Source organism: Euphorbia lathyris, chromosome 2, assembly GCF_963576675.1.
Source record: "Euphorbia lathyris chromosome 2, ddEupLath1.1, whole genome shotgun sequence".
NCBI lineage: Eukaryota > Viridiplantae > Streptophyta > Magnoliopsida > Malpighiales > Euphorbiaceae > Euphorbia > Euphorbia lathyris.
In genome coordinates, this window is record NC_088911.1 from 14084323 (window position 1) to 14156411 (window position 72089).

Sequence of the window (72089 nt, forward strand, 5' to 3'; positions counted from 1 at the left end):
TTCGTTCCGCTGCGGGGTTTTCCCTAACAAATTGGTATCAGAGCCAATTAATATTTATTTTGGGATCTACCATGGCGACAACAAAATTTGATATCGAGAAGTATGATCATACTATCAGCTTTGCCTTATGGCAAGTCAAGATGAAAGCTATTTTGACACAAAACGGATTGAGCAAGGTGTTAGCAGACGAGTTACCTCCCACGGTAACAAAGGAGAAGAAACAAGAAATGGAGGAGAAAGCTCTAGCTGCCATTCAGTTATGCTTGTCAAACGAGGTTCTGCGTGAAGTCATCCATGAGAAGACTCCTAAAGGCTTATGGGAGACACTTGAGTCTCTCTACATGTCCAAAAACCTCACCAGCAAGCTTGTTGTGAAACATCGTCTTCACATGCTCAATATGGCGGAGGTACATCCCTAAAGTCACACCTTGATAATTTCAGTTCAATTTTGCTGGATCTGGAAAATTTAGATATTAAATATGAAGAAGAAGATAAAGCTCTTATGTTGTTACGGTCTTTACCGCCGTCTTTCAAAAATTTCCGAGAGACCATGATCTACAGTAAAAGCACTCTAACTGTAGATGAGGTTAAAGGGTGTCTATTTTCAAAAGATCTAATAGACAAAGAGCTTTCTGGTGATAGAAATGGCCCTGCAGAAAGTCTGGTTGTTAGAGGGAGATCTTCTACAAAGGATCCCAGAATCAGCAACAACAACAATCGATCGAGATCAAAATCAAAATCTAGATACAGTAATGTGACATGCAATTACTGTAAAAAGAAAGGGCACATCAAAGCTGAATGTTTCAAGCTACAGAAGAAAAATAAAGAAAAGGTTCATAAAGAAGACAATCATGCCGACGCCAGTGTTGCTAAAGATGAAGTAGATTGCGAAGTCTATGCCGTGTCCGACGATGGTGCTAGATCTGGACAAGGGTGGATCCTAGACTCTGCTTGCTCATTTCACATTTGCCTTCACAGAGATTGGTTCTCCTCTTATGAATCAGTAAACAGAGGAGTTGTGTTAATGGGAAATGATTCTCCTTGTAAAGTTGTTGGTATTGGTACCGTTAAAATCAAAATGCATGATGGCGTTGTCAGAACCTTGACAGATGTACGGTATGTTCCTGACATGAAGAAAAACCTTATCTCTTTATCTGCTTTAGATGACAATAATTGCAGATTTTCTGGTGGAGATGGAGTCTTGAAGGTTTTGAAAGGTGCTCTAGTCGTAATGAAAGCTAGAAAAGTTGGAAGATTGTACGTGTTACAAGGTTCAACAGCCACGGGTGTTGCTGCAGTTTCCTCTTCCATGCCGGAGTCAGAAATTACCAAATTGTGGCACATGAGGCTCGGCCACATGAGTGAGAAAGGCTTGTCTATGTTAAGTCAACGAGGTCTCCTTTGTGGTCAACATACGTCCAAGTTGGAGTTTTGTGAGCATTGCATTTTTGGCAAACACAAACGAGTCAGTTTCAATACTGGTGTTCATCAAACAAAATGCACTTTGGATTATATCCATTAAGATCTATGGGGGCCTGCACGTGTTCCTTCAAAAGGTGGCGCTCGATATATGCTTACCTTCATTGACGATTACTCCAGGAAGGTTTGGGCTTATTTCTTGAAGCAGAAAAATGATGCCTTTGCCACTTTCAAGCAATGGAAGGCCTTGGTGGAAAACCAAACTGGTAAGAAGATCAAGCGTCTCCGCACTGATAATGGTCTAAAATTTTGCAATGATGAATTCAACACATTTTGTAAAAATATGGGCATCTCCAGACATCTCACAGTTCCAGGAACACCACAACAAAATGGTGTAGCTGAGCGGATGAATAGAACTCTGTTAGAAAAGGTTCGTTGTATGTTATCAAATTCTGGCTTATCTCAAGACTTTTGGGCTAAAGCAGCTTTAACAGCTTGTCATTTAGTGAATCGTTCTCCGTCTGCTTCAATTAATTGTAAAACTCCTGAAGAGGTATGGTCTGGAAAACCCGCTGATTATTCTGATTTGAGGATTTTTGGATGTCCTGTTTATGTTCATGTGAATGATGGAAAGTTGGAGCCCAGGTCTAAAAAGGGCATTTTTCTCGGCTATCCTCCTGGTGTAAAGGGATATAAAGTTTGGCTTCTTGATCCTAAGTCACCAAAATCTGTAATCAGTAGAAATGTTGTATTTAATGAATCTGTCATGCTTAATCCAAAGGAGTCTTCAGTCACTTCTAACACCAAGATACAGAATTCTGATAAGCAGGTGGAGGTTCAAGTTGAGGTGGAGAATTCATTCTCTCCATTGAATGAACAATTGTCAGAGTCTACCGAAGTAGAAGAATCTACAGCTATTGAAGAGGAGCATCCAGTTGCTAGAAGTAGGCCAGAAAGAGAAAGAAAACAACCTCTAAGGTTAGCAGACTATGTCACTTTTGCTTGTGTTGCTGCACAAGAGACTGAAGGAGTTGGCGATCCTTCAACATATTCAGAAGCCATGTCCGGTGATGATTCTGGAAAATGGTTGATAGCCATGCAAGAGGAGGTGGAATCTCTGCACAAAAATAAAACGTGGGAATTGGTGAAACCGCCAAAGAACAAGAAGATTGTCGGTTGTAAATGGGTCTTCAAACAAAAAGATGGCATTCCGGGCGTTGAAGATGCTCGATACAAGGCACGATTGGTAGCTAAGGGCTATAGTCAGGTACAAGGAGTTGATTTTAATGATGTTTTCTCTCCTGTTGTTAAACATAGCTCTATTCGTGTTTTGTTTGCATTGGTTGCTATAAATGATTTGGAGTTGGAACAACTCGATGTCAAAACTGCCTTCTTACATGGAGAACTTGAGGAGAAAATCTATATGCAACAACCTGAAGGTTTTGAAATCGAAGGCAAAGAAGACCATGTTTGCTTGTTGCAGAAATCACTATATGGGTTAAAGCAGTCTCCTCGACAGTGGTATAAGCGGTTTGATTCCTTTATGATTGGGCATGGTTATTTTAGGAGCCAATATGATAGTTGTGTTTATTTCACAAAACTTCCAAATGGCTCATTTGTTTATTTGTTACTCTATGTTGATGATATGCTTATTGCTGCCAAGGATATGTCTGATATCAACAGATTGAAAGCAGAGCTGAGTAGTGAATTCGAGATGAAAGATTTGGGAGCTGCCAAGAAGATTCTTGGTATGGAGATCTATAGAGATAGAGCTGCAGGAACACTTTGTTTAACTCAGAGAAGTTTTGTTGAAAAAGTGTTGAAGCGATGTGGCATGAAAAATGCTAAACCTGTAAGTACTCCACTTGCTGCTCATTTCAGACTTTCTGATGATATGTGTCCACAGTCCAAAATGGATATTGAATATATGTCACATGTACCTTACTCTAGTGCGGTTGGTAGTATCATGTACGCGATGGTTTGTACTCGTCCTGACATTTCACATGCAGTCAGTGTAGTCAGTAGATATATGTCCAATCCTGGTAAAGATCATTGGAATGCCGTGAAATGGATTCTGAGATATTTAAGGGGTACTACTAATGCTTGTTTAAAATTTGGAAGCAGTGAGAATATGGCGGCAGGTTATGTTGATTCAGACTATGCGGGTGATCTTGACAGAAGAAGATCCATTACAGGTTATGTGTTTACTCTTGGTAGCAGTGCCATCAGTTGGAAAGCTACTTTACAGCCTACAGTTGCATTGTCCACTACAGAAGCAGAATATATGGCTGTAGTTGAAGCTGTAAAAGAAGTTATTTGGCTACGAGGCTTGGTTGGTGAGCTCAGTTCAAATTCGCAGAAGATTGTCGTTCACTGTGATAGCCAAAGTGCTATATATTTGACGAAGGATCAGATGTTTCATGAAAGAACGAAACACATTGATGTGAAGTACCATTTTATTCGAGATGTTATTTCTGAAGGAAATATTACAGTTAGTAAAATTGGTACTGCAGATAATCCAGCCGACATGATGACGAAGCCTCTTCCAACAACTAAGTTCAAGCATTGCTTGAACTTGATCGGTATTAGCAATAAGTGAGCTGGCCCGAAAGGGCATTACGGCGAAGGAAGACTTTTGGTGAAATTTCAAATCAAGGTGGAGATTTGTATGAATGCTTTGAAATTAGTATGAATACTTTGAATTTCAATTCAAACCATGTTGAACTTTGAACACCAATTAAATTTGTCAAAGTTCACATTTATCCCTTTTCTTTCCCTTTGTTCACACATTATTTTTCTTTGTATTCACACTCCAAAATTTGCCTATAAATACCATGCATTGGCATAGGTTTTGGGCATCCTAGCAATTGATATTAGATTGCTAGTTTTGAGTGATATTCTCTAAGAGAGAATTGTGAGGTTTTGGGTGTATTGGGGTTAAGGGTTTTGAGTGTTATTTTCTCCATTCTTTTGTACCACTTTTGTCTCTCTAGTGGAATAATTTTCGGTCTCCTTCGCCCGTGGACTAGGCACACCGCCGAACCACGTAAATCCTTGTGTCATTTACTTTATTGTTCTTCTTTTATTTTGTTGTCAATTTATTTACCCAAATTAAATATTTCGTTCCGCTGCGGGGTTTTCCCTAACACAGTGATTAGAGTCTTGACAACTCGAAAAAAATATTTTGTGAAATTTTTCCTACTCTATGTCTGTTCATAGTGTGTTGTTTTCATACTCCGGTGATAATGAGCCTACATTGAGTTCGCTTGCGTAATCTGTTGTATGCTGGGAGACGATCTTAAATTGCGACGACATCGTCTTAAGAAAACTGCTAATACAAGCCTCAAATTTGTCTAATTCTTTCCTTTTAATTTCTAGTTTTATTGTTCGTATGTTTTTCTCTGTTCGATTTGTTTTCTGGTTAATCACATCTAACATATTTTACAAAAAAAAAAAAAAAAAAATCATTCTTTCTATAAAAATAACTGAATTTCACATTTATTTTAAATGAAATAAACCAAATGCACATTTAAATCCAAAAAGCTAACTACAATTTTCATTTTCTATACACAATTTTTTCATTTTTTCATTTTTCTCAAATGAGCTTCATATTACATGGAAATCACTGGACTTCTTCAATAAAAAAAACACAAAGAGCCAGATAAAATGTACATGTCATTTGCTATTTACATTTGAACTCATAATTTAACATAAGGCTTAATGATACACGACCCTTTCTAATTTATACCCAAAAACACCTAATTCCCCTTAAACTTTTAAAATATCCGTTCCCACTTTAAAACGAAGTTTTCACCGCTTCAACTTACTTAAACCACCAATAGGACATAAATTGTACAAGACTGCCACGTGTTATGGCAGTTCAAGCAAATTAAGTCAACCGAAAATCACTTTAAAAGTTTGAGATAATCGGCGTGGATACCATCAGGGATGTTTGATCATCCACTGGTTATTGGAAAACTCTATAGAAATTATGTACAAAACTTCAAGTTTTTTCTCTAAAAGCACGAAAAGAACTATCAATTAAGCATTTATAGACCATCAGGGAACAATACCCCGTCAGTGAATCCGGGATCCGTTAAGTTTGAATCTGGTGATGAAATGGAATCCTATAAACATGTTCCTCACCAGTACACTTATCAACTCTAACAACCCACCTACTTTTCTTTTGTCTTCCACCAACCTTGCTGCCTATTCTACAAACCATAAGCCCCTCTCCAATAGGCAAAAACTGAGTCCTAACCTTAAATTCATGATGACCCTTTTGAAAGGCATTATACCCAACTACATATCCATGATTACCACACTCTAGTGCAGCTTTAAACACTTCTTCACAGTCTTCAATTTTGCAATCAATTAGGATAAAGTCTGCTTCTTTGCAGTGTTTAAGCAAAAGGGTTTTGGCATCTCCTACTAGGGATTTTACTTTGGATTTATAGGGTGTTAATGCTTTTTTTGATGCTTGTAATTCTGATTTTGATGGGAAGATGCATACTACTTGGCCATTTGTTTGGTGTGCAGCTGCAATTAGGGAAAGTGTGATTGATTCTTCAAATGTTGATGATGCTATCACCATGTGTTTTGCATTGTTTCCTGCTGCTAGGGCTGATATGAACTCTGCTGTATCTGGTTCTTTTCCTCTTTTTCCCTGGAAAAATAAGAACGGAGATGAGAAAAATGGTCTGATGTCAATTGCTGACACGATAACATAATTTAATTTAATTAATAGGATTTTCAGGGCTGGAAAAAGGGGTGCATTGAGAGTCCTTTACAGGACGGTACTGTCAGAGATTAATATAAGATATATAATTGGACCATCTTGCAATGTGATTTTAATTTCACAAATTAATGAGGTTGGTAGAACTTGAACCCTCAACCGTTTGCTCCAAGATGCATCATTATACCATGTCATGTAACCAATTGAACTAAAAGATCAAGGATAGTTAATGTCAATCGTAGATCTTATATTAATCTCTAACAGGTACCAAGAGAGTTGGTGGTAGTTACAATCCTAGTCACTGGACTGTGAATAGTGGTTCTAAAAGGCAGGGACAAATCCAGGGAGCGTTTAGAGGGATTTGGAAAACGCCAAAAACTCTATAAAAATTGTTAACTTGCTTCAAAATTCTAATATAAAAACACTAAAAAAATATTAATTTAGCACCTATAAATCATAATAATCACTCCATCTCAATGAATTTTGGATTTGGAGGTGCTGTAATTGCAGCTTCAAACTCTCTTTCAAGGAAAAAGTACTATGGTCCGAGACCATTAATGATCATTCCACTCAGATAATGTCATGTCATTCCAACTGCTAATGTAATATCATCTAAGTGGAGGAACCACTACTAATTCCGAACCACATTAGAATTTCTCCCTTCATACTTCTACCACTCCGCAACCTCTAGGATTACTATTATTATTGTCTTTAAATCATGCATAATGTATGAAAATATATAAATAACATAATATATGATTATAGCATAATTTTCTAAATAGATACTCATGAGTAATTTTTCAGAAAATTAGAGATCATAGGAGATGAAAGTTACCATTTTGAGAGCTGTGAGATAAGCTTTGGTGGCATTCTCAGGTGACCAACTACTAGAAGCCATTCTTTAGACTGATTTGGGATTTATTTGATATGTTGGTATGGAATATGGTTTCATATGTATATATATTAGAGTATGGTTAGGTGTGTGGCATTAAATAAAATTAGATTAAATTAGGTGCATGGAAATTGAAAGCAACTGGGGAAGGTATATTTTAATATTTTATAGGGTCCATGCCAATCTGGCAAAGATTGGGAAATATTTGCAATAAAAAAAAACATAGCATTGAAAAACACAGCCTAACCTTATTTTTAACTTATAGTATTAATTAAAGGATAGGATGGCTACATTGTATTGTATAGAGAAGTGGTTTGAGTTGAGGTATACCATAGAGCTACTATTTATTCCTTTTGGACTTTTGGTTGCATGGGTCGGTGGACTATCAGATAGGTTTGTGTATGGGACTTCACCGACCGTTATTCAATTTTCAAATTATAGGTCATGTAATTTGTTGGATTATTCGGTTCGAGATTCATCGTACATTCTTTAGATGAATTCTCTCCAAATTAAGATTTTTTTCGTATATTAAAATTTGAACTTGAAATCTCTAATTTAAGCGATTTGAGATCGTTAACCACTAAAATGAATTTTGATCGGTGAAAATTAAGGTGATCAAATTGTACACGAACATATTTTTCAGTCTAATTATTTGGTATCTTCGGCTTATAGCATAGACTAATTTAGATTTGAGTCGAGTAGTTCTTTTTTAAAGAAGTAAGCTTTTCTTTCAAGTATGATAATTATAACTATATTAGTTCTTCTTTTCAAGATTTGAACTCTAGTTAAATGGTTAAACTGATATATTAACTTAACCACTTGGACTAAGTCTTGGTGGTTTTGTAATGAAACACCTAACTCGTTTAAAAACAAGTACTTTAAAAAGAGAGAATTATCTCACGTATTGAATTAAGGGGTAAATTACATATGTGGTGTACAACGTTTGTCATATTTCATAATTTAGAGTACAATTTTCAATTTTGCATATAAAATTGTACAACATTTTAGTGACTTTTCACTAAAGTGTACAGCCGGTAATTGTGACCGTCAACGCGAAGTCAACATCCATGTCAGCAATTTGATCTCCCTAAAAGTTAAAAGTTGACCGGTCAATGTACCAAGTCAGCAATTTTGATTTTTAAGGAGGTCAAATTGCTGATGTGGCGTGTTGAACGGTCATAATTACCGACTGTACACTTTAATGGAAGATCACTAAAAAATGTTGTACAATTTTATATATAAAATTAAAAATTGTACACCAAAATATGAAAAATGACAAAAATTGTATACCACATATATAATTTATCCTATAATTATCTTGTACCTATTTTACATAAATTAGATTACAGTTGCGAATAGAGTTATAATTATCTTGTACCTATTTTACATAAATTAGACTTCTAAAATGTATATATACTAATCTCCTATAACTCTTGTGATGAATACAATATACCTTTACATGGGCGTTTGGTATTCTATTGAGATAGGAATAGGGATAAAGGTTTGATAGTGATAAGGATAAATGGTTGGGATAAGGATAAAAATATGATAGTCGGGAATTATTATTCAATGTTTGTTAAGTGAGATAGGGATGGGGATAAAATAATACATTTTACTATTTTAACCTTATTTAAAGTATATAACATTAATTTGAGGGATAAGATTGACTTTTCCATCCTATTAAAATCGAATGAGCTTATCCCACCTCCTTATACCACCCCCTCCTAGGTATATGATTTGAGGGATAAGAAGCTTATCCCTCATCCGTCTCACTCTTCAATCTCTCAAACAAACACGAGATAACTTATCTCGTGTTTTTGTATCCCTATCTCACCTCCTATATTCCTTCTAACAAACACCCCGTTAGATCACATATTTTAAACTTACACACTTTACTTATTTTTTTTACGGAAATATATTAACTTAAGTATTAGAGAGTCCGTCACCATCCACATACATATTTCTTGTTTCGCATAAAATAATCGAACCTGAATACAACCAGAGATCCAAATATTGGAAATCTATTCTATTTTATCAACTTTATCAACAGTAAAATTATTTTAATACATTATTCCTAATTAAATAAATACCAATTCAATAAAATAGCAAAACTATTTTTCCTTGTTGAATTATCATCAAATTCTGAAACCGGTCAATGTTTTGACTTTCCATGTAGAGGAAAATGGTAGTGCGATTGGGCAGGCACAATGCACGTGCATAACACGTATTCCTTACATAGAACCCATATCCATCAACCAATCACCAATGTGCACGGTGAGGCCCAATACTTTAATCATCAATCAATCCCTTGTGATTCGCGGATAAATATTAAATTTGGTGAAATATATTATTGGTTTTTAAATTAGTCTTTACACTTCGTTCAAAAAAAGAAAAAAATTAGACTTTACACTTTTAATCGATATTAGAATTTTACATATATTTAATACTCTTTAAAAGCGTTTGATTTAAATTTCAGAATCGAAAACGGAATTAGAATTGAAATGTGACGGAATCAGAATTGGAATGACTATTTATCTATTATATTTGATTCAATTTGGAATCAAAATGTGATTCTTTTGAAGTTATTTGATTCTTTAATTGAAACAGATGGTCATTGAGCTATAAGGAGTCCAAAAAAGACAAAAGCAAGGAGGAATCCAATAAGGAGGAGAAAGCAAAAGCAGGTAGCGAAACCAAAAGACCCTCCAAGTCATGAAGAACGGTGGCCCCCTTCCCTAACGCCCAATGCGAGAGGAAGAGCGGATGGACTCTGGAGAAGCAGCAAAAGCATGTCACCCGGTGGATTGTGAAGTACATTAATTCTGATAGACCACCACACTGCCACCCTACAAGCCCATGCACACAAACAAACCATCCTCATCAGATAGGCCCTCTAATCCCTAGACGAATAAAGAGAAATACTACAAATATAATAAGTCTTCCGGGCACTCCACCGAAAACTGCAAGTTAAGGAAAGAGATTAACAAGCTCCTACAGCAAAAAGCCCCACCAATAGTTTCCCACAAGCGGTGAAGTGCATCAAAAAGAGATTCTAGGAAGGCACCTTAAGTTCAAAATCAATCGTTATCTTGGGATACAAAGAATCTCCCTCATCATAATCAATTTTTACCTTTCCTGCGGCCCTTAGGTTTTCTCGCACTTGCACATCTCGGAGCACATCTTTATTCACAAGGAGGTCACACCATAAGACTCGAGGGGGGTCAGTCGCATCGACTAGAGAATTCGGGTTATGATTGTCCGGCAGAGCAGGCGGGAGACGGTTAAAGAATGGGTTGCGGAGACATGCCCTACGGAAAGAATCTTATCGATCATGTATCTTATTTCGTAATAATTAATTATACATTAATTTACGTACCTTAAAATTTTTTTATGTCATCAATATTTTATTTTTATTATTTATCAAACAATTCTATCATGAACAATTATAATATTGAACATTCAAATTTAATATTTATATTTTAAGCACTCAATTTTCAGTCCTACTAAATAACTTCTTATTCAATAAAAAAAATTAGAAACTTCAAATGCTTTCTTTTTGCTTTATTCATTCAAGATTGTCGTAGCCGAGTCAACATCTCAAGTGAAGAAGTGTGATCTCAAGACTCCAATATCTTCTTCTGTAGAGTTTAACAAATCAGTCTTGGGATGATACTCAGGGGCGAAGCCAGGGGGTAGGGGAGGGTACCCCGACCCTCCGGCCCGTCGGAAACCTCCACCAGGGGTGTTTTCCACCCCTGGTAATGAGGTTGACTGCCATGGCCGGAACCCCTCCGGCCATGGCAGACGTTGAAGAAGAGGGGCTGCGGTCCCTCTTCTTCAATCTGTTTTTATTTTTTTTATTTACTTAAGTCCAAAACGACGTCGTTTTGGACTTTAATGAAACGACGTCGTTTCATTAAAGTCCAAAACGACGTCGTTTTGGACTTAAGTGGAACAAAAAAAATTAAAAGAGAACAGCAGGGCGCTGCTCCACTCCACTCCACGCCAAATTATCTTCTTTCACATTTCTCTGCTCCCCTTTTGCCTTTCTTTCTTTTATTTTCTTCTCCCCTTTTGCCTTTCTTTATTTTATTTTCTTCTCCCTCTTTTCCTTTCTTTCTTTCTTTTCTCTTTTTCTTTGATTGAGCAACAAAATAGAACAAAGATCAACGGAAATTACAGATATAATTTAGATATTTCCATTTACTTTAATTTAAATGATGATATTTAGGTGTTTTGATTAAATTGAATTGACAATATGTTAAATTTTAGGGGTTTTCATTAAATTGAATTGATAATGTGATAAGGTTTTAAGAATCTTGATTAAATTGAATTGGTGAATTAAATTGGAATGAATTGTATTTAATTGGTGATATTTAGAGATTTTAGTTTAGAGATTTTGATTAAATTAAATTGGTGAATTGAGTTGAATTAGTGATATTTAGGGATTTTGATTGAATTGGATTGTTGATCTTTAGGTATTTTTTAGATTTTAGTTCAATCAATTACTACTGAACAATGAATATATCAAAAAAAAAAAAATTCAAAACAACTTTTGTATATAAATACATTTGCAATAGGAATCAAATTCTTGAATCGCCGTACGAAAAAAATTTCTACGTACAATGGAGCCTCCCGAGGTTTCAGTTCTGGCTCCGCCCCTGATGATACTGGAGCAAAAACTTGAAAATATGAATGAAATAAACCTCACTTCAGAAATTAAGAGAGTAATTGAGCTATATGAATTAATTAATAAAGTATTTTTCAAGTACATATAAACGTATTTTAAAGTAACAAGGTCTAAAGAATATAACTTTGATCAAATATGACAATACAATATGTATAAGAGTACACTCTCTACCAGTGGCGGAGCCAGAGCTCAAAGTCCGGAGGGGCTCCATTGCATGAAGATTTTTTTTTCTTAATAACGACTTAAGGCTTTGATTCTGTTAGGGTAAATGTAATTTTTACAGTTATTTCTATTTTTACCATAGGTTACAATTATAACCTAAGTTTGCCAATTTTTACATTTATTCACATTCAAACCATACGTTATAATTATAACCTATAGTTTGTCATTTTTATTATTTTACTGTAAAAATAAAGGAAATAAAAAGAAATACAAAAAAAAGAAATAAAAAATATAAAATAAAAAAGAAAGAGTCAAAAGAAGAGAAGAATGTGGGTTAGTAGGTGACAAAGTGGAAAATGTCACTAAACTAACTTCTAAGTGCAGGAAAATCCGAAATAGGTCACTGGCCACTTTTGATTAAATTATTTGGGGAGCTAAACGTTCAAGAACTTCAGAAGTGAACTCGGATCCAGAAAATAGACGTCCCCAGCTTTCTGGATCCACATCTTCAGCAGCATCATAGGACGAACACAGAGAGAGCAGGAATTTTCCAAAGTCAGCTGCAGAAACACAATGCAATTTCGGGTCAAACTACACAAGCCAAGTTGAGGCCTAAAAATAAGGAAACACTACTCCATTTTGTTCAAAGTGGAATCATGACATGAGTAGTGGGTAAGTGTGTGCTTAATGGGTGTAAATCTCTCCTATAAATAACATTTCTTCATCTTCATTAAACCTCCCAACCAATCAATACAAAAAACAATAATCAACAACAAATAATCAATCAAATACAACAAACACAACACATATCAATACAATTTTCAAATATATTCAGCCTATTCACATCCTTCTAGCCAAATTCGGTCCCAATTCGGTCTATATTCATCACTAAACACAATTCTCAAGCTTCCGAGCCAATTCCAATCATTAAATCCTTGATTCTTATCATCAATTTTAGCTACAATCGCTATAATCTCAAGCTTTTGTTCATCAATTTGAACATCAATTTACAGCAGCCCCTTTTGTCCGATTTTAGCCACTAAAATTGTCCCTCTTGGTCCCTGATTCAGTATAATTTGCTCTTTTCCGATCAAATACAAATCTGATTCGTTTTCCTACTCAAATTCACATCCAAAAGTTCAATTTCCTAGCCAAAATATCAATCTTATCACAGCAATTCCAATTTTCAAATACTTAAATCCAATCAGTTAAGCCCACTAAACACGCATCTTACTCAAGTCAAGCATCGGTCTCGGGATAACGACCTCAGGCAGACACAACGTTTCAACGCGACGCTTCGACGCAACGGCCCATCGCTTCGGTTAATTTATTTCAATTGTTCATTTCAATCTCAATTACAAATATTATTATTGCTTTTGACATTGTGAATATTAAATTTGCTATTTGTTTTGGCTGTAATTATTCCTATTCGGTTTATTGTAACCCAAAACTCTTATTTTAAAGTAAATATAAAAGAAAAATTCCAAAACTCTGGTGTTTGGTTTATTATATTTATATTTTAAATTACTGAAAACTATTGGTCCAATTCTAGTTAAAGTTGTGTTGACGGCAACTACGAACACAGGAAAACATTTTCACAATCCTTGCTTTTCTCGTACAATTGTTTGATTATTAGTCATTTTTCCATTAGACACAGGCGCATATTTATAAAAACCGTTTTCTTAAACGTAGGTTGAGAACCTAATTCTCTGGCACGCCCGCATTTCCCGCACAAGTCAAGGTTGTAAGGGAATATTTTTGTTACTCAAAAATATCGCCAACAGATTCATAATAGTCAAATCAAAATTTTCAAAATTTTGATAATATAAGAGTAAATTTGATCATAATTTGAAACATTAAGGTACAAAACAACTAAGATTCAATATAAAGTAATGATAAGGTACAAAAATACTCTAATGTTTACACCTGAGAACAATTTTACCCATAACGTATAAAATGATGCAATTTTACCCTTAACGTTGGCAGCTAAGAGCAATTTTATCCCTAACGTTGACAAGTTTGGTCAATTGGAGAAATTATTCATCAAATTGTCTTCTTGATCATGAATTTTGTAACTAAAAAATACAATTAAAAATAATAAAGGAGAATGAGGTTAATAATGATTAAAAATGATATTTTTAAAGGAGAATGGGGTTTAAAGGAAAAAATTAAAATGAGATAAAAAAGTGAAGAGGTGGAGATTCAAACATATGACCAATTGGATGTAGAAATTTCTATAATTATCACTACAACCAACTATGCAAACTTAGTTTTATGTCATGTAATCACATTCTAAATTATAAGTACTAATTTTAACTATTTTGGAAGCGTTAAGGGTGTTCCGAAGGGTCGGGAGACTCTCTCCTACTCCCCAGACTCGGTCCATCTCTCCACGTACCACGTACGATGTGCTGAATCATGAAATGGATAATTTAATAAAGCAATTAAAATGGATAATTTAATAATTAGGAAATTTAATAATGCAAGTTGAAGTAGTGAAAACATGTGTTGAATCGATGTGCTGTCTGAAAAACCAGTAAATAGAAGGCGCAGGCAATGATCGAACATGTCTTTAACTTGTCTATCAACAACTTCTACCTCTTCGCTATATCTACAGACAACCTCAAACTTCAATAAAAGAATCTTGATTTAGATCTCTGTGTGTGTGCTTATTCCAAATTACTCGCAAATTAGCTGTGATTTCTGTCTTGAAAAAAGAAATGCTTTTAACATATCGTGCTCCAACGTTTGTAGTACATGCAAAAACATTTAAATATTACTAGATTTTTTTCTCCTTATATTTGAATTTGATAATAAATTCTAGTATTTTTAAGAATTAATTTTCACATTCTTGTGGTTTGATCCCGATCCGGAAAAAGAATTAAGAATGGTTTGTTGAATATACTATAGAGATAGATAGAAAGATATAATGTTTAATGAATTATCCTCAAACATGATTCATCATAGAGTATTCTATATATATAGTGGATTACGTGAGTTAGAGTGTAACGACCTAGTTCGGAGAGGGTGGCGCCGAGTTAGAAGGCCTGAGCAAGGAGCGACCCTGAGGGATGGTGATGGGGACATGAATGAACTGAATCCCACATCTGAAATGGAGAGGTGGTGATTGGGGCTTATTAGAAAAGGATGAATCCAATACATGTAGATGCGTTTTAAAACCGTGATGCCTAATATTTTAGAATTGGGCCAAAGCGGACAATATCTACATGGTATTGGACCAAGGTGTTACATAGTGTTTAACTAGAATTGACAATACAGATAAACATAAATACTAGTTATTAAATAACTCTAAACAAACCTAATAGTTTTCCGTTAGTATCTGATGATAGGTAAAGAGATAATTAACGATAATTATCTCCAACAGGGTTCACTTCGACGTTTAAGTCAGCAAAACTATAAGAGGAAAAATATATTGAAATATATGCAGCTGAAATATATAGAAGACTGTTACATTTTTGTACATTATGTAAATTTCTATTTACAGTGCCGGAATTGTGCACCCTAAATGAGCTGAATTCCACATGACGACAACTTAATGGAGGAGGTTGATGTCAACCTGAAACAGTTTATATCAGACATAACCATCGTTCGCAATTCAAGACGCATGACCAAGGTTTGAAAGTCGGTTGAAGTGCTTTAGGACTTCATTATTGTGACCGATCGAATAAAGATATTCCATGTAAGCTTCGATTTTCTCTTAGCCGAAGTGATGATTTGGTGAATATACGAGATGGAACAAATCTTCCACTTGATTGCCTTCGTGATGTTTACAACTATGTTGGGGCATGTGGTTTACTTCTTATTCAAAGTACGTTGGGTAAATGATTAAGGCGTTGGGGACGGGTACTTCCCCTGACACACCACGTGAGATTGAGACATGATGTCACCTTACTACCTCGACTACCAGTGTTTAGAATTCTTGACACATGTAAAATCGGCGTGCTCTTTCTCTTTAATTGGCGTCATTAATTAGCTTTTCTCATATGGTGTTTCGACTCTTGGATCTTTTTGAAACGACGTAATCATTATTAGTCGCCTTCTTAATTCTATCGCCTCATATTATTATTGGGGCATATACAAGGAGAAAACTAGGCTTGTGGGAATTTTTCTGGTTTTCTACTTTTCTAAGCTTTGTTCAAGTTTTTCCACCAAATTTAGTAGGTACATGCTTTCTTCTTTCTCGTTTTCCTTTTATTTTCCTTTATTGTATAGAATCACTGTGTCGAAATTTTTTCAAAAAATCCCCTATTACTGAGAGTTTCCAAGAATCCACTTCCTTCTTTAACATTCACAACGTAATCATGGCCCCTAAAAAATCGAAATCCAAATAAGATGTTGAGAAGACCAAAGATGCTAAGAAGGCATCTGCTCCCAAACAAATGAATCCTCGTGTTTAGGAGCAGCTTTCAACGCTCACTATAAGAAAATAACAGTGTATCGACGATATTATGCCATCGGTATTCTGCGTATTTCCGTCGAGCCTGACTATGCAAGATCTCGTAGATATCATAAATTCCTATCGTGAGTTCAATTTGATGGAGACAAGTCTTCTATATGAAGATCAAAGGGATGATTTGGGAGTTGATGATCATCTAGGGGTATTCACTTTGTGAATGAAGTGGGGATATGAATCCCTCTTTCTAATGGAAAGGTAAATGTCTTTAACGAGTCTAACCTCTATCCGTGTCAAATCTTGCCTAATGATTCGCTTGATTTTTTTTTACCTTGGTCGATGTTTCTGAGGACTGATATGGACATTTTATCTCTATCTGTATCTACAGTTTTTAGAGTTTTTTGGCTTAATTTAAGTCATTTTTCATTATATTTCTAGTTAAAATACTTGTTTAGTGTGTTTGAGTTGAAGTTAGTTAGTCTTATCTACGTTTTCCTTAATTTCGCTTACTTTCACTCATTTTACTTCTTCCTAGTTAAATAGTTTCACACACTTTCACCTTTTCTAAGTTAAGTAGATTAATATTTTGTGTGAAAATAAAAATTACCCTTTGAAATGTCTAATTTGACCTTTAATGGTATTATTTCAGTCAGAGAAGAAAAGACAAGGAAGAAGTGCGAAAGGGAGACAAAAGGCAATAATAAGCTGAAATTTGGCCCGGTACGTCATGCTGAATTTCTAGCACACCATGCTGGCACCCAACAGGTCGTGTTGGTGCCTAGCACGCCGTGCTGGAACTCAGAACGCCGTGTTGAGCCTAGTTTCAACAAAAATGCATCTTTTTTCCACAACACCATATGCTTCCTCCTTTGTGCGGGCTCCATTTTCTACATCAAATTCAAAGTCTTCTTGCAACCTTTATGCAAATTCAAAGCCTTCTTTCAACTTTTATGCAAATTCAAAGCTTAGAATCCAATTTTTAGATTACAGATTTTCCCACTTTTATGTATCCTTCCCTCTTGAGAGCTTGTATATACCAAACATCCTCCATCCCCATTGAAGAAATCTCAACTCCATCCTTCATCCCCAAGCTCGAGAGTTCTACCTCCAAACCCGAAGTGACGACTTGAGTCCGGTTAGCTAGTCTTAAGGGTGTAAATCTCTTCCCTTACACTTGTTAACTTGCTTGCACTGTTTCTAAGTGCTAGGTTTGGTTGTATTCCATCAATCTATCTTCATAGTTTTAGTATATATTTTTCAATTTTCATTTATATTATACTTATTATCTCTTTCTTTTGCTTTAACTCATATAAGTGGTTAACGTGTAGTGTAATTACAATACCAGAATATCCTAAGGTTCATATAGGTGTTGCCCTATCAGATTTGACAACCCAAAAACCGTAATAATTGACAAGCCTTGGAACATACAAGTCCTAATTTCTAAGCCAAATAGAGTTAGCATCGCCTTCCGAAAGGAATCACGAGCTAAGAACTTAATGGGATTGATTGGTTTACTCTTAACCCTCTTTGCAAGATTAAGTAGTTCTTGTTATGTAATTTGAAAGTTGCTCTTTATTTATTCTAACTCACCATAATCCATCTGACTCCATAAGGAATAAAATTTCAGGGATCAATATATAATAATTACTCTATGCTTCTTCCAGTACAGCCGAACCCCACGAGATGAGCAGGAAATCATAAATGAAAATCCTTCTCCGCACTTACTAAGTAAAGCCTTACTAACTCAAGCCTTGATTTCAGGGATTATGGGGAAAATCCCATAACTACCGACATAGCTGATCGACTATGTAGGAGGTCGATCGGTCACATCGCGTAGCTGATCGGCTATGACCTAGTCAGGAACTTTGACTTATTCTTCTTAATTAAACTGTAAGGCATGTTGAATTATCGATGGTTGATCAGCCACACATCATGGCTGATTAACCATGGCCTAAAACCTTTAAAATTTATAAAAGAGACTCGAGTTTTAGTTTGTGATCTCGTACGACGCGACGTAGAGTCCACCTGCAACATACTAAGCAATTAATTTAATTTCATCATAAGGATCGAAAAAGTTCGTGTTCACAGTTACTCGAGATCATCTTATGATGGTTATATTTATATAAGGAAGGTTGGAGACTCCTTCATCCATTTTTTGTTGTATGTTGATGATATGCTGATAACTTCAACGCTAAACCAGAAATTTGTAAGTTGAAAAATCTTTGAATGGTGAATTTAACATGAAGGGCTTGGGTGTAACCAAGAGAATTTTGGGAATGGAGATTGTTAAGGAGTTATACCATAGCAAAAAAAAAGTATATTGAGAAATTCCTTGAGAGATTTGGCATGAGAAATGAAAAAACCGGTGTCTACTCCATTTGCAGCTCATTTCAAGTTTTCTACTATGATGTTACCATAATCTAGGAAGAGGAGAAGTACATGGTGTGTGTATCATGTTGTAACACAATCGGTAGCATTATGTATGATAGGTTATGTTGTTAAGATTTTCTACAAATACACGGTTTTCTTGTAGTGATAAAGATATATATCCTACGAGGAAAAATAGTTATTACGTCCTAGGACTTGAATCAATAAGTGGTGTTTTGATAACTATATATTCTGTTATAATCTGTCTAAAATAATGTATCGAACTATAATGTAGACAAATGAAGTAGCAAAGGTAAATAGGTGGAAAAATAAGTTGTTTAAACTTGTAGACAAATGAAGTAGCAAAGGTAAATAGGTGGAAAAATAAGTTGTTTAAACTTCTAAGTTACTCTCTTGACATAAATTCAAATGAATTGTTAGAAGACAACTATCCCTAAAAAAACTGATATATCTCTGGAGAACAGCGAAAGACGACGAAAAGCAGAGTAGAAAAACAATAGCGCAAGACGGCCGATGATGATGAAAGGGAAGGCGCGGGATAGGGTTAGAGATCGCGACTGGTCGCAGGAGCGGACGGCGGGCGGCGGTCCGAGCGGCCGTTTCTGGGCGGACGGCACGGATCTGAAGGGGAACAGGGGGTACGACGGAGATGAGAGGCGGAATAGAGAGATTGAGAGAGGAGGAGGGAGCGAGCCGGGATCGGAAGGTGTTGTTGATGGCGGATCCGGTGAGGCGGCTTCCATAGAGGGCGGTGGAAGGAGGGAGAAAGGTTCAGATTTGAGAAGGACAGGGGTGAGGGTGATGCGGCATCCAATTTTGATGTTCAGGGTAGGGGTGAGCTGCGTGATGAGAGGATGGGGGGCGCTGTTGGAGAATTTCCTAAGGGACAGGGGGCTGGGTTGGTTGTGGTAAAAGGGGGTTTAGGGGGCGCCTTCCTTGAGGCAGTAGGTGTCGCCGCTTGTGGTACGGCGGGTCCCCGGGCAGAAAATTCTGCGCTTGACCTAGGGGTTGAGCAAAATGTGCAGGGGGCTAGGATTTTTGGAGATTTGGCCTTGGACAATGGGGGGAATCGAATGGAGGGGTTGGAGATGAACAAGGAGGCTAGGTCCTCTTTAAATGTGGGATCTAAAACATATGAGAATGCGGATAATAAAAATGTTAACGAGCATGGTGTTAGGAAAATCTCTTGGAGAGATACTGTAATGGGGGTGGTCGAGGAGGAACCCGGGTTAGATGAAGTGATAATTGAAGATGATTTTGAGGATGATTATTCGGACTCTGATAAGGAGGATGGAGAACAGGACAATCCGCTTTGTCCTGTGATTCGGCTATCCTCAGCGGATAAACGTGCCCTGAGGTCGAAATGGAAGCTGGCTTTAATTGTTACTGTGCTTGGTAAAAGAATTAGTTTTAGCTATTTTGCTTAAAGGATCCAAGCACAGTGGGCAAAAAAAGGGAAAGTCACCATTATTGACTTAGAGAATGACTATTACGTTATAAAATTTACTAGGGCAGAGGACTTTAATGTGGTTATTAATGGGGGCCCTTATATTATATCTAATCATGTTCTGGCCTTAAGGCCATGGGTCCCTAATTTTAATCCTCATGACTGTTCAGTCAATAGGATTCTTACGTGGGTAAGATTCCCATGCTTACCAATTGAATACTATAATGAAAATTTTCTTAATAAAATTGGTGGTCTTGTTGGGAAAGTTCACCATGTGGACAAAACAACCATTGGGGCAGTAAGAGGCAAGTTTGCCAGGGTTTGTATCGACATTGATCTTGCTAAGCCTCTTCTGTCTAAATTCTATGTTCAGAATACGGTTTATCATATTGAATATGAAGGTATTCACAATATTTGCTATGAGTGTGGTATGTTTGGCCATACTTACGATGGTTGTCCTAAGAGAAAGAAGGTGGTTGAGGAGGTGATGGTGACTAATGAAGTTAGAGTTGAGGAGAGTCACGGAGAAGGGAGGAATTTTGGCCCCTGGATGCTGGCTAAAAGGTCGGTTAGAAGGAAGCCGCGGACAAATGTTATTCGAAATCAACCCCCTGATATCAGTAAGGAGATGAATTCTCTCCACATTGCTCCTGAGATCAAGGTTAGGCCCCCCAACATCAAGTCTGGTTTTGGTGTTGAATCGGCCCCCGGTTTAGGTTCAAGATTCGGGGTCCTGTCTATTGAGAATGGCCAGGATTCGGATTTCTCTAATGAGCATATGGAGTTAAGCATGCCAGAGTTAGAATCTGCTGAGCCAGCTGCCATCTTAGGTGACTCTGTAAATCCTCTATTTGACTCCAAAGCTGTTGCCATGGGGAGCTCCCAGAATAGTGACCCAACTGGAAAAATGAAGATCAATGAGGTTAGTAATTCGAAAACTCATGTTGATGTTTCAAATGGAAAGGCTATGGGAGTCAATAAGTTGAATATGAAGAAACCTAAGGTTAATCATAAAAAGAACTATAGTTCTTTGGACTCTTGGGATAAAAGGGGGCCTGCTGGTACCTCTTCAAGGCTCTCAGGAACCCCTAATAAATACCTGGTCTAGGGTTTGGGCCTGTGGTCAGTAGTCTTCCTTTCTGATGGACCTTTTTGTTTGGAATGTTAGAGGTGCGGCTAGTAAGGCTACCCGCATCCATGTTAAAGATTTGATTAAACAATTTAATCCTTCTTGTTTTGCTTTGCTTGAAACCAAGATTAGTGGTTGCAAAGCTGATGAGGTGGTTAGAAAGTTTAAGAATTGGAGTTGTGTCAGATCTGAGGCTACTGGTCGGGCCGGGGGGATTTGGCTTTTTTGGAAGCTAGGTCGTGTTAAAATTGATATTATCAGTATGGATAAACAATTTATTCATAGTAAGGTTTGTTACCCTGGTAATAAACCCTTCTTTTTCACCTTTGTTTATGTCGATCCTGTTATGGCTAACCGTAAAAAGTTGTGGGAGATCATGTATTCTATGAGTACTAGCATGGTGGATGCTTGGATGGTGGCTGGGGACATTAATGATATTGCCCTTATGAGTGATCAAAAAGGGGGTGGAAACCATTATGTGAACCGGTGTCTCAATCATAAGCAGAATATGGATTTATATGGGCTGTCTGATCTGGGAGCCGCTGGTCACAAGTTTACTTGGAAACGCAATAGCGTGTTTGTTCGTTTGGACAAAGTTTATGCGAATGTTGCTGCGATTTATAGATTTCCCGAAGTGAATGTGCTGAATCTTCCTTCCCGCCACTCTGGTCATTGTCCTATCCTTGTTAAACTGGTTAAATGTCATCGGTCTAAAGGGGATAGACCCTTTAGGTACCAGGTGGCCTGGGAGTCCCATCCTGAGTTTAAAAACTTTGTTCAGGACTATTGGCAGCCTCATTCCAATGTTCTCCTTGCCGCTGAGGGGTTTAGAAGGAATGTGGTGGGATGGAATAAAAACATCTTTGGCCACATTATCAGAAGAAAGAATAAACTTTTAAGAAGAATTGAAGGCATTCAACGCTGTTTGGAGATCCGTTTCGATCACAGTCTGAATTGTCATCTTAGATCTCTCCAGAACGAGTTGGAAGCTGTGCTAAGACAGGAAGAGCTTCTTTGGTTTCAAAAGTCCAAAAAGGCTTGGATTAAGGATGGAGACCGGAATACCAGGTTTTTCCACCTTTCTACTATTATTAGAAGGAAGAGGAATCGAATCGATGCTATCAAAGATTCTAATGGTGATTGGGTCTATGAGGAGGAAGATATTCGTCGCTTGGCCCTTGACTTTTATAAAGACTTATTTAAAGAGGATTATGTGGATCTGGACAAAGCCCTTTCTTGGATCTCTTTTCCAAGGTTGGAGGAGGAAACTATTAAGGAAGCTTTCCATCCTATTGACCAGAAAGAGATTGATCTGGCTTTCTCTAGTATTGGAGCTACTAAGGCTCCTGGGATTGATGGTATTCCTGCTAGCTTTTATCACAAACACTGGGTAACTGTGAAGGAAGGCATTTATAATTTTGTTAAAGGTGTTTTCGGTGGTTCCAACGATATTAGGCTGGTGAATAAAACCCTTCTGGTTCTGATCCCTAAAGTTGAGAAACCTTCCTCCTTTTTACAAATGAGGCCGATTAGTCTTTGCAATGTTTTGTACAAAGCTATTACTAAAATTGTGGCGAATAGACTCCTGTGTATTCTTCCTAAAATTATTAGCCAAAATCAAGGTAGTTTTGTTTCTGGCAGACAGGTGATGCATAATGTGGTTATTGCCCAGGAGATGGTGCACTCCATGAAGATAAAGAAGGGTAAGAAAGGTATTGTGGCTCTCAAACTGGATCTGGAGAAAGCTTATGACCGATTAAACTGGAGTTTTCTTATGGATAGTTTAAAGAGAGCTGGTATCCCGGATAACTGGAGGAGATTGATTGAGGATTGCATTTCTTTTCCAGTTTTTCAAGTTTTGATCAATGGAGATATGTCAGATGAGTTCTCTCCTTCCAGGGGGATCCGTCAAGGGGACCCTATGAGTCCTTTCCTTTTTGTTATTGCAATGGAGAGGTTATCGCACCTAATCCAAGAGGATGTGAGCAATGGGAATTTCCATCCTATGTCCATCAACAAATTCTGCCCTCCTATTACCCATTTGTTCTTCGCTGACGATGTGATGATCTTTGTGGAAGGGAATGAGGAGCAAGTTGGTGTGGTTATGGATATCCTTAATTGTTTCTGCGCTGCTTCTGGCCAGAAGATCAACATCCAAAAATCTTGGATGTTATGCTCTAAAAACATGGATAAAGGCGTTTGTAAAAGGCTAAGTGTTTTATCTGGTATTCCTCTAACTCAGTCCTTGGATAAGTATCTGGGGGTCCCCCTCCACAGTGACAGAGTTTCCAAAGCCTCTTTTAAAGAGACTCTGGACAAAACTAATGGGATGTGTGCCAGTTGGAAAGCTAAATCTCTTTCCCTGGCGGGCCATCTTACGTTAATTCAGTCTGTCAATTGCGCTGCTCCTAATCATATCATGCAAGCTTGTAAGCTGCCCGAGCCTGTTCTTAATGATCTTGATAAAATTAACCGGCGTTTCCTCTGGGGAGATTCTGGAGAGGGGAAAAAGATCCACCTTGTCCCTTGGAAGGAGGTTTGCCAGCCGAAAAATATGGGAGGCCTTGGGATAAGACAAGCTAAGGATAATAACAAAGTCTTATTAATGAAGCTTCTGTGGAGAATGTGGCAATGCCCTTCATCTCTTTGGGTTCGTCTTCTTTGTGGGAAGTATTGAAAAGACAAAAAATTTGGGGGCCCCAAGGAGAGAGTTGTCAATTGTTCTTTTCTCTGGAAAGGGCTTAGCGCTGTGTTTGCAGAGTTCTGCTCGGGGGTTGGCTTGGAGGTGGGTAATGGCAAATCCATCAGCTTCTGGAATGATATCTGGATTGGAGACAAACTGTTATTAGAAGTGTGTAGCTCCCCTCCGCCTAGTAATATCCGTAATTGGAGAATCGTCGATGTGGTTGACTCTGAGGGGGACTGGATCTGGTCTAAGTTTGACATTTTTTTTAGCCTGGATACCCTCCTTAGAATTAGAGGAGTGAAGATAAGTAATAAGGAGGAAGATAAGGATAGTCATTGCTCGGCCTTGACTAATAATGGAGTATATTCCTGTAAATCTGCCTTTGAAGCTTTTAATCATAATAGGTCCGCTCCTCTCTCTGAAACTTGGAAAATCATTTGGGCCTTAAAAATCCCTTACCGCATTAGGAGCTTCCTGTGGCTGGGGGTTAAGGAAAGACTGCTTACTAATTCGGATAGGCATAGACGGCATCTGGTGGAGTCAGGAACTTGCAGTAGATGCAGAGGCCATATTGAAACTTTGTGCCATGCTCTTAGGGACTGCCCTAAGAGTAAAGAGGTGTGGAGGAAAACTCTTCCCCACCACCTTCTTTCTTCTTTCCTGGCCCACTCTGAGCTTGACTGGTTTTCTGATGGAGTTAGTGGGAAGTTACTGGCTAACCTGGAGCATGGTGATATTTTCTTTGCTATCATCTATCACCAAATTTGGAAGTGGAGGAACGAGGAGATTTTTGGAGATAAAACTGTTTATATTCATAACTTAGCTGAGTTCTTCTCGGAAAAACTTTCAAATATCATTGAGAGTTTCAAAGGGGACTCCCTTGCTAGGTCTACCCAGAAGAAAGATGTCCACCTCCTTGGTTAGAGCAGGCCGAGAGAAGGGGTGGTGAAATTAAATACGGATGGCTCTTGCCTCAATGATGGGAAGATTGCTGCTGGAGGTGTTCTTAGAGATGCTGGGGGCGCCTGGCTGTCTTGGTTCACCCAGAACCTGGGGTTGGGTTCATCCTTTTCAGCAGAGCTTTGGGGGATTCTCTCTGGCATAAAGCTTGCCAAGAGTCTGGGTTTGAAGATGTTATCCGTTGAATCTGACAACCTGGAGGCCATTAAAATGATTTCTGATAATCATGCTATTTGTTTAAATAGCCGAAACCTTATCAAAGCTATTAAAAGGCTCTGTTCTTCCTTTGAGTTCATAAAGTCCAGCCATATCTTCAGAGAGCAAAACCGGGTTGCTGATCGCTTGGCTGCGGCTGGTCATGAGGGGATGTTGGGCGTCACAACCCTTTCCGATCCTCCTATTTTTCTCTCTTCTCTTCTTTTAGAAGATAGGATTGAGGTTAGCTTCCCTAGGCTTATCCCAGGTTAGGTTTCTTTGTTTTGGTTTTTTGTCTTTTTCTTTTCCTGTTTCTACCAAAAAAAAAAATTAATATGGAGCAATTAATTCTTATAGTTCTCACTTGTTGAATTAATTAAATACACATAAAATTATAAGTAAGTATATTATGAAAGAAATATTGTATATTAGATTAATCTAAATTAAAGAAACAACTCAAAATATATAGTAATTATTATCCATAAAGTTCAAGAAAGAAAGAAGAAAATAATTAAGTATGACCTCTCTATCCTTTACCCATATTATGTCTTCTTTCTTCCTGTCGTCCATCTTCTTCTTCACATGTATAAGAAGATTAGCTTGATCTTGAAGACTCGTTTTTCATTCCAACAATTTTTTTTTCTTTCAGAAATTATCTTTTAAAATTCTAAAAATTATGTGCTTTTAAATATGAAGACACCCCTTTAAAGATACACGACTTTTAGAAGAAAGATGGTGACTGTTCAGTAAAAAGTCATGTCTTTTGTTAACTAAACCACTTCATAAATATGAGAGTATTATATAAAACAATAGAATTTTATTAATAAGATACAAATGTATTTATACTATTACATACTACTTAACTAAATTTACATGTATACCCTTACATATAAAACATATTTAATTATATTCTAATACCCCCCCCCCCCCCCCTTTAAGATGGAGGTTGTGATGAAACAAGACCTAGCTTGGGAAGGAAAGAGCGAAGAGATGGAGCGTATAGAGGTTTAGTAAAAAGATGAGCAAGTTGTAGTTTAGTGGAAATATGAGGAGTGGAAAGAAAATCGGAAAGTAAGAGTTCACGAACAATGTGACAATCAATGTCTAAATGTTTGGTACGTTCGTGAAAAACGGGATTGGAAGCAATATAAATAGCGTTCTTGTTATCACAATGAAGAGGGATAAGTAGATGTAAAGGGATATGAAACTCACGAAGTAAGTAAGACAACCACTTCAATTCACAACTCGTACTCGCCATACTGCGGTATTCAGCTTCAGCGGAAGACTTACTAACAGTGGGCTGTTTTTTAGCTTTCCTAGAGATTAAAGAAGTACCCAAAAAAATACAGAAACCGCTTACAGAGCGACGTGATGTTTTACAACGACCCCAGTCTGCGTCATAATAAGCAGTTAAACGAAAATCAGCGGAAGCACTATAAAAGAGACCGTAATGAATAGTACCCTTAAGATACCGAAGAAGATGAAGTACGACATCATGATGATGAGTGCATGGTTTTGTCATGAACTGACTTAATTGTTGAACCGCAAAACTGATATCTAGACGAGTAAAATTCAGATATAATAATCGGCCGATTAAACGGCGATATTGATCCGAGGAATCAATCGGAGTGCCAAGATCGGAATCTAAAATGAGACCGGGTGGCATGGGACAAGGAGAAGGATTTGCAAATTTTTAAGTCCCGCATCAGATAATAAGTCCGAGATATATTTGTGTTGAGACAAAAAAAATACCATTCGTGTCCCGAGCTAACTCAATGCCCAAAAAATATTTGGCAGGACCAAGATCCTTTATGCTAAAAAGAGAATGTAAGTGATTTTTAACATGTTGAATACCATCCGAAGAATTGCCAGTAATAAGAATATCATCAACATAGACAATGAGAACAAGAAAAGTATCAGAATGATCATAAGTGAAAAGACAATGATCACAAGATGTTTGTTTAAAGCCATATGCAATAAGTTGGGAAGTAAGTTCTTTATTCCATTGACGACCGGCTTGTTTAAGGCCGTATAGAGATTTGTGTAATTTACAAACCTGGCCAAGTGAGGCTTTGGAATACTCATTAGGGGGTTGAAGATAAATATCTTCATCCATAAAGCCATATAGATAAGCATTATTAATATCAAGTTGATGAATGGGCCAAGTATGAGCCGAAGCAAAGGCAATCAGTAAACGAACGGTAACAACTTTAGCAATGGGGGGAAAACTCTCGGTATAGTCAATACCTTGAATTTGATTGTACCCTCGTGCTACTAATCGAGCATTATAACGATCAATAGACCCATCAGGATGTCGTTTAATGCGAAAAAACCCATCGAGTAGAAATAGCTTTTTGTCCTTTAGGAAGAGTCGTCAAATCCCAAGTATTATTATCCTCCAAGGCACGTAGTTCAGCTTCCATGGCCTGAACCCATTTAGGATTAGAACATGCTTGTTGATAGGTAGTAGGTTCAACATTAGAATCAATGGTAGAAAGAAAAATAGAATGTTGAACACTGAATGGTGGTAGACACGGAAGAATGGAAGATGAAGAAGTAATGGTATGAGCGACAAAATCTTATAACCAAGAAGGTTTCTTTAACGGGCGGCCACGTGTACTACGAGGAATAAAAGGAGGAGTAGGGGAATTCGGAACGGATAGTGGAACAATAGAAGAATAAGAGGGTAGCGTAGTTGTGGGTAAAGAAATAGGGGAATTAGTCGAGAAAGATGGTAAGGGGGAATTCTCATTCATAGTAGAGGAGGTAGGAATTGTAGAAAGAACGGGAGATTGTTCCAAAGTAGGTGAGGATGAATTAATAGGAGAAGTAAGAGAATCATGAGGTAAAGAGGAAGGGTCGGGTGGTAAAGAAGTGGGTGTAGAAATGATCAGAGTAAGAGAATCCGGGTCGAGTGGTAAAGAAGTGGTGGTAGGGGGGAGTGGAGTAGGAGGATCCGGGTAAAGGAAAAATATAGGTAATGGTAAAGAAGATGTAGGAGGAGTAGTAGGAGAAATAGATGAATAGGGAAAAATAGTTTCATGGAAAACAACATCCCGTGAGATAACAATTTTTTTAGTTAAAGGATTGTAAATTTTATAGGCTTTATGGTCAAGAGCGTATCCCAAAAAAATACCAAAAAATGCACGGGGATCCAATTTGTCCCGAGAGGGATGAAGATTAGAAAAATAGCATTGACAACCAAAAGTTTTTTAAAAACCATAATCTGGAATTTTATTATGTAATTTTTCATATGGCGATAGCCAATTTAACAAAGGGCTAGGTAATATATTTATGAGGTATGTGGCTGTCAATAAAGCCTCGCCCCAAAATTGCTTAGGTAAAGAGGCATGAAAAAGAAGTGCCCGAGTAATTTCAAGCAAATGTTTATGTTTTCGTTCAACAATGTCATTTTGTTGAGGCGTATACACGCATGATTTCTGATGTAGAATGCCTTTGGAATGAAAAAATTCAAAACAAGTTTTATTAAGGAATTCAGTGCCATGATCAGTACGTATTTGTTTAATTTTCACTTGAAAGTGAGTTTTAATTAGGGAAACAAAAGATGAAATAGCAAAAAAAAAACTTGATCTTTAGTATTAAGTAAAATTGTCCACGTGGCACGTGTAAAATTATCAACAATAGTAAGAAAGTATTTTGCGCAAGTTAAAGAAGGCAATTTATATGGCACCCATAGATCAATATGTAACAATTCAAATGAAGCAATGGTAGAAATAGGAATACGAGAAAATGAAAGCCGGTGTTGTTTTGCCAAAGGACAAACAGGACAAGACAAAGTATTTGATATATTAGAAATAGCAGAAATATGTTGTAACTTTGAAACAGAAGCATGTCCTAAACGTTGGTGCCATAAATCGGCAATAGGAGAATGAGTTACAACATTTGCAGCAATATTGCTAGAAAATTGTTCTAAAACAACATGAGTAAAAGAATGAGATGTAAGATAGTAGAGTCCTCCATGGAAAAATCCAGCAACAAGGAGACGATTAGGCAAACATTGGAGAAAATTTTTTTCACCAATTTTGAATCATATGTATCAATCTGCCAACAGATAACAAATTATGGGTAAAAGTAGGAATGTGAAGTACATTCTGTAATGTAAAATTAGGTCCAATAGTAACCAAACTAACATGTTTGATAATACTTTTGGAGCCATCAGGCAAATGTACCAAGTTATTGAAATTAATAGATTTGTAGTGAGTAAATTGAGTAAGATAACTACTCATATGGGAAGTAGCTCCCGTATCAATAATCCAATAAGGAAAATCAGAAGTAAACACTGATGTAGGGAAAGAATTAATGTTCGTATTTGCATTAAAAATAGAAGGAAAAATAGTACCTGCAAAACCAGAAAAGTTGGCAAGAGGTGTAGGAGATGAAGAAGTTCCATCATCACCATGGTTCATTTTCCCTTTGCTTTTCATAAGCTTCTGAACTTCATTTTGAACAAGTTGTGCAAAACCCGTAGGCATAGAGAAGTTTGCAGAATTATGATTCTCCTTATTCTCATAAGCTTTTGAATCTGAAAAATCCATAGGAGTATCAGTAGAATAAGAAACACAATTAGCCTTTGGTTTGGAGGATTTAGCTTTCTTTTTCTTAAAATCCTAGAACCACTCCGGGTAACCATAAAGTTTGAAGCAAGTATCCTTCTCACGGCCTGGTTTGTTACAGTGAGTGCAAAAACGATCAGTCTTATTACTGGAATCTCGTTTCTGTCCACGAGTAGAAGTGGAGGACGGAATGACAGCAGACTTTATACTAGAAGTGTGAGCAGCAATTTCTAATTGAGAAACATCAGAATACACCTCTTTCTGTTTTTCAACATTTTGAATCATAGAATAAGTTTTGTGAATGTTAGGCAGTGGATCTAAAAGAAGAATCTGATGTCTCACATGTGAATACTCATCCCGAAGACCCATGAGAAACTGAACTAGAAGATTAGCATTATAAGAATCATATGCTTTCTTAACAGATAGACAAACACACATTTCAGAAGCTTTACAAGTGCACATAGAAAGAGGGCACATATATGCTAATTCATCCCATAATCGTTTCAATAGATTGCAACAAAGAGACTGCCCTGATGGAAATCATTGATTTCACGTTTCAACTGATAAATGAGAGGTCCGTTAGAACCTCCAAATCGTTGTTCCAGCTCCTTCCAAAGAGCTCGGGCAGAAGATGTGAACATAAAACCGTCCACCAAATCACGAGAAATAGAATTCAAAATCCATGAGATAACCATAGAGTCTGCTCGTTTCCATTGAGGATACTCAGGAGAGGTACGAGCAGGAGTAAAGTTATCATTGAGAATAAAATTCAATTTCTCTTTAGTGGAGAGTGCAAGCAGCATTGCCCTACTCCAAGTAATGTAGTTCGTACCAGTTAAGGGAGCCGTAACAAGGCAAATCCCGGGATTATCGGCCGTAGTAAGCAGAAGAGATTGAGTGTATATTTTGTACAAAAGATGCATGTAATGAATGTTTAGGTTTAGAGGACTCACCAGAAACATATGTGTGAGCTTTCTCCTTAAGAACAAAGGAGAGATCAGGAGCTTTAGCATTGCCACCAGATTTTGGTTTCTCAAAACCATTAAAAGGAAGTTTCTGTGAAGAAGACGACCTACGGTGCGGAGCTGGAGATCGGTGCTGAAAAGAAAGTTCAGTTAAACCTAACTCCGGCGGAGGTGCAGGCGACTTAGCAATTTCGGACGGCAGTGGTGAGGAATCCGACGAGAGCTCGTCTACCTAAAAATCTACAAATCCAGGCTCAACAAAACCTCCAGTATCCATAGCAGATGAGTAATGTGGAAGAAAATCTCAGATAAAAGAGAAGTAGTCGAGTAACCAAAATTTAGAACACCTATTTGCAGTTGAAGATGAAGACTCCGTAAATCACACGAAGGAAGCACAAATCACAGCAAAAAAAAACACAGCAATCTGAAAACCACAGGAGATCAACTATGCTTTGAGGCAAAGAGGAGAGCAACTGTGCTTGAAGAAGAAAAAACAAGAATAGAGGAAGTATCGCAAATCACAGAACAGAGGAACGGCTTGTTCTGAAAAGTAAAACCACCGCACCAGTCGATCACGCCAAATACAGCAGATCGCAGACTATAAGAACTCCAGGGAAGAAATCACAGCAACAAGCTATAGAAAAACCAGAGGAAGAAGTCGAAAATTGCAGAGAGGATAGGAAATCGATTTCCTAGACATATCGAGAAAGAGAAAACCGAGTTCCTAAGCGGCGTGATAGGAGGAAGAGAAAAACGATTTCCCAAATCGGAGAGAACAGTTATTGGATTAGGTATTGGTTATTTGTTTATTTGATTCTGAAAATAGGTGAAATTTCATAATAGATCCTTTAAAATACTTAGAAGTTTATGAGAGAGTTCTCTGATACAGGTAAACAATGGTAAAGTAAATAATACTCTCTTAATTTTATTAATAAGATACAAATATATTTATACTATTACATACTACTTAACTAAATTTATATGTATACCCTTACATATAAAACATATTTAATTATATTCTAATACTATTCAGTAAAAAGTCATGTCTTTTGTTAACTAAACCACTTCATAAATATGAGAGTATTATATAAAACAACAGAATATATATTTATTCATCATTTCTTGTTTTGTTGTATACGTGCAATCAGATTTGTATCTTTATATCTTTTGTTGGACGGACCTAGACTGTTGAGAAGGAACTTGAACACCCATTAATCACCGAAAAACTCTAAATCTATCTATAAAACTTTAATTTTTTTTGGTAGAAACACCAAAAAAAAAAATCGACTAAACACCTCATCTTCTATGAATAAATCCTATACACATTAGTGATTTTTGGACAGCAAGAAAAGCTAAGAAATTATAAGCCAACAACATCAACATCTATATAAAATGGCAATCAATATAAAAATGTGGAAGGTTAAGCAGACATACAGAATAAACTATAAACTAATAACTCGAAGATGCTCCTTATTTCCAAGGAAGGCAAGAAGCAAACACTAAAATCTAAGTTAGATTACGCTGTTCAATGTGAGGGAGAAATCCTATAATACCTCTAAAATTAAAATATATGTTCCCTTATACATGGATATTGTTTTAGATTAAACCAATCAAACCTCTGAAGTTATCCATTTTGGTCATTTTACCTCCCGAATTTAAAGGACAATTCATTAGTCACTCTAACTCTCTAAAAGTTGTATATTTTGCCTCTTATTTTTTCACAATTGAAAAAGATATTAACTCGTAAGGATCACTCACCTTCCGTTTGACTTCTCATATGCAATATGACTTTTCCTTTTATAAGTATTTGCAACTGGTCTTTCGAGATGATATTTCAAAATGTGTATAAGTTTAGAGATGCTATTGCAAAATATGCTCTAAGAAAAGATAATTTTTTTAAGGAAAAAAGTCATGTTACACAAGAGAAGTCAACCAAAAGATGTTGCGTCACCTTTAGGATTACCATGCAAATACCATACATATACTAACATGTATATTATATTATGTAATAGATTTTCTATATTTACCAAGTGATTTCTAATCAAACATATTAGGGTAAATAATTTATAAGTCCTTTACTTTCTACCTAATACACTGTTTAGTCCTATTTTGAAAAACACATTATAAGGTCTCTAGCTTTTGCTAATATTAACCCTTTGGTTCTTTTGTCTAATTTTTTTAGACTTGTAATCGTTATATTTTAGCATAAACAGATAAATATAAAATAACAGAGTAACATGGTCAGCTTGTATTGTACTGTGGTTGTCCTAAAAGCTAAGATATGTTCGGTTAAAAATCTAAAAAAAATAGATAAAATGACCACAATGTTAATATTGACAAAAGATAGAGACCTTAAAATATATTTTTCAAAATAGGGGAACTAAACAGTATATTAAGTAAAAACTAGGAAACTAATAAATTATTTACCCAACATATTAACTACACCTTTAAATTTATTTCAAAAAAAGAAACACCTTTAAATTTAAATATTAATATATTAGATCAAATACATGAATATCATAAATAACTACCAAATTACAACTAAATCATATTATTAAACTTAATTCTTAATATGTCATTATTTTCTATTTATTAGAAATAAAGTATAATTTTACATTCTAAATTAAAAATTCTAGACCCAATTCATAAATCCTAAACCCTAGAAAATATATGGGTTAACTACATGAATATCATAATTAAGTAAAAAATTACAACTAAATCATATCACCAAACTTAGTTCTTAATATGTCATTATTTTCTATATATTATGATTTTACACCATAATTTAAAAATTCTAGACTCCAATTCATAAATCATAAACCCTAGAAAATATATTCTAGACTTTCAATTTATAAGTTCTAATCGCTAAAATATATTAATTATGACTTGATATAGTTTTTAAAAGTTGAATTTCTGTGTAATTTTCCCAAAATATACCTAGACATGGCCCAATTCATAAATTTTAGACACCTAATTTATAAATTTCAATCTTTAAAATGTATTAAAAATACTGATTTTACTAGTTTGACATAATTCAAAATCACTACTTGGTATTGGTATAGTTGTAAATAATTTTTCAAATCTAAATTCTATACTTTAAACTCTAAACTCTGTTATGTGACATCGAATTATTTAACACAAATACGTGAATAGTCGTTATTATATATGATGTGGCATGTAGAATTTCTCTACTTACACCTCTAAAAAGGAAAGTATTCTAAAGTTTCATCTCAACCAAATATTATTTTCTTTTTTTATATATAATCCTTTTCCAATTTAAAAATATATAATTACTTGATTCGAAGTTAGTCAAAATTCTTTCCCAAATTAAACTTACAGCAAACACTAAAACTCAAAATTCAATCTTAAACACACTTTAAGCAAATTCTTTCTCAAATCAAACTACTACAAACACTAAAACTCAAAAACATAGACACTTATATTTTGACTATACTGATTATGATTACTTTGTTTTTTACAAAATAAGTTTTATTTTACTTTTTTCACCATTAGAGTTTTTTTTTTTTTTAAATTTGCGCAATGCGCTTACATTAAAGAAGAAAGAAAAATACCCATCCCACCCGGATGTGGTTTCGAACTCATGACCTCCCTAGTCATAGATAAACTCTCAACCACCTACATAGTTTTATTATGTCACACAATAAACTCATTGTCAACCATTAGAACTTATTATATATATTGTGTTACAAAACTATTACTTTATTTTTTTCACTATTAGAGCTTATTATATATGTTGTGTTACGAAACTATAGCCCTCAAGGAGTCCTTGTAGAGGTATCACACATCCGCGCTCAATTTCAATTTCAAAACTATTTTTCTAATTAAGGTGGATTTATAACTATTTTGAATTTTATGGCGTTTTTGGTTAAATCCATCAGTGATAATAGCATGCTTGACATTTTCTTTAAGCATTCAAAGCAATCAGTCGGCCATTTAGACAGACAAAATGGTGCTTCATAGCTCTTTGAGCAACTCCTGCCACCAGTGCGCCTATCTGACAGGCGAACTATTAGATAAAAGGCTACCTGTTAAATGTAGCCAGCGAAGTGAACTAAAAACACCACAAAACCGAAAACCAACAAACATAACAGACCCTAAGAATACATGAAAACGTATTGAGACCCTTAAGACAATTTCCAAATGTCTTTTGCAAGTCTACAAAGAGATATCGGTCTCCAATATAAGATGCTAAGACTCGACAAACTCAGACATACAAACTTATTTTCCAAACCAACTGCCTGTTATATACAGATTCTAAGAGGAAAGAACCAGCAGCCTGCAGAACTCTGTGGCCAACCTCCAAACGAAGCTTTTAACAATGAATTCTTGATCTATTCTATGTTGATCCTAACAACTTTTCTGGTTTTTCCAGAAAAAGTTGCTCCAGTGTTTCGTGGTTGCTCTACCGATGGAAGCGCCCAACCTCCCCAACTGGCCACTCCCTTGTGTTCACTGTTGCTAGAACCTACAATATTGCAAGTGGGAAATAGATTTAGTCGCGTCAAAAACTTAGAAGGAAATAATGTAATACTTAAAAGGAAATAATGTAATAGGTAAAGATTAACCAAGAAAAATGATGGACGTGAAACAGCCATCTAGTTATAGCCACAAGCATGCAAGGGAATGCTTTTCATAATGATATTTCTTATAATTTATGTTGCACGGAAACCTTGATTTTAAGGTGTTTTAGGTTTCCAGAAACATTTCATAAACCGAAACTCTCCAAAAACATTTCATAAACCGAAACTCTCGGGAACCGAAACTCTCGGGAACTTGTGCGAAATTTTCACTCATGTTTTCGTAATTTACAAAAATTAGAAACCCGTTTCTTAAAATTTAGTAACTTGTTTTATAGGATGCAATGTGTTTACAGAAGTGGATTAATGCTAATGACATGTATAGTAAATCCCTGATTATTCTTCTACAAGGTTTCGAAATGAAAAAACCTTTTTTTCCTCTATTGTGTGACTTATACGTGATTAACGTATATAAGTATAAACCTTATTATTATAAAAGTTTATGAACCATAGTTATTAAAGGCGCAAGGCGCACTAAGGCGCAAGGGGGGTCCTGGAGCCTTGGCACAAGGCGCAACTTAAGGCGCGCGCCCGAGCGACTCGAGGCGCACCAAAAAAAAATTCATAAATTCATAATACTAGTCACAAATAGTCAAATACCAACAATAAAACCATAAAATGCATGAGTTAAGTTCTAGTTAACTACTAAGGCATAATGTTTGCTGCGATATGTGTAGTAAAAACTTTCGATCTCTGTCTGTCTCAATTTTTCTTTTATTTTCTGAACTTAAAAAACCCTAAAATACCCTAACCCTAAAACACCCTCAAAACCCTAAAATACCCTCAGCCCTAAAATACCCTAAATTACCCTAAGGTAGCCAAGGCACGCGCCTTACTGACCAAGGCGCTAAGGCTGGAGCCTTAGCCGAGGCGCGCCTTTAATAACTATGTTATGAACACATCCATATATTTTCATTATTTACATGTTTCCCCATGTTTCTATTACCTATAACTTTTACAAATACCATTTCCCTGTTTTCGTTTTTGTTTCAGTTTTAATACCTGTTCCCGTTCCCACGTAATATAGTTCATAATTGATGTTCTTCCAAACAAAGAGCATGGCTTCATCTAATGCCTATGCTATGCTCAAACCCTACACCTCTAAAGGGCTGTTTACATCCAAATAAATAAGGAAACCTTAATTACTACTTGTAACCCTCATACAGGTGTATTAAAAGCACAACATCTGCTGCACAATTAATGATCTTTCAGCAAGATCAACACACAAAACTAGAAGCAAAATGAATCCTAACACATATCATAAGTAACCAAAAGGTACCTGGACCACCATGCATATCAAATTGATTTCTCGAGCCAAGCCGCTGTCCTCTCATATTACCCTTCCATCTTTCCTCAAAACCAGTAAGCTCATCTGGAAAATCAACCCAAAGTTAGTTCCAGTGTTGATAACAATAATTTTACAGAATGGACATATAGTCATAAAGGGAGGCAGCAGCTGCAAACCTTCTTCCAGATTGTGCAATGTTTGCATTGTATCCACCTTACCATCTGAATTAAGCTTCCTTGTTACTGAATGGCCCTGCATAAGAGAGAGACATTTCAATCGCCACAAAACATGGTCTAACTATATGTGTGCACATGCAGTAAAAAAAGAGCAGGATGTCCATGTCTTCCCATTTATAACCAAGAAGAGGTGAAAAAGTCATTGAATAACCAGACTATTTGGTATGCAAATAAACTACTATTAGCAAAGGATAGACTGATGATTGAACAATCACATCGAATTCAAGAAATAAGTCATAATATTCCTTTAAAATAAGTCATAACATTCCTTTAAAATAAGTCATAATATTCCTTTAAAATTGGGAAATATTTTAGTAGCCCTTCAAATGAATGAATTGGGAAACCGGAGAAAGACATACTATTTTCATGAATACTTTGCAGGCAACAGAGATATGCAATTTAGACTGTAATAGAACATATAGAGGGTGAAAAATGTTGTTCATCAAGTAAAAAAATCTGACATCTGACACTTCCACGCAATGAATTATTAATCAAATTTTCTGTTTAGGACATGTTAAGAACAAGATAATAACCTTATCATGAATTCCTCTAGATATCCTGTGTGTTGCTTGTCCCGTTGTTTTGTCTGCTTCTTTGCTCTCCTCAATTATCACCTAATGCACAACCACAATGTTAGACCACAAAAACAAAATGAAAATCAAGCTGATCCACTCGGAAAAAAGTCACATACTCCATCAGTGCCTGCGCTTCTTGTCCTTGTAGAAGAGTAATATGCACCGTCCCAACCACCATATGTAACTTTGCAAGTCTGGAAACTGAAATTGTGAGTCTGTGGCTTAGTCCTTTCTACTCTGTTAGAGTCATTCCTAAGATTCACATTCTTGCTTCTCTCATCAACCAAATCTGTAATAGACATCATTAATTATATATGCAAGCACATAATAATTAGAGGATGAACAAAAGAAAATTCACAGTTTATCATTCATTTACCATCAAGATCATCATCAGGATGCTCAACAGATGGTCCTTTGCCAGAGGTACGGTGTATATCTTTTTCTTTCTCTCCTTCATCATCAGAACTTAGCTCTTCTATAACAACTCCTTTTGCTTCACTGATATGTGATGTCTCACTAGTAGCAGAAGTCGGATGTCCAAACAAATTAGACTCAAACATACTCCCAAAAGGACGATTGGGAGTAGTAAAGAATGGGTAATTAAATGGATCCCTCCCTCCAAATATGCTGGATGTCATTCCAAAGCTACGGAAATCACCAAAAGGGTCACCCATACTGAAAATATCATTTCTACCTTCTCCCTCCCTGTGCATCTCTTATATAGCTTCAAAATTCAAAAAAGAACTGTTCATTAATGGACACATAAGCATGTTTCAGAGAGGTGAATGCGCAAAATACAAAAGGGGGGAAGATCACAACAGATTATCCCATAATCGGAGAATACGGCATAAACAAAAGATAACCTAATCAACTAACTTGAAGTGTTTACACTTGAAACGAATCATGATTAGCAGCAAATAAAAAAGGAGAAAATTCATTGACTATTGAAACTTTATATGCTGAAGAAAACAGGCAAAGGATGTTAGGTAGAATGGAATGCAGTAAACTAGAAACGACTCACTTCAGTAGAATGGTGGTTAAGAATCATATTCCTATATTTTATGGTTCTTTTTATGACATTTAAGAAACAGCATCAACACTCAGATTAGCAATTTCGGCCTATTACACAAATACACATCCATAATCGACTCCGTCACATAGCTGATAGGAAAAAGAAATGAGTGAAGAAAGATTATTCACAGAACCAAAATTTAATTTCCGATCACGTTGTTTCTAGATAGTTCATTCTGCTACTCGGTTTGCCTGATTAAAAACTCCAAAACAAATCGCGAAAATTCCACAATAAGAGGGAAATGGAAGCATCCATTCGGAGTACATCATTTATATCTTAGATTGAACGGAAAAGGAAACTTCAAAATGAAAATAAATTAACTAAATCAATATCATCAAACTAACAGAAGAAGGAAAAAAAGAAAAACTCATATTGAAGATTTTCAGATGAAATTTGGATTAGGAGATATCGTGAAGTTAGAAATGATAGATTGATTTAAAAGAAGAATGAAATTCTAAGAAATTACCTGAAACAAGAATCAATTGCAATGTTGCAATTGGGAGATTCCGCAGGCGAGATAGAAGGAACTAGAATGAACCTTGGTGTTGGTTTTCGTAAAACGGGCCTTATATAGTATCGGAATTTGAAAATCGATAGAAAGATGGAGAAACTTTGGGTGCCACGTATTAGTAGTTCTCTCTTCTCTCACCTAGAATCTTCTCTTTCTTTCTTTTTTTTTTCCTTTTCTATTGTTTAATTTTTTAATTTATTTATTTATTTTCTATATAATTATATCATATTTAAAGTAAATTAAGGAAGCTCATATTTGTGTCTGGATTATTAGAATACTTATAAAATTGAGTTCGAAACAGAAACACTAACTTATCGAATAAATTTTCCAAATTTTATCTCTTCTCTCACCTAGAATTTTCTCTCTTTTTTTCCTTTTTTATTGTTGAATTTCTTAATTTAGTATTTTCTTTTTTATATAGATTTTTCATTATCTATGATAATAATAAAAAAAATCGAACCTAATGCTTTTGTCTGGATTATTAGAATACGTATCAAACCGATACTAAACATCGTCCATTACATCAAGTTATCGAATAAAAAAACGAGTCTGATGCTTCTGTCTGGATTATTAGAATACGTATCAAACTGATGTTCGACACACCAACTTATCGAATAAATTTTCTAAATTTTATCTCTTCGCTCTTTTTTTCTTAAGTTAATATTTTCTTTTTTATATAGATTTTTCTCGTTTTCATTAGAATAAAAACGAGAATTTTTTTATCTCTTCTCTCTTTTTTTTTTCTTAATTTAATTTTATCTCTTCTCTTTTTTTTTTCTTAATTTAATATTTTTCATTAGAATAATGCTTCTATCATAATAATAATAATAAAAAAAAAAATCAAGGCTAATGCTTCTGTCTGACTTATAAAACTGGTACTCAAAACATCGTCAGATATACTCAAAACAATCAAGTTATCGAATAAATTTTCCAAATTTTATTCCCATTTTCGACCCTTTAATATTAAGTTCTAGAGGTTAGAGACGGAACCTAATAGATATTAGTAGGTGTTCACCTCATTAATAAGCCTATATGAAAATTCCAATCATCTTAACCTGCTGAAATTTGGAGAAATTTGTATGTGCATTCCTCTTTTATTGACATTTCACTATTTTACTTAAACTTTTTCCAATTGTCACAATCTTAGTTTCAAACGTGTTATGTCAAACCGAGTTGCATGTTATGTCAAACGAGGTAATCGAGTTCTGTAAATTGTATAAACAATAATCAGTGCAATAGATATTGACAAGAGTGCTAGACTAAACAACATTTCAGCCAGATTCATCACAATAAAAACTAAGCACAATCAAGTGAAAAATTATACTAATCATAGCAAAAAATAAACAGACGAGGTCAGAAAAAGCCAGACCCATTTCTCTATCTGCTCTATTAAAATGTACAAGAATACATACATAAACATCAACATATCCTCTACATCAATCAAGTTACATTCCCTTTCTAAGTAATTTTCAACCCTTCTCAGAACTAGAACAACTCATAAACATATTAGCCCGTCCAACGCGCCCCTCCCGGTATACCACAGCCTACATTTTTTGTCAGCTCAGCGAGCTTCAAACTACATTACACTCTCTTTCTCTCCAGTTATTTCAGAAAGAAGCCTCGTGGGAGTGGGAATGTATCATTACGAACCCCAGGTTAGCTGCAATTTATTCATCAGTGATGACCTCCTGGCACATTTTAGAGGGGCCTCATGTTTTAGTGTTACATTAGAAAATTTTCCAGTTCCACAACTGGTTCCTAGAACTCTTGGGAGTCCAAGTCGGGCTTCGATGGATATTCAAGACCCTGAAGTGCAGGCATTCGTCGCAAATCTTCTTCTGAATAAGCTGGGATGAACCAATACCGTTTATCTAGCCCGAATACCTGCGACAAAAACATCAAAATGTTGTAGAACATAATTGTATGAGCTGGAATATACAAGTACGAGCATTAGAACTCAAACCAAAAAGGACGAAATTCTAGAGATTTCATGACTTCTTTTGTTTTGTAATCACTTAGAGACAAATTTAACAAGAGGATTTCAGCATCATCTAGGCTTGTAAGTTAATATGATAGTGATCACAAGATAAGACTGTGCGAACAAGTTTCGAGGATAATTTTAACTGTTTTTAACACCCGCAACTCTATATATCTTTGATCTAAAACGGCTGTAGGTAAAATTGACAGGCACCATGATAGCTAAGTGTAAGGGAGAGGCAGTTGGCCAGTATACCAACTGGCCCAAGCATGGCACAGCTTCACAGAGGCTTTAGCAAGGAGTGTTGAATACTATAGGGGACAGTGACTCTTCATCCTAGGATTCTCCGCCACTCTTGGGCCAATGAACAAACACTTGGCGTAAGTGATCCACCCTAGTCCCCTCAGGGACTAAAAGGCGGGCATCTTACCTAGGGAAAGAGAGGCAGGATATATCCATCAGAAAGGAGCCCTATGGACACTATGGAGCAGTCTGGTCAATGAGGGGCTAACCACTCAAGCCAACCTTAATTGACCGAAGCCCCTCATCTTTTAAATTGATACATTAAGCCCCTAATCTTTTAAAAGGATACATTCACCCCTTGGTCAATTATTTTTTAACACAATAAGCCCCTATTGGACGGCCCAGTTAAGTGTTTGATTCAAACTCCATTTAGAGCGTGTGGAAGTGCAAGCATGTCGTAGTTCCCTTAAGTAAAACAGTTAAACTAAATGAGTTTGAGTTAATGTGGTAAGGTTATCTTGGAAGTTTCAAGCGCACTAAACAGAGTTTGAATCACACATATAAAAGGCCGTCTAAGAGGAACTTAATGTGTAATTAATTAATCATTGCTTAATGTATCCATTTAAAAGATCGGTCTTAATGTGTTCAATAATAATTGATCAAGCATTTAATGTGTACATTTAAGAGATTAGGAGCTTAATCAGTAAAAGATGAATTGACCAGAACCTTAAATATGTGTTTTTCCTTTAGAGTTTTATGCTATACTACAGCTGCATGCAGTTGACATCATTCACTATAAGTACTATAGTAGTATCAAATTTCATACAAGGTGCTTGATAGAGAAGTGCTACAGTAGACCCAAAGCCTAAGATGTCTCAAGTTTATTCTAGAAGGAGGAGGGCAGCAGAGAATGGTTAGGTGGCATAAGTTAGGTGGTAGAGCATCTCCAATAGAGGATGCTTAAAAGAGTATAATGTGGCATTGGGCTTGGCAACTTTCAAAGGGTGCCTACTATTGGAGTGATGGTGGGTGCCAAGCAAGGTTGCCACTTTTTGGCAACCTTAAAGCCAAACTTTTTTTTAATGTATAAAAAGATGATTTACTGTGCACCTTTTTTATGAGTCTCTCTCCTTTCACTATTATTTGACAATATTTATAATTAAAATAAATTATATATAAAGTAACGATTTGTGGGGACATTGTGGCAACTTTTAAAATTGCTTACTATTTGAGCATTTTTTACCAAAAGTTATCAAAAGTGATGTGGATGATTAAGTTAATAAAATATAATATTTTAGTATGATGTGTTAAGTTTTGCCAATCTTTAAAGCAACCTCTATTGGAGATGCTCTTACACTATGAATAGATACATGTAATCAATAGTCTAAGTCAATAGTCAATGGTCAATAGTCTTAGTCAATAATCAATGGTCAATAAGAGTAATTGTATTTGCTTTTATTAGCTTTCCTAGTTTAGCTCTTTTACCTCTTATATAAATACCTATAGGCTATAGCTAATAGTTGAGAAAGGGAGGATTGATTATTTTATTTTGGCTCCTAGTGAGAGAGGCAAGAATTCTCTGGGAGGTGCTGGTTAGCATCTTGTGTCCATATTATTTCCTTTTCTTGATCAATATAAGATATCTCAATTATTATCATTATAATCTTACCCTAAATTTCAAGTTTCTAGCAGTGCTCATGTAAAGAACAAATAAGCAGCAGCAAAAAACTGCAAAAGGACAAGTACCTGCTCAAAATTTCTCCTTCGACCAAGGTCATAGCGCCATTTTGGTGTGATTTTCTTCTCATATGCCTGACCATAAGACAAATAGCAAATGCAAATATCAATGGCGACCCAGCATTGAATTCAAGGAACTGGCTTAAAAGCTTAAGCAGCCCACAAATAACTTTTATTATTAAATTTGACAAGTTAAACTATGCCAAATGACTATATGACCATAAACAAATTTTTACTATTGCCATTCAAGGTCAGACAATCATAGTTTGTTCAGGGAAAATAATGAAAAAAACACAAGAGGCTTGATATTAAGTGCCTGCTTTTTCTCCTTTTGTAGAGCATTTTTGCTTTTTTACTCCAAACAATAGAATGTGAGTGTTTGATTAGGATTAAGAAACAGATACTGATAGCTATTTTGGAAAGAAAATTAGCTAATATCTACCAACAACAGCAAATAATAACTGTTGAACCAAACGAACACTAAAAGAACCAAAAGACAAAGTCGAAAGACAAAGTTTAGTAAAATGCAATACCTCAATAGTTGTGGTATTGGCAGAAACCAATGATATGTGCATGATCAGAAATCCCATAACACTCAACGCAAATGCCAGATTCAAAACTGTAAAAAGAAAACAAATAGTTATAAGACATTGATTACTGATTAAGTGGATTGGATAAATAGGCGGAGAAGAACGTACCGAAGGCAAGAAATGTGGTTGCAAGGGTCCCAGGAGTTCCTGGAATTTCTCCATCACCGAAAAATGCAACAAAGTGAGGCAGCAATGACAATGTCACAAGACTTGTCTCTAGAAACGTGTAGAACTGTAATGACATTTAAGATCAAAATTCAGCAGTACACAGAAGAAAAATTATCATGTTATCATTAATCAAATTGAGCTCCACTATGAGAAAACACATATTATGCAAGCGTAGTATGTGTCACCATGGACAAATGACCAATCTCCAAGACAGGTTTTCTGAAATCACTAACATTTCTGTTGCTACGATGTCAATGATACAATATTGCAAAATGCATATTCGTTTGTAATGACCTGGTTCTAAGAGAGTGAAACTGGGGTGGAAGACCTAAGGGACGGCCTAAGGGATGACGATGCAATGAACTGAATCCCACATCAGAAATAGAGGAGTGATTTAGTAAAGTGTGTTCTGATACGTGTAGAAAGCTTTAAATCCGTGGGTACAAGGAATGGGACTTGGGCCAAAGAAGACAATGTTAACATGGTATGGGACCAATATGTTACAATTGGTATCATTCCTCAGGCCTCACGGGTCACGGCTTTAAAACGCATCCAAGTATTGAAAACATCGTATTAATATGGCACAATTACGCGCTCCCCATTTCTGATGTGGGATTCAATTAATTCTTGCCCCAACCTTGCTTAGGTCTTCCCACCCCGGTGCCACCACCTTAGGACTAGTTCGTTACAACTTTCTCATGTTAACAAACTAAAATTGAACTCATAAACAATAGTTCCTACTAGCCTTAAGGTTGACAAGATAACTGCCAAACTAAATGATGTGGATTTTTAGAAGAGATGACATTGGTATAATTGCAAAATTATTTAGGCAACTGTTTGCACTAAAAATAAAGTTTTCTTGATGCATACTCTGGTGTACACTTTTCATAGGATAAACTTTTCTTTTTAGGAAACTTTTTCTTAAAAGAACAGTTTAGGAAACTTTTTCTTAAAAGGCCTATTAACTTTTCATTTTAGGAAACTTTTTATGTTTTCCTGGTACATCATTCACTTAGATTTTTCTAGAGTGAACCTCAGTTTACCCAGGAAAAAATCTTAAAGGAAGCTAAGGGAAACATCTTGAGGGAAACCAACTTCCTATAGTGAACCTCAAGGGAAACCGAGGGAAACCGAGGGAAACCAACTTACTATAGTGAACCTCAAGGGGAACCGAAGGAAACCAACTTCCTATAGTGAACCCCAAGGGGAACGAGGGGAACCAACTTCCTATAGTGAACCTCAAGGGGAACCGGGGGAAACCAACTTCCTATAATGAACCTCAAGGGGAACTAGGGAAACCAACTTCCTATAGTGAACCTCAAGAGGAACCGGGGGGAAATCAACTTTCTAGAGTGAACCTTAAGGGAACCCAGGGGAAACTAAGAAGGTCATTTAAGATTTTTAACATGTATTTTGTGAGCCAATTAAAAAGCAGGAAAAATAGAAAGTGTTAGATTCAATCCATCGTGGAAATCAAAGTGGAGCAATTACTTAAGATGATGGAGAACGTAATTTAGTGGAAGGAGCAGGAAGTTACGCAGAAACCACGATGAAAGAAGGACAACTCAACACACCTAAGCAAAACTCCAGCAAATTATCTCTAGACTTCAGCAATTTCAATTTCACAATTGTTTCCTTAGTTTTAATTTTCAAAGTTCAAGTTCATTCAAGCTTCCAGTACAATTTTATTTGTTTTGTTCTTAATCATTTTTGTAAGGTCGTTATCGTTTTGATAATCGAATTCTTTGGAATTTTAGGTCTCTTTATTTCTTACCATCGTTTGTTAAGTAGAAGTCAAAAAGCGCAATCAATTCAATTTCATAGTTTGAGAACACTATAATTCTCTGGCACGCCCGCATTTTCCACAAAAGAACCAAACAGCAACATATTCCAATTATAAAAAAGCTTAAACACTGATCAAGACCCCAAATGCATAAAAAGAATCAAACTACACTGTGTCTGTGTCTGAGGCCATAAATTTTGTCTGTATTTGATAAGTACTGCAATATAACTTCAAGGCCTAATATATTTCTAGCCTCTGTACTTGTCCAGAAAAGCCAATCGCCCCCTACACTTTTGAAACGTCTTATATACCCTTGAACCTGCATAAAGTGACCTATTGACCCCCTTAAAATCCACGTAGTAGAGCAAGGGGAGGTTTTGGACAAGTTGAAGTGTTTATCACTTTAAGCAAGTTTCGAGGACCAATGGATCACTTTAAGCAAGTTCAAGGGGTAAACAGGACGTCTTCAAAATATAGGGGGCAGTTGACTTTTCTGGACAAGTAGAGGGACTAGCGATGTATTAAGCCTAACTTTAACTACGTCCACTCCCCATGATGTAACCAAAAAAATCTCCTCCATCCACCTATCCACCAAGACAATATAACTAACACCGCAACAATCTGCACCAACGAATCATTGTGCTAACTGTTTGATAAAGCTAAAACCAATCGAAAGTTAAAAGCTTAAAGGTTCTCTAGTAACCTAAGAGATTTATCAATCAACAAGAGCTGTAAATTTTTGACACGACAACGCAATATACATGAAACTCACTTTACACGATTATCACTTTTGGATCATTTATGTCATATATAATCATGTAGATAAGGTAACATGATTATGACAAGACAATCCGTTTTAACAACCGTCAAGACAGCTAATACATCATCAATTTCCTTTTTTAAGTTTAACAGAAAATGCACATAAAAAGGACAGCTCTAGACTGCAGCTGTTGATACAAAGAATATTGAACAAGAGCATGAAATATATTCTCTCAATAGTGATGAACAACTCACCAAAAACAGTAGGAAGTATTTATAATTTAATGCTCCAACACAATTTACAACCCACACGCAATGATGGTCCATCTTTAGCACACATCTTCCGCCTGAAAAAGTACAAAGTAGCCAATAATTAGTCTTTCTCTGATGAACATGAGGAAAAGGAGAGGAATGTTTGGAATGAAACTCACAAACAGAACAATGATGGCACCGAGGTGGTTTCATCTGGTTGCACTTCCGGCAATACCGAACTCTTAGATTTGACGAATCGTTCAAAGCACCAAAATCTGAACCATTCAATGGGTCAGCTTCACCTCTTTCCTCATCAATAGCAGGCCTCCAATTCGGAGGCACACCACCCGGATCAGTTAAAACAACAGAGAAGTAACTCCATAGTAGCATCACCAACTGCAAATTTAAGCAAAATCAACATTATTAGTTCTACTTCGATCAGATACTGTTATTTTGAAGCCAAACAAAATCTGAGATCCGCATCTATAATCCAGACTTCCCTATTTGAGGACGCTTATTAAACATGAAATTTACACAAAAAGTTGAATCTTGAAGTAATAATCTTAACAACTAGGAAATAATTAAGAAATGAATTATCTCACCAAGGAATGAAATGGGATCAAGACGGCCAAACCAGTGACAGAATCAACCCCACCATCGTACAACGCAGGGCCATAATTGGTCAAAACGACGGCGTAATAGGTGACACCCACAACCCCAAGCACTAATAGGATCATGATCGAGCCTAGACCCCGCAAGGCCGTACAAAATTTAAATACATTCCAAGCCATAGCAGCTCCAGATCTATGCATACTCAATAGAAGAAATGAAGAAACTAAGAAAACGCCAAATTCCCTTCTTGGGCTGAAGATTCAGGTGAATCGGAGTACTTAATTGAGACCTGAGAAAGGGGAACCTTAGACTCTTCCCCGTGTTACTGCAATGAATGATCTGAGAATCAAGGGTTTATCGGATTTGGGATTTCTGTTGCGCCGTTGAATCCATGTGAGGAAGACGAGGACTTTGAAGGACACCGGAGAGAGAGAAAGAGTGGAAGAAGGAGGGAGAAAGATTTATTTTTTTCGGTTTATATAATTTATAATAATTGTTGTATTATTAATTAGTATATACTAAACAAATAAAATTGGAGATTTTGATAAAGGGCTTGGTTTTGTTGCAATGTTTTAATAGATTTTTCAATTTTTATTAATTTTTAGGTTTATCTTGATGTTTCTATTTAGAAGGTGCATCCTCTAGAAATCTTCAATTAAGAAAGAAATTAAAATTTCCATTTCATAAAGTCAGCTCAAGCTCAAGCAGTTAAAGGATGTGTCATGTCTTTTCTCATTCACGAATTCTATTAATACGAAGGTTGGGTAACCATTAAAATATCATCAATATTAACACCCAACCAATTAGGTAATTGTTAAACCCCTCGAAACAGATGCTGAATCAGATGCTACCAAAATAGAATGAAGCCACAATCATAGATAACTCGAATCGAATTCAAAATATATCTATTAATTCTGCATAAAGTACCGACATAGTTGATTCGATTGGTTCTGCTCCAGATAGGTAAACTACTTTATTACAATCACGAATCACAAGTCCAAAAGATCCTCGAAAAGAACGAATTAAGAAATTCGTATCACAAATTAACTTAAAGTAGTGTGTAACTGGAGGTATCCAAAAAAACTGATTCAGAGACTCTTCCCCCGCCACTCGATCCTACATCAATCTCTCCCCTCATTAAACCCAATCTCCTTGTGTCTTGTTGCATCCTTATCAAACCAGAAGATATCGAAGCATTCCATGTATTAGCTACAAGATGTGACACTGCCTTACTAGTAGCACACCGCCTAATCCATGCCATTACTAGCCGACCAGCAGCTACATGGCCTACTGAAGCACCAAAGCTATCCACCAACACACCCAAACCAGCAGCAATGATATTATTATTTCTTACATAAATATGGATTGAACTTGTATCATACTCGTGGACAGAAACAGCAGCAACGACAACACGACCTGCAGTAAACTCTTGAACGGAAACATCAGCAAGGTCTACACGATCTCCAACAGCATTGTCAGCACTGATGATATTCACTTGAACAGAACCATCAACATTGTTGACGAAATCAGCAAAACCTCTAACAGAAGCAAAACTCGATCGAACATCAACACCCGAGCAAAGATTTGGACCTGCAGCAAATCGATAAATCATTTCCAATATCGCAGCAACTAACAGACATGTCCCAACCTCTTCTTCCTGTGATTTAACTGGTTCATTTCGTACCAAATGGATGAAATTAAGCCACAAAAAATAGCAACTTTTTCCCTTGATAACAAATTGAAAATAGCAGCAAACCATTCAAGACAATTAGTTCCTAAAATTTTGTACACTAGACACAACATATTTGAATGCTTCCGATACAATCTAGTGCTTTTGCAATCCTTGAATAGGTGAAGTAGAATCTTTGCATCCGGACCACAAAAACAACACACTCCTTGCCCATTTATCCCTTTCTTCATGAGATTTTCATAGCAAAGAAGAATATTTTTAACAGCACATCATAAAGTATGAATGAATTTAGTCAGTACTTTGATCTTCCAAAACAGACTCTAGAATTGATGTCCACCCATAGAAGAAGCAGCCAAATGTGAAAATGCTCACAACACACTGAGTGCAGCCTTATAACCAGATTTAACCAGCTGTAACCAAAACAGAGAATTAGTTACATTCCGCCTACTTATTGGAATCCTCCAAATAGTCTCTGGTACATCAAATGAAAAGCAGAAGCACATTAACTTCTTTTTCCAACTAAAAGTATCCAAATCAATTAAACATGATACAGATACAATAGGAGTAGGATTTAATAAATAGAGGGGCTGGCTACACATAACACTAGGGATCCATCTAGAATTTAACAAATTAACTGAACGACCATCTCTTATTCTCCAGCAACTCCCACCAATCATAACATGTCTAGCCTTCAAAAGGCTACGCCACACATGACTAGCACAATACCCTATCTTAGCCTCCATCACCCCTCATCTAGGAAAATACTTGTGCTTAAAGACTTATGAACAGAGTGAATTAAGAAATTAAATCACCATCCACACCTGTTTAGCAAGAAGTGCAAGATTAAAAGTAAAAATATTCTTGAACCCCAACCCACCATCCTCCTTCGACAAGCACATTTTTCCCAATTCAGCCAGTGAATTCGCTTGATATTGAATTATGATTCCACATCGATGTAGTTCATCACAAAAAAAAAGTCTTCGGAAGTAGAAAACAATTCATGATATATTGAGGAAAAGCCTTAGCCATATATTTTATGAAGACCTCCTTACCCCTCATGAGAGAAACATTTTTCATGTCAACCACTAACTCTCTTCATTTTTCAGTCCCCACGAGATCTTTTCAATTTTTGTTAATCGACTCTCTAATTTTCTTTTAATTTTTATTGATTAAATCTTTAATTTTTCAATTTGACGCATTGAATTCCGATCAATTATAACTGCGCATATTAAACTTTTACTTACAAAAACAATTAGTTGTAAATATTTAATTCAGTTAAAAAAATTATTATTTATTTCATATACATTTGAATTCTGTTTTTTACGATTTGAAATAATATTTTTACAATATCTTTATAGCTAAATTAAACATAAAAATTGATTTTTAAATGTTAAAAATAAATAAAATATTTTAATCGAAATATTTTAATATTTAAGTTTTTTTTTTGTCATCAACGAACTTAATGTATGATTATAATCAATGAAAAACTTAACGTGTCAAATTAAAAAATTACATACTTTAAAAAAATAGCATACTTAAAGCATCTCCAATAGAGGATGTTTAAAAGAGTGTCAACTGATATGACATTGAGTTTGGCAACTTTCAAAGAATACCTACTATTGGAGTGATGGTGGGTAGGTGTAGGGATGGCAACGGGTAGGGTACCCGTAGGTAATGCCAATCTCAAACTCTTACCCTTTTATTTTTTAATTACATGTACTCGTCCTATTATCCTAAGGGGTATACTTTTTGCATCTCATACTCATCTCATTTAATTCGCGGGTACCCGTGGGTACTCTTACCCATTAAGAATCAATAAATAAAACAAAAGATATTACAAATTTAACAAAGTATAAATTTAATAAATCATCTATCTAAAATTGAACAAATTGAATCTTAATTAATAAGAATAAATTAGCTTAGTGGTATCACTTAGTGGTTGAAAAACAAAAGGTTGGGATTCAAATCTCACATCTTACATCTAAAAAACAATGATATTTATTAATATATGAAATTTTTATGACGGGTACCGAATACCCAAACCTGGGGGGTATTCTCATACTCGTCCCATTATCCTAACGGGTAATGGTTTTGATCCCGTACCCGTCACATACCCTTTTATACAAGGTACGGGTGTTGAAACACATTTCCACAATGATTTTGATTTGACAAAACTATTTAAATTAGAATTAAATCCATAAGATAAAATATTCCAACACATTAAATTTAAATGCTTTGATTTAATTGTTACTAATGTGTTTTTTCAAGTGGTGTTTAAGTATTTAATTCACAAGTGCTGAAAGACATTAAGACCAAGGCCCAAAGCCCATTAAGCAAGATCAAAGCCCAAGCAAACAGATCCAAAGCTTGTGAACCAACTCAGCCCAGCAATAAGAAGGATCCAGAAGACTTGTTAAACTGCTTCACAATGAAGCTGTTGGTCCCTAGTAATTAGTTCCAAGGGGGGGGGTTAGGAACTAATATAACTTTTTCGCTTTTTAATTAAGCTGACTGGAAGTTATTTTGAGAGTTTGTTAACTCAGCTTTTGGTTAGCTCGGTGAGATATGTCTTAAGACAGCTTTAGTCAGATGTTGACTAAAGGTATCTTTTTGTAAGTTAGGAATTGACACTCTTGGAGGTCAGCTTCTAACTCAGCACCACTTATTTACTCAAGGTCAGCTTTGGCAATTTATATGCCGAGTAAATAAAGCAAACAACACATACAATATGAGAGAGAGTTTAGAGATTACTCAGTATCACTTATCCTGGTTCGGCCTCTCTGCCTACGTCCAGTCCCCAGAGTCCTCCGGGCTTTTTGAATCAAATACTGAGCTCTTTAACGGTAGAGCACAAACCAATTACAAGGCAGTTGAATATGCAAGAGTACCTTCCTCTATTCGTCTACTCAACTCCTACTAAGTGCTACAACCCAGCACCTAGATTTCTCTATCACTGAATGCTTACAACCAAGTCACTCAGCTTAACACTCTCAATATTCCTATTGATCACGAACTTGTTCTTTTTAAACTAAAGAACACTTTAGATGATTACACAACAATCAATCTAGCATTTACACAGAGAATAGAAAAAATTGGTGTAAGATTTTTTTGTATTTGAGTGCTTTCAAGATTTTCTCTCTTTGTATTTTTCTCTTGATGCTTCAGTATATGATCCAAGGTTCTTCATTGTCTTTTTATAGGAGGAAATTGCAGATTTGGATCGTTTGAATTGTTGTTACCGTTAACACCAAAACGGCTCTTTTGGGGAACAATTTCTGGTCAGCTTCAGACTGCTCCACCATTCCCTTTCTCTGTTTTCTTCAGGCGTCAGGTTTGTCTTCTTGCGTCTGGCTTGTCTTTTTGTGCCAGTTGTCTTTTACCAATAATCCAATGACCCATGTCTCTTGGAATTAGTCTTTTGTATGTCTTCGAGGTTCCAATTATTGGTGCAGAGATTGGCAGACTTTGTCCTTTAGTGAGTGGATCCTTCATGCTGTCCTGACTGTGACTCAGCTTCATTCGTTATCCTCGAATGTTCAACTTCTATACTGAGTTGCTTTGTGGTTAGCTCCGTTCTGTTTATACGCTGCTGAAGAAGTCTTTTGTTTTAGTCAGCTTCGTTCTGGCATCTTAGACTAAAACTTCTGATACGGAGTTCTACTCCATTCGGCTTCCATTCTGTCATGCCGAGTTCTATTCCACTCAACTTTGCTTATGCTGACTTCTGTCCTGTCTTACTTTATACATATATTCTTGCACTCAATATTGAACAAACACATTAGTACAATTAAATCAAAGCATTTAAATTTAATTGCCTTTTAATCATGGATGATTTTGTCAAATCAAAATCTTGTGGAAAGGTGTTTCAACAAACTCCCCCATTTTGATGTTGGCAAAATACATAATTACGGAACTCAGTTATAAGTTGCCCCATGATTGATTTATTTTTAAAATTACTCCCCCGTAAGGGTTGCACATGTTGTCTTAACTTAATTCTACACCTTCCAAGATCTAATTGAATTAGACTTCAGACATTTGTGTACACTGACTTAGTTTTAGATTTGAGCTTGTTTGGATTTAAGTCAGTTTTTCAAAAAATGTTAGAAGTATGTTGTCTCTCAGTTTATTGCATAAGTTGTTTTGGTGTTAATGCATACTGAGTGTGTTTAACTTCTTGATTTATTTGTTCAAATTTTATTAGTCAGGTCAGGAAGAAAACTAATACTTATCATATATTGACTTTTTAAGACACATACATTCAAAGACAGGATATAAAGCTAAGTCCTAGATATTGACTAAGCTAGTTCTACTTCTTTTTCTTCAAGTTGACCTGAGCTTGATGGTCAGGTTGATATACTCCCTTCCCTTTATCTTTGCTCCCAGACGCACCAACTGCAGGCTGAGTTCCCTCTTGAATGTTCTTCCCCGTTTTGCCATCATCGGGTTTGTAGAGAAAAGTTTCATTGCGAGCGGCATTGGAGAGGTAGTGAGAATAGCGCTGAAGTCGCTTAGTGCTTTCACCCAAACCATCAATTACAGGAACGCTGTCATCCTGAACATGCCGAGGAACCCGGAGGGAGCTGCTAATCATGCTAAGTAGGCATTCATGGGATTTGCTCAGCTAGGTGAGCGAGGCGGTGATCTGACCAAACGATTGATGGTACATTTTGAGCAGGGCAGAATCATAGAACATCCGCTGGGCATTGTTGATGCACATGGCTTTCATAATGGCCTGTGAAAAGCTCAGGAGTTCACTGTTGGAAACTGGATCAACATCCATCTGTGCCTTGTTGATGTTGAGTATGCTTACAGCTTCACTCAACTGGTCTATTGTACACTGAGAAGAGGAGGATACTAGGTCACGCGTACTGGTCAGCTCAGCATGAAGCTTGGTAAAGCATTGTTGAAGGTCAGCAGAGGTGGCAAACTCAGCATTGTCGGGTGCACTCGACTTGGTCAGTTCTTCAATTAACTTGGTAAAATAGCTTTGAAGCTCAGTGGAAGTGGCATACCCTGGATTGACTTCTGACAGTTGGTGAATTTTGCCTTCAAGAGAATTCATATGGGTTGCCATTGTCAGCATCAGTTCAGTCAGTTTGGCTATCTGGCCTTGATTGGGTTGCTGAGTTTGAACTGTAGTAATAATACTGACCAGATCCTTAAGGCCTCGGAGTTCATTTAGAAGCTGAGTAATACTTGATAGTTGAGAGGACTCAGCTTGAGTGGATTGGTGTGCATCAGCTTAAGGAGTGTTTAAGTCTTGAAGCAAGGACTGAACAGAAGCAATGACACGGCGTCCTGACTCAGTAGCATTCAAGTATGCGAATTGATCAGCATTAGGCTCAGAGGCTGGTATTGAGTTTGATGGTGGTGGAGGAGTTGGCTCTCTGCCAGATTGAGTACCTTGATTGGTACCTGGACTTTGATTGATTTCATGAGCTGAGTCATCAACATATTGAGTTGGAGGTGGAGTTTGATTAGACAAGTTAATCTGCTCGGCTTGAATAGGTGAAGTGGAACCAGGAAGTGTGCCACCTTGAGCAGCTTGGATTGGATCTGCAGGGTTTTTGGCTTGTTCCTCATTCTGAGTAACAGAGGCTTGTTTTTCTACAGGATTTTCTGGTGGTGACTCAGTCTCAGCATCATTAGAGAAGTACTGGAACTGGATTTTGGAGAGGTCAGTCTCAAGCTCATCAATAAGAAAGTCATCCATAAGATCAATTTGCTTTTGCGCCTTCTTTTTAAGTCTTCGTCGTGTCGGAGCTTTTGGGGATGAAGGGTCAGCTGGAATACCTTCACTGGACTCAGTAGTAACTGTCTCCTCTTCTACATATGGATTTTCAAGTTGCTCAGCATGATCCCCAAGAGCAACATTTTCTTCTCCTTCAACGCTCTGTTCAGCCTCATCTTGAGGTTGCTCAACATTTGTCTGCTCAGCTTGTTGCTCAGTTTCTTTCTCAGCTTCCTGCTCTTGTGCAGCTCTTTGCTCAGTTTCTTCCTCAGTTTCCTTTTCTAGGTCAACTCCATGACCTTGGGAGGATACAACCCAATCTATGGGATTAGCTTCAACTGGTTTTAAGGAATTAGCCTTCTTCCTTTTCATTAAAGGGGATTCGGGAGTTTCCTCTTCTTCATCCTCAGGCCCTTCTGGCCTCTTTCTCTTTTCTGCTGACTCAGCTTTTTCCTTAGCTTTGTCAGCTTTGGCTCTTTCTTGAGATATGAGTCTTACCTTCTTTGGGACAGCATGAATATCTTTAGAACAGGTTTCAAGAGCCTTCCTCTTCTTCTTCTTCTGCTCAGGCTGAGCTGTCTTAGGTGACTCAGCATGAGTCTCCACTTCTTTTTCAGGCTCATGTTCAGGCTCAACTTCTAGGTGCTCAGCTTCTTCAATTTCCTCAGCATCTCCAGCTCCTTCATATCCTTTCAAGGGTTGATTGTACAACAATCCATCCAACAGAACTGCAGTGATTTCACTTCCCAAGCTACTTGTTTCATTTATCGTTTCTATCTGCTTGTCCTCGAGAATTTTTGTGATTAGAGACCCCAAACGGAGTTTCTTACCACCTCATTGAAGAGCTCCAACTAAGAAGACGGGAAGATTGAGTGGAGTGTAGGTCAGCATGTGCCAGATGAAGCACTGCTCGAAGTTAGAGGCGGATGAAGCTGAGTTGAGTTTGGGGAAGATAAAGTTGGTCAACATGTAATGGACCATCTTCTGTTCTTTTCCCATACAGGTGCTGGGTATTTCACCCTTATGATCCTTGGGTTTACAGAACCCCTTGATCTTCTCAGCCGTGTCTTTTGGCACTTTCTCCTTTGTTGTTCGAAACTCAATTCCTTCATCTGGTAAATCTAGTAAGGTGGCTAGATAGGCAGGGGTCATGATGATTTTCTGACCTTTAACTGAGGTCTCCAAATAATCAGTGTCATCTTCATCAACATGTAGATTCGTATAGAATTCCCGTACTAACCTAGGATAGGTTGTTCCTGAGAGAGAGAAGAGACCAGCCCATTTGTTCTTCTCGATCCAGTCACAAAATGGTTTCTCAGAGGTGACGAATCCTGGAGAGAACCATCTGCATTTCAGAACCTCCAGATTATTGACCTTTTTGTGAACTTTGATCATTTTCCTTTCTATTTGCGTCGAAGGACCCGCGGGGTCAGTCTGAGTGGGTTTGCCAGAGGTTTGGGTTTTAGGGGTTTCGTTCTTCCCGGAAGCCATTTTCACAGGTGAAGGTTTTGTGGTTTTAAGGAGAGAGAAGAGTTTGATTGTAGAAGTTTGTAAGCGTAAAGAGTAAAGAGTGGGGATCCTTCCGTTTTTTATATTAGATTTTCGGCGGCCCTATTCAATTATCTAGCCGTTTTTGCCTAGGGACGTTCAACCGACAAGGATTCTGTCATTTATGACATCTTCGGCGCATGGGATATGTCATTAAAGTGCGTATTTCCAAGGTGCTAGAAGTTACACGTGTAGGTATTTTACGCGAGTGGGTTACTTTTTGATTTTGCTAGAATTCGAAGCATTCGCGATGTTGAGTGCCTAGTTTTCATGAATTTCCTATCTCTAAATAACTCAACATATGTCAATCACTCAGCATGTTCATCAACTCAGCATAGGTTGATTACTCAATATGTTTATCTACTCAGCATAGGATATTTACTCAACATTTGTATCTACTCAGTATAACCACTCAATGTTTATGTCAATTTAGCATGAGGTTATTTTTCTATTTTTTTTAAGCTTAATAAAGAGTAGATATTTATTGTTAATTTACTCAGCATGGCATTTGCACAATCATTCAAATTTCCACTTAATATAGCAATCACTCAACATTTAATCATACAGAATTATTTAGAGTGGATTTGACATACCAATGGCTTCCCTTAGTATATTGAATTGTTCTTGTGCCAAGGGCTTAGTGAAGATATCTGCAAGCTGGTCATTTGTTGGCACATAGGTCAGCTTGATCTCATCTTTTAGTACATGGTCTCTGATGAAGTGATGTCTTATGCTAACATGCTTCATCCTGCTGTGTTGGACTGGATTCTTAGATAGATCAATGGCACTTTTGTTGTCACATTTGATCTCTATTGTCTTTGTTTTGACTCCATAATCCTCAAGCTGTTGCTTTATCCATAGGACTTGTGCAACACAGCTTCCAACAGCCACGTACTCAGCTTCGGTTGTAGACAGGCTACGGATGATTGCTTCTTGCTGAACCAAGATACTAGACAGCTTCCAAGGAAATGACATCCTCCCGAAGTACTCTTCCGTTCCAGCTTATCTCGTCCATAGTCAGCATCAGTATATCCAATGAGTGTGAAGTCATTTGAAGTTGGATACCATAGACCTGCATCAACTGAGCTTTGCAAGTATCGAAAAATTCTTTTTACAGCAGTTAGATGAGATTCCCTGGGGTCAACTTGATATCTAGCACAATAGCATACTGAGTACTGAATATCAGGTCGACTAGCAGTGAGATAGAGTAAAGAACCTATCATACCTCGATAGAGTTTACTATCAACTGACTTACTCTTCTCATCCTTACATAGGACAGTATCAGTACCCATGGGGGTTGATATAGGTTTGCAATCTACCATGCTAAATTTCTTTAACATTTCCTTGGTGTACTTAGACTGACTTATAAAGATGCCATTCTTGCCTTGCTTGATTTGAAGTCCAAGGAAGAAGTTGAGTTCACCCATCATTGACATTTCAAACTCAGTTTGCAACTGTTGGCTAAATTCTTTGCACAAAGACTCGTCAGTAGCACCAAATATTATATCATCTATGTATATCTGTGCAAGTAGGGTATGTTTACCCTTTTTCTTAATAAACAAGGTTGTGTCAGCTTTTCCTCTGACATAGTTCCTGGTCAGCAGGAAATTGGTCAACCTCTCATACCAAGCTCTTGGAGCTTGTTTCAGGCCATACAAGGCCTTTTTGAGTTTATAAACGTGGTTTGGAAACTTTGAATCTTCAAACCCAGGAGGTTGATTAACATATACCTCTTCGTTTATAAGGCCATTAAGAAATGCACTTTTCACATCCATTTGGTATAGTTTAAAATTCATGAAACTAGCATAGGCACACAATATACGTATAGCTTCTAGCCTAGCAACAGGTGCAAATGTTTCTCCATAGTCTATACCTTCTTGCTGACTATAGCCTTGGGCTACAAGTCGAGCTTTATTTCTAATCACATTTCCATGCTCATCTAGTTTATTTCTAAAGACCCACTTGGTTCCTATGGGCTTTTGATTCCTAGGTCTAGGTACTAGATCCCATACCTCATTTCTGGTGAATTGGTCAAGTTCTTCTTGCATGGCATTTATCCAATATTCATCTTGCTCAGCATCAGCAAAATTCTTTGGCTCAATCATTGAGACGAAGGCAACATTGCTAAGGTATTTTCTAAGCTGATCTCTGGTCATCAACTTGTTATTGGCAGCATCAAGAATGGCCTGTTCTGTATGTCCTCTTGGGATCTTTATTTCCTTGGGCAATGTTAAGTCATTTGGAAGAGGTGTTTCTACAATCTCTACAGGAATAGATTGGTCAGCAAATGATATTTCCATTTCTTGCTTACCTTGGGTCAGCTTCTGTATAGATGACACAGAGGCTTCTGGTTGATCAGCGGAAGCTGAGCTTGGTTCATCTTCTTCAAGCTGAGCTGACTTACCTGTGGGGTCAGTTTCATCGAACTCAACATGTACAGACTCTTCTACAATTTGAGTTCTTTTATTAAATACTCTATATGCTTTACTGTTTGTTGAGTACCCTAAAAAGATCGTCTCGTCAGCTTTAGCATCAAATTTAGCAAGGTTGTCTTTTGTATTGAGTATAAAGCATTTACACCCAAAGGCATGAAAGTATCCAATGTTGGGCTTTCGACCTTTCCAAAGTTCATATGGGGTTTTCTTAAGTATAGGTCTAACTAGAGCCCTATTCAGTATGTAACATGTCGTGTGAACAGCTTCACCCTAGAAGTACTTTGGAAGCCTATTTTCACTCAGCATTGTCCTAGCTATTTCGACAATAGTTCTATTTTTCCTTTCAACGACCCCATTTTGTTGAGGTGTTCTAGGAGCAGAGAAGTTGTGGTCAATACCACTGGTTTCACAGAATCCATCAAACTGTTGGTTTTTGAATTCTCCACCATTGTCGCTTCTAATGTGAGCTACTCTTAGGTCTTTGTCATTTTCAAGCTTTTTAATCAGTGTGGTAAACATCTCAAAAGTTTCATCCTTACTGCTCAGCAAGATGATCCAAGTGTACCGAGAGAAATCATCTACAATAACCAAGGAAAATTTCTTACCTCCCAAGCTGAGTGGCTGGATAGGTCCGAAAAGATCCAAGTGTAGTAATTCCAATGGTCTTTTGGTTGAGACAATATTTTTGCTATGAAATGACTTTTTAGTTTGTTTGCCTTGCTGACAAGCTTTACACAGTTGATCTTTTTCAAACTTTAATTTGGGTAATCCCTCAACTAATTGCTTTCTAGCTAATTTGGCAAGAAGGTCCATGCTGACATGCCCAAGTCTTCTATGCCATAGCCAGGAGTTGTCCTCTTTAGACACCAAGCATATGTTTTTAGAAAACTGTTTTTCTAGGTTAACATGTATACATTTTCTACACGAGGGGCAGTTAAAATCAATTCATTTGTATTTCCCTCGAGTATTTGACACTTAGTATCATCAAATACAACCTTTCTGCCGCTCTTGCAAAGCTGAGCTACACTCAGCAGATTGTATTTGAGACCTTTAACTAAGGAGACAGACTCAATGGTTGGGTTACCTCCGATAGTACCTGAGCCGACTATCTTACCCTTCTTGTTGTCTCCAATACACTTCCACCTCGTTTAAGCTCTAGTGTGATGAACTGAGTTTCATCACCTGTCATATGCCTTGAGCATGCGCTATCTATATACCACAGTTTTGACTTCTCCACGCATGTCAAGCTGACCTGCAGTTTAAACTATTCATTTTTAGGTACCCAATTCCTTTTGGGTCCTTTCTTGTTAGTATAAACAGGTGCAAAATCATATTTTAACTTGTGACGGCATACTTTTATGGTGTGGCCTGGCTTACCACAGAAATCACAAAAAGGTACCCTTTGTGGGTTGAACTGAGTATGGTCAGCATTATTGTGTTGGGCATGCCAACATACTTTTGTGGTATGCCCTTTTCTTCCGCAGAAGTCACATTGGACAATCCGCTTGTTATGCCAACACACATCCTTTGTGTGCCCCCTTTTTCCACAACACTCACATTGAGTGAATTGCTTACGCTGACTAGTATTTGCGTACTCAGCATGGGGTTTATTTCTATTTGAGCCCTTCCCTTGACTTTGTAACGTTGTGATATCCTTTCTAAGTTTCTTTGACTCAGATTGAACCTCCGTGACAAACTTATGTAAGATTTGCATGTTGGTATGCAAGTCAGAGTTGTCCTGGAGAAGATATCGGAGGTCACTCAGTTTGACCTCTTCAATCTCATCACAGCGCCTGCTGAGTGCCTTAATCTTTTTGTTACACTTCTTAGTTAGTGTATATAAGTCACTCAGGGCATTTACCATTTCGTTTCTAAGCAAAAGTAAGGATGTTACCTCATTGTTGTGATCCTCCTGGTCAGTTTCATCAGAAAGGTCAGCTTGCTCAGATTGGGATTGGTCAGCTCCATCATCTGCCATAAAACATATGTTGGCCGTTTCATTTTGCTCAGCCTCAGATGATGTTGACTCATCACTGTCACTCCATGTGGCCACCATAGCCTTTTTGCTTCCCTTCTTCTCTTTTTTGAGGTTGGGACAGCTTGACTTGATGTGCCCAATTTGATGACATTCAAAACATGTGACAGACTTCGAGCTGTCCTTCTTGTACTTGTCACTTGACTCAGCTTTATACTTGTCATTTCTTCTAAATGACCTTTTGCCGTTTCTATCATTTCTCCTGAACAGCTTTTTCATTTTTCTGGTGAACATGGCCAATTCCTCATCATCAGTTGACTCCGCTTCAGTTGAGTCAGCTTTCATGACAAGAGACTTTTGTTTCTTATCTTCTGATTTTTCTTTCTCTTTGGCTTCAAAGTTTTTCATAGAGATTTCATGGGTCAGCAGGGATCCGATCAGCTCATCATACTTATAGGTAGTCAAGTTTGGGCTTCTTCTACAGCTGTTTTCTTTGCTTGCCAACTCTTAGGCAGACTTCTCAGAATTTTCTTCACATGTTCCTCTTCAGTGAAGTTCTTTCCAAGCCTTTTTAGCTCGTTTATAATATTTGTGAACCTTGCGTTCATTTCTGAGATGTCTTCATTCTCATTCATCTCAAATAGCTCGTAGAGTCTCATATGTTGATTGACTTTAGACTCCTTAACTTTGTTTGTGCCTTCATAGGTTACTTTAAGCTTCTTCCAAATCTCATGTGCTGACTCGCAACCTGAAATCTTATTGTATTCTGCAGCATCTAATGCACAGTGAAGCATGTTTATAGCCGAAGCATTATTTTGTAATTTTCTGAGGTCATCCTCTGTCCACTCAGCCTCACTTTTAACAATTTTCTCATTGTCAACAGTTTTGTATGGCACATGTGGACCTTGAACAATTGCAAGCCATGCACTCATGTTTGTGGCTTGAATAAAGTTTTTCATCATATTCTTCCAGAATGTATAATTTGACCCAAAGAATAGGGGAGGTCTAGTGATTGATAGTCCCTCAGGGAGTATCTGTGTTGTTTGGTTTCCTGGAAGGAACCGAGTGCTATTCTCACCCATTTTTAGGGATCAGCTCAAGATTGTTAAATCTTTGAGTAGTGAGCTTATGGCTCTGATACCACTTTTTCGCTTTTTAATTAAGCTGACTGGAAGTTATTTTGAGAGTTTGTTAACTCAGCTTTTGGTCAGCTTGGTGAGATATGTCTTAAGACAGCTTTAGTCAGATGTTGACTAAAGGTATCTTTTTGTAAGTTAGGAATTGACACTCTTGGAGGTCAGCTTCTAACTCAGCACCACTTATTTACTCAAGGTCTGCTTTGGCAATTTATATGTCGAGTAAATAAAGCAAACAACACATACAATATGAGAGAGAGTTTAGAGATTACTTAGTATCACTTATCCTGGTTCGGCCTCTCTGCCTACGTCCAGTCCCCAGAGTCCTCCGGGCTTTTTGAATCCAATACTGAGCTCTTTAACGGTAGAGCACAAACCAATTACAAGGCAATTGAATATGCAAGAGTACCTTCCTCTATTCGTCTACTCAACTCCTACTAAGTGCTACAACCCAGCACCTAGATTTCTCTATCACTGAATGCTTACAACCAAGTCACTCAGCTTAACACTCTCAATATTCCTATTGATCACGAACTTGTTCTTTTTAAACTAAAGAACACTTTAGATGATTACACAACAATCAATCTAGCATTTACACAGAGAATAGAAAAAATTGGTGTAAGATTTTTTTGTATTTGAGTGCTTTCAAGATTTTCTCTCTTTGTATTTTTCTCTTGATGCTTCAGTATATGATCCAAGGTTCTTCATTGTCTTTTTATAGGAGGAAATTGCAGATTTGGATCGTTTGAATTGTTGTTACCGTTAACACCAAAACGGCTCTTTTGGGGAACAATTTCTGGTCAGCTTCAGACTGCTCCGCCATTCCCTTTCTCTGTTTTCTTCAGGCGTCAGGTTTGTCTTCTTGCGTCTGGCTTGTCTTTTTGTGCCAGTTGTCTTTTACCAATAATCCAATGACCCATGTCTCTTGGAATTAGTCTTTTGTGTGTCTTCGAGGTTCTAATTATTGGTGCAGAAGATTGGCAGACTTTGTCCTTTAGTGAGTGGATCCTTCATGCTGTCCTGACTGTGACTCAGCTTCATTCGTTATCCTCGAATGTTCAACTTCTATACTGAGTTGCTTTGTGGTTAGCTCCGTTCTGTTTATACGCTGCTGAAGAAGTCTTTTGTTTTAGTCAGCTTTGTTCTGGCATCTTAGACTAAAACTTCTGATACGGAGTTCTACTCCATTCGGCTTCCATTCTGTCATGCTGAGTTCCATTCCACTCAGCTTTGCTTATGCTGACTTCTGTCCTGTCTTACTTTATACATATATTCTTGCACTCAATATTGAACAAACACATTAGTACAATTAAATCAAAGCATTTAAATTTAATTGCCTTTTAATCATGGATGATTTTGTCAAATCAAAATCTTGTGGAAAGGTGTTTCAACAGAAGCTACTGAGTTCAGCGGACAAGAAGATAATGCGAAGTTGACTTAGCAAACTTGGAGACAAAGGTTATCCAATCAGGAATCTTTACCATAAACAGAGAGACAACCTGACGCGTACTGACCAAAAGCTTCTGAAAAACTGATCAAGACAGAAAAGACTACGTTCCCATTGGCCAAAGACACTGAGCATTGAGGAGTGAAATGGACAGTAGAGCCGTTTCCCTCCAACGGTTATTTTGAATTTCGAAATGACCGAAGGCTTAATGTGTCACTATAAATAGGCCTTTCATTTCCTTCATTCGATGCAGATCTTCACCAAGTAGAAACGATGACCAAATTCCTACTTGAAGTTTTGTGCCAAAGCAAAGCAAAGAAATCTTACACCCATTCCTATTCTTCTGTAAAAGATTAGATTTTAGATCATTCAAAGTGTTCTGTGTATTTAGAACAAAAATCTTTATCAATTCTAAGATTGTGAGGAGACACTGAGTTGCTCGGTTTTAGTACTCAGTTGTAGAATAGTGTTGAGTATAGGATATAGATGAAGGTACTCTGTATACTCGCTGACTATTGTAAGGGGTTTGTGCTTTACCCAAAAGAGCTCAGTAGTGGATTAAAGCTCGGAAGGATTCCGGAGATTGGATGTAGGCAGGAGGCCGAACCAGGATAAAACTGCTGAGTAACATTCTCTAACCCTTAACTCCTTATCTGCTTGCCTTTTATTTTGCCCAGTAAAATGCTTAACTGATATATATTGAGTTGTGTGATTTGGTGTTGAGCTCAGGAATAGACTGTCTAGTGCTATCTCCTGTAGGGATGGCAACGGGTAGGGTACCCGCATGTAGTGTCAATCTCTAACCCTTACCCTTTTATTTTTTAATTATCCATACCCTTCCCATTACCCTAACAGGTATATGTTTTGCATCCCATACCCTTCCCATTTAATTCACGGATACCCGCAGGTACCCTTACCCGTTAAGAACCAATAATTAAAATAAAAAAATATTACAAATTTAACAAAGTATAAATTTAATAAATCATCGATTCAAAAATTGAACAAATTGAACCTTAATCAATAAAAATAAAATAGTTTAGTGGCATTAAAGGACAAAAGGTTAGTATTCAAATCTCACATCTTACATCTAAAACACAATAATATTTTTTAATATGTAAAAAATTTATGACGGGTAACGGGTACCCTGGGGGGTCTTCCCATACCCCTCCCATAGGGTAATGGTTTTGATCTCATACCCGTCTCATACCCTTTTATACAGGGTACAGGTAGTCCCATTAGGGTCGGATAGTGCCGGGTACCCGCGGGTAGAGTACCCGTTGCCATCCCTAATCTCCCGACTCAACGTTAGAAGCAGCCTTAGTCTTCGATTAACTAATGCTGCCTCTGACCTCACTCAACATCACTGTGCTAACCACTAAGTAAAAAATCTTAAGTGTTTTGAGAAACTAGTCAGCCTTTAAGAGAGAAATTTTAAACAGTTCCTTAACCTCCCCCCCCCCTTAGGAACTAACTCTCACATTATAAGGGACCAGCAACGGGTAGTCTCATTAGGATCGGATAGTGCCGAGTACCCACGGGTACAGTATCCATTGCCATCCCTAGGTGGGTGCCAAGGATGGTTCCCAAGTTTTGGCAACCTTGGTTTAAGGTTGCTAAACTTTTTTTAATATAAAAAAAAAAGTGATTTACTTGATTACTATTGGTGCATCTTTTTGATGAGTCTCTCTCCTTTAATTATTGGTTGACAATATTTATAACTAAAATAAATTATATATAAAATAATGATTTGTGGGATCATTATGACAACTTTTAAAATTACTTACTATTGGAGCATTTTTTAACAAAAGTTATCAAATATGATTTGGATAATTAAATCAATAAAATATTATATTTTAGTATAATGTGTTAAGTTTTGGTATTCTTTAAATCAACCTTTTCATCAATAAAAAAAATCAAGTTTTTAGAATGATTTTTCCTTTATATCAATAAATAAATATAATATTGGACAAAAACAAATGGAGAAATATGTAGAACTCATTAAAATATCTTTACATCACAATAATTAAAATAAATGGACAAAAACAAATGGAGAAATATGTAAAACTCATTAAAATATCTTTACATCACAATAATTAAAATAAAAGAAACTTTCTAAAATCAAATATCTCATGGTTTAACTAAAATTATGTAATTTGTATTCTTACCCATTCAATCACAATTTGAGTTTTGAATGTGAGAATAACAAATATAAACATAATATAAATGGATTCTTGGGTTACCTTTGGTAATGTAGAAAATGTTTGAATAAATTACAGTAAAAGAATAAAACCATAGTCGCATATTACCAGTCACAAATCAACTATGTCCAAAGTTAATTGATCGACGAATTAAGAACAAACTTTTGAAAGGAGAGAGAGGCATCAACAACTATAGAGACAGGGGATAACAACTCTTATTTGTATCGGGAGAAGACACGATGATCCACAAACTAAGAATAAACTTTTTGAATGATAGAGGAGAGTGGTTATATTGAGAGGGGAGAGCAACTCTTGCTTACATGTCTTATGTGTGAAAGTTATTAGGGTTAGGCTATAGCTAGACTTATATACAATAAAACATTTATATAGGAATACACTTGATGATTAGAATATTTGTATAACAAGTGAGAATTTATTACTAAATAGAGGTTGATACAAAAAATAATAATTTAACACCTAAAAGTTTAAATGTAATAGTTCCAAATTAGAATTTATGTTTCGAACTCATAGATAATTGCAATAATTTTTATAGCTAAATGCAATCAAGGGCGGAGCTAGCCCAAGGCTTGGGGGGCTCCGCCCCCCATCCACCGGCTCCACCCTTAAGTTGTATGGTTTCGGTAGTTGACACTTTCCCTAATTTTAATTTATATTGATGTATTTGTAGTGTTATTACAATATATTAGCATAGTTGAGTTGGTTAATATTTTACTTTTAAAACTTAATTTTTGCATTAAATTTTATTTTATAAACATCATAAGAAATTCATCTAAATCGATAAAAGTTTTAAAAGATTGAGGCCAAAAAAATAATTTGTCCAGCCCGTACCGACACTAACAACAAGGCTAAAATTAGCCCATCGAATATAAAATCCTGGCTCCGCCATTCAGTGTAGTCTTATAAATTTAGTTCGAACTTTTATAAAAAAATATATAAGTATATATATAGAGGTTAATTTCAAATAAATGTCCTGTAGTTTCACATTTTTACAGATCGGTATTTGTGGTTCTTTTTGTTACAAAACGAACATTGTGGTTTGCAAAGTTTTCATTTTTTTTTACTTTACCAAATTTAACCGATAACGATTTCAAAATGAATTTTTTTAAGAATTAAATAATATTTTAAACAACTTTAATTCTTCAACTTTTTTGGTTTGATGTCATTTATGTGTTGTTTTTTTTATGAGAAAGAAAGTTAATGAATGTCAGGAATGTTTACATGCACCTTAATAACCAAATGAATTTGGTTATTCACCGTTAGATCTGAGTTTATTAAATCTAAGTTGTAGGATGATTTGAATCTCCACCTTAGGATTCTAATAAGCCTAAATCTAACGGTAAATGACCAAATACGATATGGTCATTAAGGTCCATGTGATCAAAACTGAGTATCTAGATAGAAAAATCTCCAAAAATGATGATTTTAAAAAATTACAAATAGGGTTCCATAATAAATATGGTACTAACCAACTTTAACTCTGATAACATTGAGATATTATCCATGGGATCAAAGTGGATATTTACCGAAACGGCGACGTATTGGGAATGCCGGGGAAGCAGTGGCGTATCAAGCAAACCATCTCTGTGGCGGATCTTCTAGATTTCGCCACACGCTATCCGTAGTCAAACCTACGTGGGATCCGCCTACACATCTTGATCCGCCCGTCCGAGCCGATTCCCAATAAAGGCAATTAATGAACCGTTAATGAGCTAACGGCCACAGTTAAGAGAGATCCGTAACCACCATTAATGAGGCATTAATGGAGACTTTCTGGTTACCAGGGGTTACGATCACATGACTATAAATAGCTTGCACCCCAAGCTATTGAGGTACACATTCACTCTCTTCCTTAAACCCTACCTTCGTCAATATCGTTTATTCTCCTTTTACCATACTAACTTTGGTATCAGAGCTTCCCCCCGTCGAACCCAACGACACCCCCACAGGGAAGAGAATTGATTGGAAATCCATCCCTAGTTATCAATTGGTGCGGTGAGCGTGGAGCCTAACCAAATAAGGATTTCGTTCACGTTTTAAGCATGACAAGCGGAGGGTCTAATCCCTCTACAGGAACAGAAACACCATCAACTAATGTCAATACGAACGCTGGTCGCGTTGACCCTGATGTACCAACCGTGCATGGCGAAGGGAGTATGTCGCCTGACTCCTTCATTGAAATTTGTGCGGGATCCGTTGGAAGAGAGCATGGACCCGCAATGGAAAGCCGGCTAAGGTCTTACTTGACGATTCCTCCATTCACCCTCCGTCGTCCCCATCCGGCTCCTACGCCATCACAATGGCAGAATACTCTCATAGGACCCAATGCTCGTGATTCATCGTTTTTTCTTTCTCATCCGGCGGACTCCACAGTGGTTGATCTAGTGCTCGCCAACACCCAACCGCCGTTGAATCGAAGGCTATTTTCAGAGATACCAGAAGGTAGTCGAAGGAATGATTTGACTCTCCCTAGGGGCACCGCAAACCGCGGAATCACCATTGGTAGTCAGGAGGGTCGGAGGCACACGAAGCATAAAAAAATACGTGGAAAGGAGCGATCTCAATCCCCTTCTCGCCCTACGCGTAGGTCACCGCGGTGAGGAAGATCTCCTCCAGCATCTGATCGAAGGAGAAACGAACAGCAAGTTGGATTACCACGACAGGATAGACAAAATCCGCCACCAAATCAAGGAGTAGATAGGCGAGCTCCTCCTGGCGGACAGGACGGAGGTGGTAGAAGGTCACCATCAGACCCATCATCCGATTCCAGCTCTTCGTCTTCTCAAAGTAGACCTCCAAGCAGAAGACGTCCTCGGGAGAATCGACGTACCATGGAGGAGCAAATCAGAGCCAAGGTACGCCGTCAAAACGAAGAGAATGCCAGGCATAACCCATTCGCCAACCGTGATTCGCCTTTCACTGCATGGATCGAGGCTGAGGAAACTGAGAGGCACTTTAAGATTCCTAACATCCAAGTCTACTCAGGTGAGGATAATCCTGAGGCCCATGCAAGAAAGTATCGCATGTTGCTTAGCCTTAATCGGGCCAGTGAGGCGGTGCTGTGTTGGATGTTCATCACTACGCTCAAAGGTCCTGCTTACGATTGGTTCCAGTCCCTCCCCCCCAGGATCAATAGACAGCTGGGATCAGTTAAGTCGAGAATTTTGTGCAAAATTCACCGGATGCATTCCTCCAGTGGTTAAATCGCGAAAGCTCTTTGAGTTAAAACAAAAAGAAAATGAACCCCTTCGGGAATATGTGGATAACTTCAACAAATTATGTATTCGCATTGTTGATGTTGATGTCTCTATGGCAGTAGAAGCGCTGGTGAAAAACACAACATGTAAAAGCTTACAAGAGGATCTAATCAGAAACAAACCGAGGAATATGGCCGAACTGATAGAAAGGTGCAAGGACTTTATGGAGGTTGATGACATCCGCAAGGAATCTATATCTCCACCCAAGAGAGACAAAGGCGAATCTCATCGACGAGACAAGGAAAAACTCCTTGATTCGTCATCCCGAGGTAGGCGAAGAGGATCTAGAAACAAATCTGCATACATACTGTCGTTTACACCATTAAATGCCTCCAAGAGTGAAGTGCTAATGTGGATCGAGAACAGCCAGCACAAGCGGAGCATTTCATACCCCGAACAAAAGGGAGGGGAGTACACCAACACGGGGAAAAATCCCAAAAATTATTACAAATACCATAGGAGGAATGGTCATGAGACGGATGCATGATGGGAGTTGGCCAGGGAGATAGAAAGGCTTATCGAAAGAGGTAAGTTGGATAGGTTCGTCCAAAATGATAGCAGGAAAGGCGACGGCGATAAGCTGAAGGATGATCCGAGAAAGAAGACGAAGGGAGTCATCAATGTCATAGCGGGCGGACCAGGATATCAACCCGCACTAAAGAAGGCGAAAACTGTTGCTCTTGACAGGATGTCACTCAATCTCCCTTTCACAGATGTAGGTCCGGAGGTTCCTCCTCATGGAGATGCTCTAGTCATCACCATGATGATAGAAGGATGGGAAATGAAAAGAGTAATGATCGACACTGGCAGTTCATGCAATGTCATTACAAGAGGGGCATTCGCCAAACTCGAGATCGATCCTATCCAGGTGGAGACCACCATTGTAGACATCCTGGGAGTAACAGGACACACAATCCAGACGAAAGGGCAGGTAATGCTGGAATGCGAGCTGGCAGATGAAGATCAAGTCTGGAAGGGAGATCTGGAGTTCTCCATTATGGATGGTCAGTTGGCTTATAATGTCATTTTAGGACGGCCTTTCATCTCGGAAGCGGCTGCTCTCATATCCATTCGCCATTTAACCATGTACATCCCTACTGCTAGGGGAGGAGTAATGGTCAAAGGGAATCAAAAAGTTGCTCAGGAGACATATTCGGCATCCTTGGCGATTCGCCCGCAATCTAAGGATGATAAGGAGGAAGAACTTGTCACAATGGCCCTGGGAGATACATAGATGTTTCTTATGGCAACTGGAAAATAGGTATGAATCGCCCGAGGGATAAAAGATGAGGTTAAGGCAGACATTACGAAGGTTCTCCTCGAGTCGGAAGATGTCTTTGCATGGAAAGATGAGATCCTCCCAGGGCCCAGATGTGATCACTCATAAACTCAATATCGCCGAGGACGCGGTCCCGATAGCAAAAAAACGGAGAAATCATGGTCCTGAGAGACAGAAGGTGATTGAGGAAGAGATTTCTAAACTCAAGAAGGCGGACGCCATTGAGGAGGTAATTTATACACAATGGTTAGCGAATGTGGTACTAGTCAAAAAGGCGGGCGGATCGTATCGCATATGTATTGATTTTACAGATCTCAATAAAGCTTGTCCCAAAGACAACTATCCTTTGCCATGTATTGATATTCTAGTAGATGGAACCGCGGGACACGCCATGTATTCCTTTACTGATGTAAAATCGAGCTATCACCAGATCCCGATGGAGCCATTAGACAGGATCAAAACTTCGTTCATAACACACCAAGCGACCTATTGCTTTAAGGTCATGCCCTTTGGACTAAAAAATGCAGGGGCAACTTACCAACGGATGATGAATAAAATATTTGAAGGGAGAAAAGGAGACAACTTTTCTGTCTATGTAGATGATATGATCATCAAGAGTACCGCCGTAGAGAAGCATGCAGATGACATAAGGGAAGTCCTGGGGGTCCTACGACAGCACAATATCAAATTGAATCCAGAAAAATGCACCTTTGGGGCGACCTATGGAAAATTCCTGGGATTCATGATCAGCCAAAAAGGGGTTAGTCCAAATCCAAACAAGATTCAAGCCGTTCTGGATATGAAGACGCCTGACACGGCCTCCCGTGAAGGAGGTCAACTAAGGGATAAGTGTACCCCGTCGTTATCAAGTAATAAAATCTGGAAAAGTCCAGGTATCGTCCACAGGATTTATTTCTGCAAGTATCGAATTACTTGGTCTCATGTGTTATCTAGGCTTTGGGGGTTTTGAGTTTGGTTTTGCTTAAGTTAATCTACTCCTAGGTTGAATTATACTATCCCTAGCTAAGTTATCTAATTCTAACTAAGTTATTCTATGCCTAATTAAGTTACTCTACCCCTAATTAAGTTAAACTACTCCTAGGTGATCTTTTACCAATGCAATTATCCGAAGGAACATGAAGGGATACGATGATAATGAAAATAGATTGTTGAAGCAATTGAATTAAAACCTAATCTAAGTCACTTGTGTCCGAGGCGATTAACCCTACCTATCCTCCTGAGGTCCCTAGTTCATGATTCCCTTGTAAGGCCAAAACTAGCTCTAAGGCTCAGCAATTTGGGCTTAATCTTCTATAGGGTCGTCAATCCTATAGGCACTGACTAGGTCAGATTCAGCTCGCAATATGTGCCAACTTAATTTTGGGATTATCGAATGAGTTAAACCAATCAGACAAAGCGTAAGACAAAGATTAAAGCAATAAAACAATTGAATAAACAAAACTATAATATATATCAAAGATGAAAGTATTGTCACGAAGATACAATGAGCCTAGGATTCATAACATGGATCAGAGGCTAGACAGAATATAAAAGAAGAAAAATCCCTTTCAGGGAACCTGTCTACCAATGCAGGCGTCTTCCTAGGACTTAAGGATGGAGCTTGAGCAATCCTCGGTGAGCGGAGCTTCGGAGGTGTCTTCAATGGAGGTTTGAAGGATATGGAGAAGGTGGAGAGGATTTCTCAAGGTGAAAAGCTAAGAAAATTACAAAGATAAAAGATCCCTAATTTACATTGGAAAAATCCTATTTATAGGCGCGACTCGGGCCCTTTTCTTGACCTATTTCGTGTCCTTATATAGGTAGGAAGTCGTGGGGCCGGTCGTGGAGTCGTGGGGGCGGAATTGGTCTTTTTGACCAATTCCCGCAGGTCTGCTCGCCGAGCAGGCTCCCTGCTCGCCCGAGCAGGCCTCTGAGGGCCTGCTCGGCGAGCAGCCACGCCTGCTCGTCTGAGCAGGCCTCTAAGGGCCTGCTCGGCGAGCTGGCCTAAATAGGCCAGTTCGTCGAGCAGTTTTGCCCGTCGCCTTTGCGCGGTCGCTGAATGCCAAAAGTGTGTTTTTCGCCCGAACTTATCCCTGCGCATGCATAAAAACTCCAGATAGCATTAGTCCAAAGGCTAAATTGACCCGCCAATCGCTTATTTTGAGCAAACGCTTCGTTTGGTGCGACTTTTGATGGATCAATTAGCTTCAAAAGATAACAGAATTATAATATGCATGCCATTTTGGCCGTATTTGCCTAAATTGATCATAAAACGAGCCTAAACAATGAAAAGTAAATAAAACATTTCCAATTTCTA

At 37.2% G+C, this 72089-nt stretch overlaps 3 protein-coding genes and 1 long non-coding RNA gene across 4 annotated transcripts; all 4 read right to left on the reverse strand.

Annotated features, from left to right (window-relative positions):
* Positions 1–4983: 4983 nt before the first annotated feature.
* On the reverse strand, positions 4984–7077 carry LOC136220544 (uncharacterized). The gene is made up of 2 exons (XM_066008357.1): positions 6990–7077; positions 4984–6085 (listed from the first exon to the last, which is right to left on the reverse strand). Exons 1-2 carry the CDS (start codon positions 7050–7052, stop codon positions 5516–5518), a joined length of 633 nt encoding a protein of 210 aa, XP_065864429.1. The 5' UTR covers positions 7053–7077; the 3' UTR covers positions 4984–5515.
* Positions 7078–28907: 21830 nt separating this feature from the next.
* LOC136216760 (uncharacterized) lies at positions 28908–31446 on the reverse strand. The gene is made up of 3 exons (XR_010683369.1): positions 30645–31446; positions 29478–29660; positions 28908–29179 (listed from the first exon to the last, which is right to left on the reverse strand). It is a non-coding gene; the product is annotated as an uncharacterized lncRNA (long non-coding RNA).
* Positions 31447–34742: 3296 nt separating this feature from the next.
* Positions 34743–39049, reverse strand: LOC136216761 (uncharacterized). Its single transcript, XM_066003325.1, has 7 exons — positions 38892–39049; positions 37730–38077; positions 37470–37642; positions 37312–37392; positions 36719–36794; positions 36534–36626; positions 34743–35142 (listed from the first exon to the last, which is right to left on the reverse strand). Exons 2-7 carry the CDS (start codon positions 38064–38066, stop codon positions 35009–35011), a joined length of 894 nt encoding a protein of 297 aa, XP_065859397.1. The 5' UTR covers positions 38067–38077; positions 38892–39049; the 3' UTR covers positions 34743–35008.
* Positions 39050–40289: 1240 nt separating this feature from the next.
* LOC136216765 (probable protein S-acyltransferase 14) lies at positions 40290–47536 on the reverse strand. Its single transcript, XM_066003327.1, has 7 exons — positions 47049–47536; positions 46626–46842; positions 46450–46541; positions 43593–43716; positions 43428–43513; positions 42904–42969; positions 40290–40820 (listed from the first exon to the last, which is right to left on the reverse strand). Exons 1-7 carry the CDS (start codon positions 47256–47258, stop codon positions 40695–40697), a joined length of 921 nt encoding a protein of 306 aa, XP_065859399.1. The 5' UTR covers positions 47259–47536; the 3' UTR covers positions 40290–40694.
* Between the last annotated feature and the right edge of the window lie 24553 nt (positions 47537–72089).

Coding starts and splice junctions, on each gene's coding strand:
- LOC136220544 (XM_066008357.1), bottom strand. CDS start 7,052: ATGGCTTCTAGTAGTTGGTCACCTGAGAATGCCACCAAAGCTTATCTC. Junction 6,086..6,989: donor ATCTCACAGCTCTCAAAATG/GTAACTTTCATC, acceptor TTATTTTTCCAG/GGAAAAAGAGGAAAAGAACC.
- LOC136216761 (XM_066003325.1), bottom strand. CDS start 38,066: ATGCACAGGGAGGGAGAAGGTAGAAATGATATTTTCAGTATGGGTGAC. Junction 36,795..37,311: donor CTAGAGGAATTCATGATAAG/GTTATTATCTTG, acceptor TCTCTTATGCAG/GGCCATTCAGTAACAAGGAA. Junction 35,143..36,533: donor TGATATGCATGGTGGTCCAG/GTACCTTTTGGT, acceptor GCAATATTGTAG/GTTCTAGCAACAGTGAACAC.
- LOC136216765 (XM_066003327.1), bottom strand. CDS start 47,258: ATGCATAGATCTGGAGCTGCTATGGCTTGGAATGTATTTAAATTTTGT. Junction 43,717..46,449: donor AATACTTCCTACTGTTTTTG/GTGAGTTGTTCA, acceptor ATGTCATTACAG/TTCTACACGTTTCTAGAGAC. Junction 43,514..43,592: donor AACCACATTTCTTGCCTTCG/GTACGTTCTTCT, acceptor TTCTTTTTACAG/TTTTGAATCTGGCATTTGCG.